Source organism: Melanostigma gelatinosum, assembly GCF_949748355.1.
Source record: "Melanostigma gelatinosum genome assembly, chromosome: 15".
Classification (NCBI taxonomy): Eukaryota; Metazoa; Chordata; class Actinopteri; order Perciformes; family Zoarcidae; genus Melanostigma; species Melanostigma gelatinosum.
Genome location: NC_136648.1, coordinates 8,659,848 through 8,731,936, shown reverse-complemented (window position 1 = coordinate 8,731,936; position 72,089 = coordinate 8,659,848). Strand labels below are relative to the sequence as shown.

Sequence of the window (72,089 nt, the reverse complement as noted above, 5' to 3'; positions counted from 1 at the left end):
GTCAAAAGGATGCCAAATGCAAAATCCGTCACCAAGGTCAAAGCTACTTCCCAGATGACAGAGGGGTCGACGGATTCATTGTCAGTGCAGAGATACAATACCACCTGTCCTTTCAATCCTGTTCTGAGCATTAGCTTTGTCTTTTCTATCCAGCGTGACCAGCTCTCTTTTCTCTTTAGCTGCACTTTCATCTGTTATTTAATGGAGGGATTTCCAACATGAAAGACGTGACCACTTCGCCTTTCATCACAATGACATCATCCCTCTGGGTACACACCTGAGAACTTGTCTCATTGAAATGGAATGCTCTACGTTAAGAAGGAATCCTATTATCACTCTTGTTTTAGATAAGAGTTTATTCAAAAGCCCTGCTTAAACCTCTGCATTAAGAGTGAATGGGAGACGAGGTTGTTTTCCTCAATGCACGCAGAGAGAATACTGTCATATGCATGGGTTGTGGCTAGACGGTAACTCAAAAGTTGTGAAACAGAAGAGACTGCTCGGGGGCTTGCCAGATTTGTTCATGCCCCAGAGTCCGGCAGTACACACTGGTCTTGTTAGCCTGTGGATAACATTCATGGCTGCCTGCAGGCTACAGTTTGGTTAATAGTTCGACAACGTTTTGAGCCTTTAGTGTTTTGCTCTCCGATTTAAATCGGTCATGATGCAACATACACAGAAGTTGAAACATTTTTTGTTGATTTTCTATAAAAACAATACACATGTAGCATCAACAAAATTCTTACAGTAAGCTCATTAGAAAGACTACTTGATTTCATAAGTTAGCAGTTTTATGGAGCCTAATGTTTTGGGAGGATAAGAAAGCAGATTGATTGTTGCTGATTGTTTGTTATACATCACCCGCCATGTCACATTCCTTGTATGTGCAACATACCTTGGCAAATAAATGGCTTTGATTCTGATTCTGATATTGCCTTACTTTCACTCAATACCTGACGTTACTGTGTTACATGTTGCTGGGTATACTGAGGCAACATAACACACTAAACTCCCAGCACTACACTACAACTCATTTTCTACAATAGTCAGTTTGTGAGTGTTCACAGCATCCTTCTCACCTTTTCTGCTGTTATCTGCTGTTCCCTCAGTATCACAGTCCCAGAGTCAAAACCAAGCAAGTCTTTCACGAGATTGTTATCCCAACTCTGCAGTACTCTTATCTAGATCCAGATAAGAGCTGTAGGGTCTGTCTATTTGTAATGGTCTCTAAGTACTTCAGGGAAAAAATACACCTCTGAGACACAAAAAAAAATGTCTACGTAATTTGTATTTATTTTGGACTATCTGTGTTTTTTAGGAAAGACAGGACAAAGGTGCTGCTGGGTGCGTCTTCTTAATGCCATTAATTACAATGCTCGGATATGCAGTAACATCAGTAGTTTATTAAAGATAACCCCTTGAACCGCTGCCCTGATTTTACAAGAAACACTCTTTTTCATTGAAGTAGAAATGTTTTGCTGCACTTGGTTCCCCAGAGACTGTAAAGACATCTTCAAAAGAACACCTGCCCTTATCGGTGTGCTTGACCTATTTCCTCAGCTTCTTTGCTCCAAACCTCCCTCTGTACAGCATGGGCTACAGAGGACAGGTAATCCCATTGACACCGGCAGAGACTGATGTCGTACACCTGTGATCTGGTTATCGTGCCCTATCTTGATCGCAGATAAAGCTGGCAGCAAAACCAGCAAGGTTTCTTGTGAGAGTTATAGGGCTGTCACACACCATTGACCGGTGTTTAGCTAAGTGAGCACCAAACTGGATGTTATTAGGTGACGGCATTGCACGGCAGAGTTGAATCATGCTGCTAATTATGGCTACAGTCATGGTATGTGTGCGTGAATGTTACGCTGTATGGGAAGCAGCAGAAACTCAAGGTAAAAGAGTGCTGTTGGCGTTTATGGAATCACTGTTCAAGAGATCAGAAGAAGATCTTGACTACATATTCTAGCAGCCCAGTACGGATCATATTCTATAAACAAGATTTCTGCACAGAACAACACACAAATCTGACTGGTGAGGGCTGGTGCATTATGAAAACAAAGTTAAGTAAAGAAAATATAAAAGTAGCCTGAGCATGGTCAATGAAGTGGAACAGCTAAACATAAACAAACTTAAATATTGATGGAGAATGCGAGTCTCCCGGGAGGAAAAGCAAAGGCGTCTGCTGGTGCCACCGCGTCTGTCTGAGCTGCAGCGAACACGGGGAGCTTCTGCACATAAAAGATGTGAAGTAGTAAATGCAGTCCCCTATCATTGCTGGGCATCTCGGAGCTTAACTCATTTTTCACTCATTTTAAAACATAATGTGCACTTTGTTTTATCACAGCCGTGCAACTCAATCCGTTCAAGAGTTGTCCACTCATTCAATTAATTGATTTTGCTGTCATCAGCCACTCTCTCCTGCGTGCTCTCTCTATCCTTGTGCAGTCTCTCTTCCTCTCCGACCTCTCTGCGGGCTCTTGATGGCAGCCGAACGGTCGTGGCGAGGCCCAGCAGGTATTTATCTCGTGCATGAAGCTAAAAATGTAGCTACTCAGGCCTCCCTAATTCATTTAGCAAAACCCAAGGAGGCTGCGCTTGTGATATGCAAAATCCATCAGCTGGCGGAAAGATTTCAGGCGGGAGCACACAGAACAAACTGCTTCCAAGAAGCTGAGTTGAGTGTGTGGAAGAGTTTAAATATACTGTCACAATGGCTGCTTCCCATTAGATCAGGCCTGATAAGTCACATATGAACGTCGATAACAAAAAAGGCAAGGGTGATGATTAGTGTCACCATCAGATCAGATCTATTTTGTTTGGCTTTGGTGGTGAATTTCACTGGTTTGGGAGCTTTTTCCGCATGATGGTTATTTTATTCTCTGCTCCAATCAAGCAGGTTGCATCGCCTGCAAAATAACCTGGGGTTGTGCAGGAGATGCTCATCTTTTTCTGCGAAGGAAACCAGGGCAACCACCTTCTGACAACTCCCTCGACTCCCGTGGCTTATAGAGTCAGACAGCGAACACATGCGTACACACAGGCACACGCCAACACATACTGTAGATGGTGGGAGAGAAGGACACATGCATAAAGATGCTGGCAGACGGACGGATAGGGAGTTAGCAAGACACAGACAAGTGTGATGTAAGTGCAATTCATAGCTCACTGTTTGTTATTACTCACACAATCCTATTGCCTCTCTGTCAATGTGACAAATCTCGGGACCATTTAAAACGATACAAATATTTTCAACCTCCTCCAAGGAAATGTTTCATACCCAACTTGATGTCATTCAATTCACAACTTCTAGCATGGTGGGTTTTATTAAAAATGGATTGAGGCTCATCTACCCAGATGTATTTGCTATGCATTAAAGAAAAAAAGTCATCTGCAGACTTTTTTTTTTTTTTTATGTATTCACAATCTCTCACCAAATTTTCTCTCGTGGCGACAGAGGTATTGAGGCCCGTCTCTGACTGATGTGCTGTGGCACGAGTTGTCTTCGGCTGAGATGCGGACTGTGGAGGGTTTTGACAGTGTTCTCTCCAAATATCCTGCTCCAAGAAGAGCTGATCAGAATAGACGCCTCTCTCAGCATTGCTAAGCGAGCTCCACATCACAGCCTGTCACCACTGTCAGAAAGTGGGGACCGCAGTTGGATGCTCACTTTGCGACATGGCGATGGACTGCAACTTATTGTTGCACTCTCAAATATGTCAGTTTTTCTTTTCATGCCTAAAGTATGGGTATGGACTTGTTATATATAAAATATTAAGTGGATGGGAATGGCCAAAAATATATAAATATATACATAAATTCTGAATTATTTGATGTCCAAGAAACTTTCAGTACAAAAGTACAAAATATGACACATAGCCTTCTATCAGAAGCAAAGTGGAACATACCTGAGTGTGTGTTGCTGTATTACGGTTTATCCAGCCAAATGTTAGTAGTTCTAGGTTTGTGAAGTGACAAGTTATGATCACTATGCCTGCAGGTGTTAAAGTATAGTTACTAAAGAATCCCCCACAGCATATAGTGCTCATAAAGTCCCTCAATGAAGTGTTTCTTCAATATAAAGTGTTCTGTCTTATGACCTCAATACATAACATACTGCATCAGATGACATTCAACATTTGCTCAATCAGTTCCTTTAAAGTATTGTTACATCCCGAACAGACATGGAATGTATTTTTCAATCTTATATCTATATATGTTTTACTCCAAAGATATCCACTGTGAAACAAAACACCAGAGGAATCAAGCCAACCCGGAAGTGCAGAAAACTGCACTTCCTCGAATGGCCACTTCAAAATAGCTTATAATGTTGATTCCAAGTAAGAAACAAATAGCTTCCAGTGTGCAAGCTCTGCTTTGAACAGACTTCATTGGAATCAAAGGACAACAAGGACCTGACAAGCTGATCAGCCTTTGTCAGGTGCAGAGAACATGTATTAAAACATGGTAAATGAAAATGCTCGTGTGTTTAACAATATTCAACCATGAGATGGATATATCAACAATAAATCATTGTACAACACACAGGTACCACCTTTATGGAGAGGTGGACTGCTGCCATTTAATTGATGATATCTTCTTGCATGCATCTTTGCATATCATCTTTGACATTTTTGTCTCGTCTTTGGTCACTTGTTAAACTAAAATCTAAAATTCACAATCTGTCCTAACAACCTTTTCGGTGGCCGTTTAAGTGCCATTTATCTAAAGACAGCCCGAAGGTAAACCACAAAGTACACGCTGCGTTCCTGCTGAGCCCTCTGGTGATAATAGCCTCCCAACTTTCAGGTGATAACAATAGATTGTGTGAATTAACAAAAGTTAAGGAAGGCAAGAAGGAGTCATTGAGGTAGTAGGACCTTGTAATAATCTCATTAAAAAGAGGGAGATGGGCACAGGGACGAGACTGTTATCCCACTCCCTTCCCTACTAAAGAGATATTTATTACTTAAGTCGTGCAGTCTTTTTCTCATCAGCACTTTGATTGGGACCCGTGTGTTTGGCTGCTGGGTAGGATGGCTGAAGAGAGCTCCCATCAACACTCACATGAAGTGAAATCTCAGACTGACGGCGCTTTCCCTGGTAACTCGGCGACACAGCTAATGGCCTTGCTCGGGGCCTGCCCGGGCATAGCTTGTCCATACAATTCTCTAAAGTTTTGCCACTTGCCAGTTCCCATCTGGAGCCACTTCATGAACTAAGATAGTGTGTACCTTTCCCACGAGGTCACAGCCTGTCTCCACATAACACTTACTCCGGCCCTTCCTTCCACCTCCCCCTTTGGTACACTCTCCTCTCGCTCCACTGAGGTGCTCTTCATTGTGACAGGCCTTACAGTGCAGTGCATTACAGTGAGTCAACTTCCTCTTTACTGCAAAGGATCTTTTGTTTTTTTCAAAGTAATCAAAGTGCTGCTGTCAGCCAATGAATACAGCCAAAGCACCACTTTATGCACGTTTTATTACAAATATGAGCAGAGCTTTATATTGTTATATTGTGTTTTTTTATTCCTGCATTTATTATTCAGATATGTTTTGCGATATGTCAAAGGCAAATTCGACAAATTATTAATTTATTCATCAAGATCCTTGTCTTTCCTCTTACTATAAAAGATTCAAATAAAGAAATTGACGACTCAAGGTACAGTTTTGCCGAATCTAAAATAAAAACCTAAATAAATAAGACATCCAAAAAGTATTTGACCATAGTTTATAGTGTACTGTCTGTAGAAATAGTTGTCCAAATAGTCAAGGGGTCTGAGTGGTCTTAACTTAATCAAAAAAAAAAAAGGTTTGGCTCATTTCATAGTAGCTTAGCGTGTGATCCACCAAAACATACCATCCATAATAAAAACAAAAAACTTTGTAAGCTGCCACAAGTCAAGTGGTGAACAGCAGGAGGCTGTCAGACAGCGCGGCTGAGGGGGTTATGGTTTCCACTCACCGAGTCAAAGTGCATATTCATTCACGCTGCTCCGCTCTGGTTCAGCGCTGAACTGTTCAACTGTGTCTCGAGGGTGACTATCAGACAGGCATAATTTCAAGGCCATGCACTGTTGCTCTCATTGCTATTCTACGCCATCTTTACCTGTTTAGCAGAGGAAAGACAGAGTGAACAGGTAAGACTGAAATAGCGTTTGATCAATTTCAACGGCGCAGACTTGTTTTATGGTTTTTTTATTGGAACCTTGAAATCATGATCTGTAATTTTTTGACTGCAAATAAATAATTCATGGCTAACGTCTTTGTCAGACCCACTCAACGACCTTTTTGGGGTCCACAGGCCTGAGCATATGCCAGGATACATTGGGCAGAACACATGGAGACACCCTGGACAGTTCATCACAGGTGCTAAAAATACACACAGGCATGCACATGTTCACACCTTCTCCACTTGACTGGACATGTATATCTTTAGAGTGTGGAGGGAAACGAGTAGCACAGTGAACACACAGAGAACACACAAAAAGACTGACGGCTACATTTTGCAATCCTGGCTCTTTGAACTTGGCTGTTGATCTGTCTATTCAACCTCTTGTCTTCACTACTCAGTGTCCTGAGAATGTGCATGTGCCCGTTTCGCCAATGTGAACGAGCTCAGCCTCAAACATATGGGAACTGGCTCCTTTGTCTTGAGCTAGAGGACTAGTGGGATGGAAGGAAAGCTGAGGGCACGTAGAGGGCTCTGCCTCGAGAATCTGCTTTCAAGTGCACAATAATCACTGACACAAACTGTAATTGTACCCCATGCTGTAATACTGACACAGATACCTATCTTAAAATGTGACACATCAAGCTACCACTTTAGAGCACTGGTTTCCAAAACCTTTAGGCCTGTGGCCCCTATATACTGTAATCGCTGAGCCTACATGTTTGTGAGCAACAATTAATTGTTACCTTGATTTTTTTAAATACATGTTCACGGCCCAACAAGGTAAAATTAACTGAACAAGCGTCAGTATTTGACGAGGTGGGTGTGAGACCAGGCTGCTCAGATCTATAGACCATAGATGAATTGTTATATAGATGTATGAGAACTGGATACTAGACAAAAGGATGATCCTCATTCATTCTAATGAAAGTTGCTTTCCCACTGCGTTCACGTTTTTTTTCTCCTCACGGTTTGCTTCTTTTTTTTTTCCGTGGCACAACATATATTATTATTTTTCCCTGGCTTTGCCTACTCGATTCATAGGTTTTTATAGATTTTCATGTTCTAAAAAATTATTGTTTTTACAGTTCAGGTTTGTGTCCTGTCAACAGTTTTCTTGCCTCTGCTCTAAAGGAATTCAACAGTATGGGCATAGGGCTTTTTGGGCTGTAGTGGATTACCTAACTCTCTTACAGTAATACATCAATGCCCAAAGTGCTGCTCGGCAGAGGGCAATAGGGCAGCAATGTTTTGCTTCAAGCACACAGCTCAATATCTGTCACTTTACAGGAAGTTTACCGGAATAATCATCACATCCCGCATTGCAGAAAGTGGTGGGCGACCCGGAAGACACCTTTGGTGTCAGTGCCCCACATCGTGAAAGCACCCGTCTTTCATGCCCACAGGTCTCTCCCCAGAGCAGAGCGTACTGTACCTGACACCAACCATCTGACATGACACCTAAGTTTTGCCTCTCTGCAAAAGGTGGTGGAAACATACAGTACATCACACAAGGTTTGACTTAGTGTGCAGCTCTGGAGGCCTCTCACACCCACAGGTCTCTTCTTGGTCCACAGGTCTCTTTCACATCAACCGCAAATGCCACCCACCAGCTATCCCAGCTGCCAAACAGTAGGTGGTGGCAAGCGAAATCGGCAGGTGTACGAAGTACAACAACACCTCAAAACACAAACCACAGTCTCACAGACGCAAAGGTCTCGTCCTGGTGCTAAGCAAGGACACAGTAAACATTACTTACAATACCTATATGCAAAATCTGTACAGTAAAACAGGCTAAGTTAACTAATGTGCACACTTTCATGCAATTATTGGCCCATACAAAGTCTTTCCAAACGAATACAAATGATAATGCAGCTTCCAAAGTAGTGCAAATTACACAGCGATCTAATGAATATATACCATGCCATAGAGAATATAAATAACTCAACACTGTTCGTTTGTTTGTTTCGTATCTTAGAAGCCGTATTAAGAAATTATAACTACTATGTGGAGCTCTGTACACAAACGAAACCATGGACCATTAATATCACCCGCAGGCAAATCCTTTGCCAGATCTGCGTCTCCTTCCTTCTGTGGAACAACACCATTTATGATGCGGCATCCAATTGCAGAAGGCAGAAGCTTGTCAGGGTTAATGAGCCATAGTGACCCCTGACCCCACAGTCGATTTGTCTGTGTCTACGTTCTGACATCAAGAATGCTGCTGCAGATCACCGCTGCGGTGACATTCTGCCAATAAACACGTTTTCTCTCACTGGTCATGCCTAAGGAAAAGTTGACTTCCCGCACACTGTCAGCAATGACTTTATTAAAGAAACAATGCTTTGGACATTTGTCAGGCATCATTTACTTTGTGTAATATGAAACTACTGGGATTATTTTTGTAAGCATATTTTCCTAAAAGTAACTGATCCATGCCCTTATTACCCATGATGAGGCTATCGAGATTCTCATCACCATGTACCACCATGTCTCCGTCATCCTTTGAGGAAAAGAGAGTTAGTGGTGGGTTGTCAGGGAGGCACTGCTGTCACTATCGTGCAGCCCACTGAGGGAGAGGCAGCCAAAATAACACTGGTGGGTCCTCCATGCCGGTGGTGAAGTCAGATCAGGCAGATCGGGTGGAGTGAAGATTCAAGATCTTTGTCCGGGTGTAAGCAAAGATATAAAGAAGCAACCCTGTCTCCTTGTACTAAAGTATTGTCCTTATAACATTGTGCTGCTTTCCCCAATCTTCACGAAGTGCTGCCATTGCTTAAGTATAAAAAAATGTAATCGTGCTATAGTCACTACAAGCAGATCTTGTAAGATCGGAAGGCCTATTTTGGCAGAAGACAAATTAATTATGTTCTCAGGGAATATTTTACTGATATGATAATTAAGATTGTTAATAGAAAACGGAATCCAGTCTGCATTACGTTTCCTTTAATTAAAACCTGTTTGGTGTTGGAAATTACGTGTGTGTAAATGTAATTTCTCGGAGACAGGGTGAGAAAAGGGGGAGTAAAAAGAACACACAACTAATTCACACAAGAATATTTTCAACCAGCTTCGCACGATGAGCAACCGGGTCCTACATGAACACACAATTCCTTTTTTCCTCTGAATTAATTTTGTTCTTATGTACCTAGACCACCGTCAATCAAATCAGATCAAACTACACCCATACAGTGGCTTCTAAATGACCATGCATCTACCACAGTGATCCACATATGCCTAACAAGCCACGCAAACATACACCCTGGATTTTCATGGGAAATGAAAAGGGTGATTCAGTCTATCCCTACCTCGTAGTACCGCTACTGCCTACCCACCAGGCTCTCTGAGATAGGGGGAATATTACATGCCCCTTCTTTATGTTCTCTGTAAATCCTGTGGGGAAATTACCCAAGCCCGGTCACCACCGTTTGTGACAGATGGAAAACCTTTCCAAAGGGATTATAATGCCCTAGACTTGCTCTCGTTTCTCATTTCTTTTAAAGCCCAGGTATCAGTTATCTGTCAGCCAAGCTCTGAATTGCCCTGAAAGAGGTGCACGTGTCTCTGCTCGCCGGAGAGCGGATGAAATTCCCCGTTATGACCTCTCTGTCTCTGCCTTTCACAGCTGTCAGCGAACACAATGACACGACGGAGACATTTGAAATACACCCTAATAGTGCCCTGTTGGGCCTTGTTACCACTATCAGCAAGGCTTTTTACTATAGTGGGCCACATTCACAACAATTGCCCCTCGAATTGGGATTAACTTTAAAGTGTTAAACATCTAGGATGATACAGTTAGATGGGAAATGGACGGACTGAACTATTACAGGGGTTGTTGCTGACATTTCTTTTATTGAGGTTTGATGTACTGATGAAAAAGGGTGGTTCTCACGTCAGTGGGTGTGAATCAAGGCTATTGTCAGCATGTCAGGGGGGTTTGTTCATTGTCCTTTATCTTAGAGCATTACCATTAAATCATGCTTAATGACATTTGATTGGGTATTATCTTATCAGAAACAAAACCCACAAAAATATGCATGATATAAAACAGAATTTGTTACCAATTCAACATCACTTCAGTATCGGACCAATATTTTTTAGCAAATGCAACTTATGAATCACTGAAACAAACACAGCACAGGGTTTAAATATTGTATTTGTCCAGATTGATACGGTATGTTAACCTGACAAACCTGATGGTTTCACACAGAACCATCTGAGAAGCCTTCATTGGACACTGTTTGGAAAAAGGGCAGGCACTTTCAAAAAAAACACCTGGCATGCGATTGGATGAACCATCTGTCAATCAAACTCTTGCCGGTCCAAGTCGGGAGAAGAGCGAAAACAAATATTCCTTCAGTGTCGTTCTTTGCTCTTCTTTCAATGAAGGAATATTCTCTGGTTCCGATATAACTGATGCTATTGCAGCATCAATGACAACCATTGTTGTTGCATCAGTTGAAGATGGACTTTCGTAAAATCTTGTGATCCTGCGCTTCTTGTGTGATCTTGTGATATCGGGAGAATCCAGCAGCTGTGCAAGGTAAACGATATGTTGACATTGACAGAAGGTAGGAACACAGTGCCTTGCTCAAGAGCTTTTCAGCAACAGACCTAAAAGTAACAACTACTTCTCTAACCTGCATGCTTCAACCATTCCCCACAATGCCACTGCCCTGTTGTTTTAATATCCATTTTTAAGTGTTTGAACTTGTCCATATAATTGTGAAAAATCCATTATTTAACTTGCTCTGACACACAAGCACGAAGAAATAGAGGATACACTTAACGACATCAACACTTACCCTTGACCCAGGAGACACAATTCACTGCCTGATGGGGAAAAAACAAAAATCTCTTAAAAGGAAGTCCACATTTTCTTTTCTTCTAAGCACTCACTTTTTGTACATGAGATTCCCACTGGTTTGCCAAACACTTATTCAAGACTACCCAAGACATTAGAAGAAATAAAGCTTGACGGAAGCTCATTTCCATATGTTGGCCCCCTCGTCCCAGCACTGGCAAGAGGGCGTACTCATTGTGTACAGCTTCGCCAGGAGTATGGATATAACTCCTCACATCTTTGACATTCATAGAAATGACCTTCACTGTTTCAGTTGCATCAAACCTCCCAGGTCAGTTATTTTCTGAGAAGTATCCACGAGGAACTGCTTAAATAACTCATTTAAAGTCATTTGAGGGAAAAGGAAATGACTGAATGCACAGAGGATCATTTAAGCCTGCTCTGTGTATGTGATACAGTAAATGCTAGTTTAAAGAGAAAACAGCACAATCAAACCATGTCCCTTCTCTCCCGAGGAGACACTAAAAGCAGCATAATTTGTCTGGCTCCAGCTGTGTACTCAACACAGACGTGAGAGTGGTGCTGATGCTCTTGTACATAAGCAAGAAAGCAAATACACACATTTCACAAAATGTCTAACTATTCCTCTAAATTTGTCAAGTTTGGTCCTTTTTTTCCCACAAGAAGTGACAAATTAAAAACCAGAGAAAAATTCCGAATTGTTTCTCAAACAGCTGTAACTCTGGGTATTGAAGTCGTGAGTATTTAAACTGATAACTCTTGCGTTCATTTGATATGGCCATCATGGGGACATTTTGTTGTACATGTTTAATTTATTTTCATCACTGTTTATATCTAGATATGACCAACATATGTGACCATGTTGCTGAATCTAATATCCTGTATTCTTTCATCTGACTGACAAACAGCATGAAGTACATTTTTACCATTTTTCCTAGGTATCTGATTAATATACACGATGATTACGATTAAGTAGAAAAGTCTGATTATCTCGCGAGTGCACATAAAGCTCTGGTTTTAAATTGACATCTAAAAATTAAGACTTTTAACTGACCAAACCTCAGATCTAGGGGGTAAAAAGAAAACAGCGGGGAGGGTAATCTTTGGAGACAGGGTTGTAATTTTGCTAAGTGAGTCATCAAAGATAGCCATTTAATTCCAGATCTGTCCCAGGCAGGAAGAGAGAGCTCTTTTGATCATGGAATGAGGCCAAAACTGGGACTCCAGAGAAATACCTAAATCCATTTTGGGGATTGAAGTCAATTGTGAGAATGAAAAGATCAACCAACTACCTATTTGTAAAATATTAAAGGTGGAGTCAACGATTCGGAAGAAAGGTTGTTATAGACACGAATGGGGCTCTTGCTGGGCCGTGGTCATGTCTCTTGGAGGAATTCTTTAGAAATTAACATTTCAGCTATCAAAATATGATTCAAAAAACAACAACCTGCCAGCGAGCTCCTTGAGAAGGGTTCATAATATCAGGGAAACTAGAGGTGTAATTTAAGTTCATTACTCATCCATAAGAATCTCTGTCCTGGTAACTACAGAGACACATTGACTGGTTCGTGTATGTGTTGGTTTTGTTGTCAACATGCTTTGTACCATTCTGTTATGCAGCTCTCTACACTCTCTCTCTCTCTCTCTTACTCTCTAAAACACAGCGATATCACAGCTTCGACGGCTGTCCTCTATTATTGAATAGAAAGAGAGAAAAATGCAGGTGGTTGCCGTTTAATATTTAAGAGCTTTCGCTGGATTCCAGCACCTGCCTCGCATGGTAAAGAAAAAATAAAGATTTCTCGGCAGAACCTGGCCTGCGGACCCTGTGGCCTATTCCCACCCGTCCACCCGCCAACACGTCTCCCAACCCATCCCTGTCTTCTCCGCAAAGCCTGTTCTGCACCCAAACACTTCGCCTTCATGCTTTATTCATTTCCCATAACATAAACACCACAAGTACTTAAGTCTGTCTGTCAGGCACCCGTCAGATTCTGAGATTAACGTTAATCCCAACAAACAAAGAGGATTCAGTGGTGGGTGATAACGAAGAAGTGCTATTGGCACTGTAACATGAATTCATTAGATCTGTCTATATCCAAGAGACGGCTGTCTATTTTGGCGAAGATGTGAGATTTTGTTTCTGCGGAAGACAATGCTTCCTCCAGATGGGGGGTGGAGATAGAGGTGTTAATCATGATTCCTACGCACTCCTTTCTTTTCTGACAAATCAGCTGCAAGACTTTTAAACCAACATTTGGGTGAGATATGCTGGCACGCTCCGGTAGGACTCCCAATTCTGAAGCCTCTCATTTTTGCCCTCTCCGAGGCACTCGGCATGGGAGGATGCAATGTTTTATGTTTAAAATGAAAAGAGGTGTCATGAGGCATCACTAAATGCACGGGGACTGTGTTTGATTGCTTCGCTCTGGTATGACGGGCTGTTCTCATGTCTGTTTGGTGCCTTTTACTTGCTGCTGGTTTGCCTCATCATAAATAATGCAGCCTCCACCCTTCCCACCCAACAAACACCCAAATGAAGACAGCCTGCATTGCAGATTCTCAGAATGTGAAAGGTTACTTCAAGGAGCAACCCGAATGAACAAAACTTCAGGAAACATTTGTTTCAGAGCATTGTTTACAAATGTGTGTATTTTTGTTTGAATGATATGTGTGTGTGTGGTGTGTGTGTGTGTGTGTGAGAGAGTTGATGTCAGGGTGCTTGTGTGTACATGTCTCAGGTTGTGTGGGGGGAATAAATAAAGGTACCATACATATTAGGGGTAGTATAGAGGGAGAACAGAGAACTCTATGGGTGGATACGCGAGGCTGTAAAGTACAGTAGCTCTATCTCCACAAATATCATGTTTTTGGAGGAGGAGATAAGATTGGCAGAAAAAATATATGATGACAGTTATCTTCCACATAAAAGTCTGCTCAAGCAATGCTCCAGAAAACTTGTGGCTGAGACATTCCAACTATCCGAAAATGTGCTTCCCCTCCACTTTTAATCACCTGAGTTTCTGATGAAATACCTTCGCTGGAGTCATGTCAATGCCTTTTAATACCGGGAGTAAAGCCAAAGCAACTGTTCTGAGTGCAACGCGACAACGAATGGCTGAATGTATAAACAGATGCAGTCATAAATGTTGGAAATCCATTCTTAAATATGCATGGGTCAAAGGTATAAATGTTAGTAAGTCCTTAATGCAATGGGTATAACTAATTAATAAACCACTGATTCAGTCGGTATAAATGTTAGTCATGAATAAAAGCTGCTTCTTTATTTCTAATAAGTCATTAGGCAGGCATCATTTATTAAAAAGTGGTATGGATAAAACACAATATGTTGTTTTATGTTGAAATATTTATAGATATCCTAAATTAGTACATTGTCTCAAAGATCAACTCAAGAAACTTTACATTACAGATACAATAAGCAGACATCTTGTTTTTGACGAATCCAGTGAATTAAATTGGCAAATTAAGATATTTCATCATATTGATGTCGATCATCATATAAAAAGCACATATTGACATAAAGGAGACGTGCTAATCAACAATGGCCTCATACAGCTACCAGATGTACACAGTATAGAAAATCCTCTTTCTGTATCATGGAATACTAAATATTGTCATGTTGCCCAAACATGCAGCAGGATGTAACGACCACTCTTAATTTTCAGCGTTTTGTCCCAGCCACAGAATAAAGATTACTTGAACACAAAAAAACAGCAGTTTATCTCGTCTTTACACCTAAGTTACAAACATTTCACCTCTACAAATATTTACATGCAATTGACATGGAAAGTCATTGAATTGAGTGGTCAGATCCTCTGTACTGATTAGCTGGAAGTTGAAGAACACAAGATCAAGCAGAAAGGTAGAGCTTTATGTAAACAATTAAATATGAATGTATGTTACCTGCCACTTAACAGAAGAGGAACAACCTTGCAAATAAAACGAAACAGTATTTTGCATCGATTTTCTGCATTATTGATAAAAGTTACGCAGGCAAAAGAAAAAAAAAAATGCAAAAAAATGCATAAAGTTCATAAACGAGTATGCATTCATAATGTATTCCCGGAAAGGATCCGATTTCAATCCGAAACTCGTAAACAAAATAAACTGGTCTGGACCAGGTTAGGTCTGCAGTTTAAGTTGTCATGGCCGATCTAGCCAGGTTAAAAGAGAGCCACTATCATGACATTGAAAACTCAACATACCTCGCTCACCCACTAATCTCACTTCGTGGTACACCCCTCTGGTCTTACCTCGAACTCAACTGGATTCGCTCTGAGAATTGACTTGACATCTAAGGTTGTCTGGCCTCTGTCCCCGAGGCTACAGCAGTCATGCTCGGGTACTTCGTGACCACTATATAACGTGCAGTGGGTGACGTTTCTTGGTTGACAAGATATTTGGAAATAATATCTTACCATGTTTAGTGGCTAAAAACAAGCTGGATAATCATCTCAGAATCAGCTAATTTCTCTACTGTTCTTGTTTCAACGTGAAATGCAGTTTAGTGGGAGCGAGAGGTTCGTTACTCGTTGAGCCGGCTGGAGTTTTGGAAGATGTGATCTCTTCCCTCCTGACACTGCAGCATCTTCAGCAGTTGAGTTCAGTTTATGAGCAGCACAAGGCCCTGTCGTTTTTAACATCCCAGCAGGTTAACCCAATGAAAAGTGGATTAGACATGGGTGAGTAAATGCTCAGTCAAACATTTACACACACACACACACACACACAAATCAAGATAGTGGACTTTATTTTACAGTGAATGCAAACGCTCTGAATCAATATTCTCTAAGTGCACCGAAACATTAGCGAGCAGTCTCCACATCCAAATGTGTAACCCTCAATCAAAAGTAGAGGTCAATGACTGTACCTTGTCGGCTGCCAATGGTCCATGTTGGAAATAATAAACCGCTCAGAACATGACAGACACAAATAGCATGATATATGAGAGTAACGCGCTCAACACAGGCTGCACAGGCTTATTCGCTAGTCAGGTGACTAATAAGGACGAACACAAGAAAACTCCGATCCATTAATAGTTTCATGTTTGTGAGACAACACACACACACACACACACACACACACACAGCACTGCTGGCAGGATAGAGAACAGCATGTAACAGCAACAAAGAATAATGAATGGCTGCTTGGAATTTTAAATGAATGACAGTGGCAACGGTTGCCTGTGCTAAACAGCGTTCACATGTGCCCAGCGTTGGTTGGTTACACTCTGTTGACCATCTGCTGAGTGCCTCTACTAGACGTATTCAGCGCTACTGCTCTCTGTAATACAATCCAATTTATAGATAATTGATTCTGGGATATATTCCATCTAAGTCTGCCTTCTGGGAAGGAAACTAGTGGTCACACAACTACTGAAAAGCTTCCAAGAAATAAATGGCGAGCCAAGTATAACTATCTTGGTCTGATTCAGTCAAATGATTTCCTTTTTCATTCCCTCTGACAAAGAGATCTGATTTAATACATTTTACAAAGTGCTCAAACAGCTGACGCCATAGTTTCCCAGTAAATGAGGCTTCAAACCACACCAAATGTCCTCCTGGTAAAGACCAAGCCACAGAGCAATTAACATGTAATGGCAGCAATTACACATTTGCAATCTGAAACATAACCCCACCGTACGGTAGCCTGCAGAGTGTTTATCAGCATGCCAATACACCAGAAATCCTGCAAAGAAATCGCAGCTCTCCTCTGCACCACACAAAAAGTCTCTAAACCTTGTCAAGACAAAGCAAAATAACCTCAGGGAACATGTGGACTTTTTGGCATGCCGTAGCTAATAAATGTCAAGAGGCTCACATTGGTTTGTAGATATGTGAATCAAAACTGTCGGAACCAACGTTTTACCGCAAAAGAAAGAAGAAGAAAAAACATACAATGCCTCCTCCAGTCTATTACCTAATGGGATGTTCTTTTTCACCTCCAAAACCAGCAATTCTTTGTTTCCTTCATTTCAAGCTTTTTTTTTTGACATCCTAAGTACTAAGTATCATTATGAATGCATTCTTTATTCAAAATCATCTTGTTGCAAACATTTGAATAAGCCTGTGCCAAGTATGACCCGTCTACAGCAGACTCTGTCGCAATTAAACGCTCAGTATCATCATGTCATTTGTCTATTGAAGTAAAAGGGCAGGACATAATCTGAATGTGTCTATTGGCCTATTGTTCTGATGGGAATGGTTCACATTTATCACCTCATTAGAGTGTGAATTTCAGCCTTTATGAAGGAGGTTCAAAATGACCAGCGGCATCCATCATGTAGTGCAATGTAGCACAGCTCCCAGAGAGGTTGGCGTGTTGCCCGCTTCTCTCAAGGTAAGAGATGCCGGGTTCCAGCTGCTAACATGCCCTGGTTTCGGTGCAGCTGAGGTGCTACCCGCATGCCTCGCTCATATCTGGCAAGGAAGTGTGCCACCCACTCAACAAGCAAAACAAGATTTGGGATTCAAGATTCCAGGAGTGCAAAGAGTACAGCCTTCTTTAGCAGTCTTGAATGTCATAGATCGCGGTAGCAGAAATACGATGATGTATACCAACAACAGAATTCATCCACATGAGTCATTTAAAATGTTTCAGGAGTGAATACTCCACTCAATATTCCATCCGACTCTGAATTTGTTTTCAAATTGGATTTGGTTCTATCAATGGTTCCGTCTTTTGGCTTCTTTGCAACAAAGCCCAGCTACGATCCGTGCGTCGTAATAGGGAGTTGATGTGTTTAGACAGGAAATGCTGTCAGTGTTTTTTGATTCAAGTATAGAATGACCCATGTGTTTCCCCCTCAGGCTCAAAGGTGCATCAAAGTACTATCGTGACATCTTTTTTTCCCCACTTTGTTTGAAACAGACTCTGCATTCTCTAAACCGTAAGTGCAATTGTCACAATTGTTTCACGGCACATCACAATTCTGTTGCATGTCTGCAAAAGGTAGTAACTCACCCAGAACATTTGATTCGCGCTTCAAAACTTAGTTATTGTGTCAGTTAATTGGCCAATGCCACCAAAGTGAAAAAATTGTTTCGTCATCGTGTGAGCTGGTCAAAATGTTTAGAGGTTTTTCCACCGTGGCAGTCAACATTGGAAATGTTACTTTTATACAATATCTGTGCCGTTCTACTTTTTCTGTTGACACCAACTGCTGACTGTAATACACAAGAATGTCATTTTTATTCAGCTGAATGCTATTGTGTATTGCACTGAGCTTTATAGATTCCGATTTCAACACTAGATGAAAACTTACTGGGAAAAGTCAGTACAGTACAATATTTGATTTATAGGTTATTTTCGTAACAGCTATGTGAGCCCCGCTTGGTAGAATTGTGTTGTGGTAACACAGCTAGCTCATCGTACTGGTAACTAATAGAGGTAAAGATACAAAGACAGAGAATTAATTGCAGTAGTTTTTATCATTTCACCATAGAAGTAAATAAGGATGTTTACAAACAAACTTCATGAATACATTTTATGCTTAGTGTCTCGAATCAGCATTACTTTCTCCAGCACACACACACGGACCCATTGCAGTGCTTGAACTAATTCCAAAGAGTGTTTTTTGACTCTCCCACCTCCTTCCTTAGCCTGATCACTTCCTCTTCTAAGCTGCACTGCAGTGGCTTTGGCATACTCTCCAGAAAAAATGTCACACATTCCTTGTACACAGAGGCTTTGTATGTGTGGTAACAACCAACTCGAATTCACAACTATGTCTCCCTTGGAGAAAAGATACACTGGCATATGCCACCACACAGTTGCTTGGCTTGTCACTTTAAAAGGAGAAGTTTCATACCAATTAGCGGTAGACTTCTGGCGACGCAATCAGCAAAGGTAAACCGTTAGAACAGCCTTCTCACCCAATTTCTACAATTCATGAGTGATGCTTGTCACCGGTATGTGCATTTTGCTTTAATTAAAGCCTGGAGCACTCTAAGATCTTTATGTGAATCACCCGTACCTGAAAATAAAAAAAAAAGAAATTTGGGGTTAACTTTCACTGGGAAGTTATCAAATATTTATACCCCCTCTAATTGCATGCCATAATTACAACCGTAGCCGTAAGAAAGGCTTTGGAATAAAAATGAATTAATTTGGCAGCCATAAGTTGTGCCTGCATGCTGATTCACTCCGCTCCACCTCTGGAGGAAAATCTGATTGAATACACTAATAATACATTTAAACCAGCTAGAAAAGCTTCATGAGAAGAAGACAAAAAGAAACCTGGAGCTGGTTGGAATGAAAATAGTGTTATTCCAACTCGTAACGCGTAGGGAAAATCTCAACCCACACACGATGACAACGGGGTTGAAAAGCAGCTGGACAGACTCATTCGTTCTCCCCATCTTATGTCTTTAAGTCTCTTTGTCCTCTCTCTATAGCTGTCTCTCCTTCTGCTTTTTCTCTTTCTCTTGACTGCTCATACACAGACTGATCCCGTCCCCCTCTGCGGTCCTCCTACACGCAGCTGGGGTCACGGATGATTAAAGCAGTGGCAGGCGGACTCCACTTTGAAACCATCAATAGACCCCCGAGAGCTGAATCAAACGGCAAACCCTCCATCTCTGTCAGCGCCAGCTCTCGGTGGCACCGAGGGAGAGGACACGCAGAGGGTGAGAGGGCAGACTCCACCTCTGTATCCTCATGGTGCACCCATGGAACAGCTATGGAGGAATTCCTGACTCTCTGATGTGATTTCAAGCAGGCTTTGTGGATTCATTCAGATGACCCTGCAGCCTTTGACCCGTGGGGGCTGCGGGGGAGTGAGGAGAACCATCTACTGCAGCATTTTTCATTCGCACAACACTGTAGTTTGCAAACCATGAAATTCAATGAACTGTGGTCTAATAGTTGTTGCTCTGCTGTTTATGGAATCAAAATAGGGAGAGCAAAGACAGAAACCCACAATAACATTGTGATTGTTTGAATTTCTCATGTGGATTGTCATCGGGGCTTTGGACATTTGTTTTTAGGCAAGCTAGCGGCAATGGCAGTCAGTCGGTCCTGTTACATTGATTGCCTGGACATTTTATCAGGCATTTAAGGTCCCCAGAGGATGATTCCCTCTGACTTTGGTGGTCCTCTGTCTTTTCCTCTGTAGCGCCAACATGAGATTTGTGCAATTTGTAGTTTTGAGTGAAATTATCAACAACTTTTGGAAGGATTACCATGAAATTTGGTATCGATGCAGTTGTAATGGCTTTAATGATCATCAGACTTTATATCTAGCGCCACCATCAGGTCAGAATTTTCATTGGTCTCATACTTTGGTTTATGATCAAATGACAGCAATACTAATGACACTCATCAGCCTCAGATGTATTGTCAGTTTAATGCTTATTAACAGATATTCGCATGCTGACACACTAAACTAAGGCTCAGCATGTTGGCATTATCACTGTAAACATGTTAGCATGTCGTCAATGTACACTTTTGGAGAATTTGGCAGATACAGATCTATCCATCCACCCATCAATCGGTCTATACTGCTTATAATCAACATGCCTCAGCACAGTCATGTCTGTGACTGTCAGGGCGGCATGGTATTTCCAGGAGGAATGATTTAATGGAAATGTCAAGAGCAGCAGTCGCTCCAAGCAAAGGCTGAACCCTCCGATTCAATGTGAGCCACTTTACCTCAGTGGGGCCGAGAGACTTGTTGTCATTCAGCTCCGGTCCCGACCGAAATCTGCTTTTATTAGAACAGAAATGGCTTTGTCACTTTTTAATGGGATTACAGCTCTTTCATTGCATATTAATTTGCCACAAATCAATACGGGCTGTGCTTCTATTTGGGGCATTTTAAACACTTAGCTGCTCAGCGTACATTCTGCAGAAAGAGGGATGAAATTAGACCTGTGTGTTCTGGTTTCTTAAACGGAGGGATGGAATGAAAGAAACAAAGGTCAAACAGACCCATTGAAACCAAGATGGTTCATTCCAATGGGTTTAGTCTTACATTATGAAATGAAATTGATGTAAAGAGGGGAGGAAGAAAGGACAGCTGAATGACGAGAAAAAAGAAAGATGGAGAGAAGGCAGGGACCCATTGGATCCCCAAATTACTTTTTACTGTAAAAAACGGAAATCATCACAAACTCCTTTACTAAACAACTGTTACAAAGTGCTCTCACGCATAATTTTAATTAATAATATATTCATTAAAAATCCATTCCAGCATGTGATGAAGTTGCCTACAGGGTACAAGAGCTGTCCAGGGTACTGAACCTGCATGCAAGTATTACAGTGAAAACAGTAAGAACTGAAAAGAACTAAAAAGCTTTCCAGAGGAGCAACTTTGCATTTATGTTGTCAGAAAACTTGAGTCTGCTCTGTCTTTAAAGGAACACAAACATTGATTTTACACACCTCTAAATATATGAATGGAGAATATAAGAGCTGTAGTCCTGATTCTACAACTCAGTAGTGTTGAGCCTTTATTGCACCGACACGGGACACGGTCCGCTCAATTACTGTGGTGACCTTCAGGTGGGCGCGGTTGTTCTTATCGTGCAATCTCCACCACAATTAAAATGCGTGTTCAGAGCGACCTGTCACCGCGGCTGTTTGCCGTGCTGCTTGGCACCCTGTAGTGGAGAGGGTGACATCTATGACTCCTCGCCAAGGGAGCCCGGTAGACGCACCGAACTGTAGTTATTCTCTCAGCTCTGCCGAATAATTACACCAACAACTCCGGACAGAGGAGGTTTTTTTTTTTACCTTTCCTTTTCCTCTTTTTGCAAACGCAGCTTCAATCCTATACATTCTTATAATGGAAGGTAAGAATCTTTTTTTTCCCCCGAAAGCATCGAGTCCTGAAGCGGTGTCGGAGGGGAATTGATACGTGTCTGTGACCTCTCCTCGGTTATTTAGACAAACAACCAAATCATTGCGCCTTTTCAGGTAGAGTTATTTCCATTCTTGCAATTTAGGCTGAATTCTCATTGTGTTGTAGCCACTTCTGCCCAGAGGACTTGCCTCTTTTAAGTTTCGGTGGACTTCTAACATGCATCGCCCGTCATGTTAGTGGCTCCTAAATTGTGATAATAAAAGTCATTACTCGTAGGTCTGATTTGCACGGCGTAAGGTATATGTGATATACCTGCTTGTTGTGTGTATTGTGTGCCGTAGTCGACAATGTTTGAACAGCAGTCCGTTCAGGCTTGCAGCTGTTTGAGTTGGACAATGCCGTAAAAAGCGATGCAGCCCGTCGTTAAGTAATAATCGGGCAACTTTATATAGAAGACTCCACTTTAGTGCCACTGCAGATGTGTCTCTATTTACAAATGGATTAGCATCGTGCATTTAAAAAAAGATTTTCTTCATAGGAACAGAAGGAAGAAAGTCAATGTTCGGGGATTTTCAAAAGCATCACAGCGAGATAAAATCACTTGCTTTGCTTATTTCTAGCAACGAGTTGCATTTGAAACACAATATCCGCCACAATGGAAATAAAGATCCAGAGGCTGAATCTCCCGTCAGAATAAATGACTCCGGGGAAGGCTGAACGTTTTGCGCTGTTGCTCATATTTAACAACCGCGTAATTGAAGTTGGTATTTCCAAACAAGTCGCTATTATCTTTAGGACCCGGCGGAGCGGTCTTATGTGTAACTGGACATAGTGGCTCCATTTGAGAAAGATTGCTTATCTCTCCCCTCCTCTCTCGTCCACAAGTCGGCTGGGCTAGGGAATCGATCCAAACAACTCAAAGAGCTGCTCTCAGACGGGATGTTTTGATGGACTTTAATGAATTTGCGACTGTGAATCCCCTCAATGGCTATTTGAAGTATTTCTCGTGCGCCATTCCGACGAATGCTGCGCCAAGAGCCGCGCTGCGTAAAGGCAAACAGACTGTGTGGATACCAGTCGATACTCTGCGGCGTTTGTGAGCGCGAAAGAAAAGGTCTAAATGTGAGCAAGTCTCTCGGACTTTATTTGGAAGGAAGGGTTACAATAGTGGGACGCAAAAGTTAAAAGAAAAGTTGAAAGAAAGAGAGAACGTTGTGCTTTCCATGTGAATGCGCGCTTTCTGCGCATACAATCTCTTTTATTGATCCATCTAGTAAAATTAGAAGGACTTAGAGAGAGAAGAAACAGTCAGAGCTGAATTAAAATCTTTCTGCAACAACCCGTGGCTGTAAATAACTTGTTGAATGAGCAGCTGGTCCCTGGAGCGCATTTAAATGTGAGTATTGGTGTGTTTTAAGCATTCAGGTTGCATACCGTTACGTGTATGATGATGACAATCGCGACTAAATGGGCAATTATAGGGTAATTACAGTGGGCTGTTTCATGGGCGGAACGTTAACCGTTATCAGGTTTGGAGTGGATTGAATGAATAAGGAATGAGCGGCTCATGACATAAAATAAACGTTCCACAGCGCTTCACCACTTTCCTCTTTATAAAAGTTTGATTGTATTGAGGTGGTTTTCTTTTTTATGATCTTATATATCAGGATTTTCATCGTATACACCTCATCTAAAGCTGTTGTTATTCTAAACGTATCCCCATTATCCTCAGGCGTTTAAGAAATTGAATAGTGTGACTTTAACCTGTTGAGCAGCAAGTCAGTAAAGTCCGATATGTTTTGCCTCGCCTCTGCGCAAAATCTGACCCAGAACATATTGAGCGCACACTCTGTTGTCTTAGTTGTGACAAATGGTTACTTCCTTTGGATTCATAATGCGTATGAGCTTGAGCGTATGAACATGTACAATGATTGGACTTTCCCCTTGGTCCCTGTCCTGTTTATGTGATTGCATGAATGCTACATGTGCTGGATTTTAAAATGTTCGCAAAGTGCAACTGCGTTTTTGCATGTTGGTGGTTCAGGAGAAGAACTTTGAATAATGCATGGCATCAGATTTCATGTAGTGGTGCAGGCAGACTGGCTCTCTGGGCTCCACACCGAGGAGACCCTCACATTGTCTCCACATCAACCGTATCTACTCATGGTGAAAGATATTTGCATGAAAGCATCCTTGTTGTAAATAAAAAGTGAGTCCAATTGCAGAGGCTAAAGGTGCAGCCCTTCTACGTTAATTGCAATGTTTTATGTTTGAACGCATCCAGTGCAGCAAGGATGCTGTTGAGAGACAAAGAAATGGAGAGGGTTTGAAGAGAGAAAGCAGGACTGAGAAACTGAATGAGAGACCCATAGAGAGAGAGAATGAAGGAGTGAAAGACAATAAGGAGACAAATACATGCCAGTACAGACATGTTTCTGCTTGCCAGTCGATCCCACTGGGACTCATATTGAAGGGTTGGTTCTTGGCGCAGAGAGCGTTGGAAGCATTAACCCGTTTATTGTTGCACTCATCAGCCAGCCACAAAGCATCAGTCTGCTCAAACTGGCTGTGGATCAGAAGTTACTGGTTGGAAGTCAGCGAAATCAATGAACACACTGAGGCGGTATTGTGTCCGTGCACATCCACAATCCTGACCAGGTGCTCGATACAGAAACAAAATAGCAATTGTTGCAGGATGAACCACAGAAGGAGCAACTGTTGAGGCTGTCAGATGTTTTTGGTTTGTTTTTCTTCTACAAATCAATATAAGTGTCATCTACAAATCACCGAGGTCAATGTTTAAGGCACTGGTCGTCCAGTGTGGAGCTTGTGAGCAGTTTTTGTGTCCTGCATTTCAGCACCACGGACAGCTCCCCTCCACTTTACCCTGTATGGGAGCCAAGAGGCGTTCAGAAAGCCACACTCAGAGAAAGAGCATAGCCACACACAGGATTACTATACAATGAATGGAATACATCCGCCATGGTTTTTAAGAGATTGGCTTGGCTGGGAATTTGTAACCAATATAAGCCATGGGGCACGGCTGCCTGCTGACTTTTAAAACACTCTGCCATGCTTGAGCTGCCCAGGGGATGGAATGCAAGCGGACACAAGGGGGTGTTTCAGAGGCTTCGAAAAACAAGTGAAGGAAAAGAGAGGGAGGGGGAGAGAGAGAGAGAGGGAGGGAGGGAGAGAGAGAGAGGGTGAGGTGGTCACTCTAAGCTCTAGGCTCTCTCTCTCTCCCTGCATACGGAGAGCTGCTCAAATATTGATGACATTTAATATAGAATCTGACTTCATATTTTTTTCTCAGTGAAATTATGACATTCCTGTGCTTCTCCTTACATTCTGAGTGCCACTCGGTATGCGGTATAGATGCTGGGGCAGGGTAAGCAAGGGTAGAAGATTCTAATGTGGCTGTATATTGCATTCATACTTTTACTGTGTCGTTTTAACAAAAGATTTGGCTTTTTTTTTTAATGTTTTGACCCCTATAGTTTCTGGTGATAAATCAGCATTCTAAATGGTTACACCTATTCTATGCAGAAATAATCTATTGTGTGCAGTACTGATTTTGTATCACAGGCTATTTTCTCTTTCCTGTCACCTTAGTAGTGCTCTGATGTTGAATGGTATCTGTCAACGGATGTTCATTGAGCATCCTGTCACCTTCCTTTCATTTCTATAGATTTCATTACTCCATATGATTAAGTCCAATATTCCGGTGGTCCGCTCCATTTTGTGTCGTTTATTAGCTGTGAATGTTCCCTATTAAATAAAAATAAGATAAGCGACCTCTACAACACGGCAGCTGGCAGCTAATTGTCTTTATAATGAAAGTCAACCTCCGTATTATGAAAGAGGGTATATCTACACTGTAAAACAAATTCTGTGTAATATACGGTAAACTACCGGCAGCTGTGGTTGCCAGAACTTCACCGTAAAAAATAAAGTGAGAATGTATAATACATCACGGTATATATTTTTGCAACGGTAAATTTCACAGTTGAGAACAGTTTTTTGTTTACGGTAAATTACGATAAAAAACAGAGATTTCATAAACCTGTTTACGGTAATATGCAATTAAACGGTAAATTACCGGCAGCTGTGGTTGCCAGAACTTCACCGTAAAAAATAAAGTGAGAACGTATAATACATCACGGTATATATTTTTTGCAACCGTAGATTTCACAGTTGAGAACTGATTTTTGTTTACGGTAAATTACTATAAAAAACAGAGATTTCATAAACCTGTTTACGGTAATTTTCTTTAGATATAACAGCCATGTTATAAATGTGCTTGCGGTAAATAACTTTATAAACAGCAACTATACTGTGAAGCTAATTACAGTTTTTCTCAGTAAAACAACACAGTACAACTGTATGATACATAACGGCATTTTATTGAAAAATGCAACTTAACGGTAAATTACCGGCAGCTGTGGTTGCGTGTGAGTGCATGTGTGTGGCCATGGGAGTTGGGAAGGGTCCATCTCATATCACATCTCTGATCTAGAACTCACATTTAAATTTATACATTTTGCCGTACATAGACACATCCCCATGAAAGAAATGGCTTATTCATCACTCAGACCGCCAGCTGTGTTATCAAATTTGTAATTGGCCTTTTCTTAGGAGTCTTTTTGATTGGCATGAGCACGTTTTAAAGTCTATAGGGGGTTTTTTGTCAACCAGTTTCTTCCTCTCAGTCCCACCTGAGGTCTGTCAAATGAAGCCTGCCCTCCATACCTCCTGACATGGCTCACTTTGAAGCGTGTGTCGAGCCTGAATGGCAGTGTAGATCACTTTTTCCGGCTCAATTGAACATCTGTCATTACAGTTGGAATGTATTCAAGCCTGTGGTCATTTTGTAAAATGGGCATTATGTTAGGAGAAGGGAAGCAGTAATTGCCTTGTCAAAATGTTCAGTCCAAGACTAGATGACCAAGTTAAAATACTGAATTCTAATACCTCCATATGCCAGCAGGGAGCACAGAAACCTGCATGGTCTCATGACACAAATGCAAAAGGAGCACTTTCCTCTGAACTAAAAAAAAATGCTTCAAACCACACATTACCTAAAACTATTTATTTCATTAGCAACCGTCGGTCACAGCTCTAGCCTGCAGGGCAGAGAGTAAAGCTGTTCGCTGGAAAGTTTCTGGCTCCACTGCATGTATCAGCTCTGACTCTGCGTTACAAATGTGATGTGACATTGCAAACCTGTAATTGGCATTTAAAGAGGATAGCTCTACATGCTCGTTGAAATTGTGCCCTCAGTGGGAAGAGGTTCAATTTAATTGTAACACGTTATACCCGAGACATGTAGATCGAGACATGTAGAATCGAGACATGTAGACTGCTGCCAGGCTCCATTACCTGATGAGTAAGGCCATCTGACTGATGGCTTGTGATAGCTCAGAGAAACGTACAATCCCTCAAATAGACCATTTCTGTCTCCCAATTTTACTTTAATATTTCCCAAATGCCTCTGAAGGCATTGGTACAACCGCAACTCCACATTCGGCTATAAAGTAGCAAGAGAATTTGGAAAAGCAATAACTTAAATGCTGTGACCTGACACATGGAAATAAGCCTTTGTATGAAAAACAAATGGAGATTAGGCTCTGCAGAACAAGCTCGATCTAGATTGTATACAGTGATTTTGGCAAGGTTATTGTTGAGGGATACATATAAACAGTGGAATGCTTTGTGTTAGTGTATACATTATGTATGTGGGTGTGAGTAGTAGTAGGTAGTGAGACACACTGCTTATCCACTTCAGTGCCTTTAAACCATGTAGAACATCTGTCAATAGTACAGTAATCATAAGTGTTTCAAATGTTTTCTGTGGTCTGTTTAATTCACCAAACTGTATTTTTCTCCTGTCTTTTAGGATGCTGCAAAAAAACCAATTGGCAGGAGATCAAGCTAAGACATCTGACAGCCACTGACTTATGAGGAGTGTCACTCCTCTCTGCACATCACATCTGACCGTTGGTTGACCCTTTCACCAACGCCCAACACTTGTGAAGAAGCTCCCTTGTCGACACACCTCCTCGGCCGGGCAGAAGTGGCAGCATTCAATTACAGAACTGAATGGTGGCTAATCGTTTGCCTGAAGCCGCTCACACATAAGTAGCAACATGCTGCCACAGTTCCCAAATGCCCTGTTGCACCTCTCAAAGTTAAATTAGAAAATTCTCAGAAGATATTGTCCTCTTTGTGACGAAGCAGCAGCTGTCAAGACAAAAATAAGAAGTTCTACAGAAACCATACACAACGAGACCAGCGATGCTTTGGCCTGTATTGTTCACTCTGCAAGCTGTGTGCACCACTGTGTCACATGCCATGCAACATTACCCGGCGGCCTGGGGACACTATGACGTGTGCAAGTCCCAGATCTATACAGAGGAGGGCCTGGCGTGGGACTACATGGCCTGTCAGCCAGAAGCGACCGACATGACAAAGTACCTGCGAGTGGCCCTCGACCCCCCAAACATCACGTGTGGAGATCCGCCTGAAACGTACTGCGCTTTGGTGAGTCGTAACCTCGCCTGTCCCGTGATGGAGACAAATGAGGCTGTAGGTAGGATCACACAGCATACTGGGTCAGGGATAGAGAGCAGTGCATACAAGGCAACAAGCTGCCACTGCAGCAGAGATTAATCTGCACACCGGGTCTTGTGCGTTAGGACACAAGTGCTAACATGCAGCGGCACAGTCGCAAGTCAACATATATGCACAAATCTTGGAGAAACATGTATCTTGTAAATTCTATGGCGTCACAGACAGGACAATTTTATAGATGGGAGATCAACCTTCTTTTGCAATCTCTTTGCGCTCCCTAGATACATTTTGTACTCTCTCGCGCAAAACACCGCGAACAATTGCAGAATTTAAGAGCTGAATTTAAGAGCTCCTGGAGTAAATGTTTACCAATTAAAACGGGCATCTTTAAAAGGAGAGTTTTTTTTTATCCTCGCAGCTCCAGATGGCATTGGGACATTTAATGCCACTGTAGGATGAAAAAGAAGCCGGCCGCCAGTCGTGTGTGACGCTCTGTGAAGCTTTATATCAAAACGAACAGTGAAATCTCTGTCAGCCCAGTAGATTAACCTAAATACGCAACATTAACATAACACAGGGAATATAAAGAGCAGAATAGAGACAGGGGGAGTCAAAGTGGTAACACTGGTACTTCATTTGACTGCATAAACTGTTGGCGGTTAAAGATGCTTTGTCCATTTTAGTTTTTTTTGTTATAATTTCATATTCAGCCTACTGCATACACATTGCCTACATTATTTTCATAATTTGTCACTTCATACTGACTATATTTCTTTGTCAGGATATGTTGTATAGTTACTGTTACACAATAAAATTATTACATTTATAGATAAAACTACTTTGAGTAAATGTGAAACTGATTACTCACCAGTATTGTCAACCTGCCATAATAAGACATAAGGGATCCTGTTCATCTCATGGATAGAATATAACATTTCTCATCCCCAAAAGTTCCAACGTGTATTTTCAAGCGTTGCCTCGACTCGACTAAAAGGTTATGGTTACGTGACTGTTCTGATGTCTCTATATCTGGATGTCAGGATGCCAGCATCACCTCTGACAGAAATTTGAGGTCATCATTGTCCAGATGATCAAATACACCGGCTCCTCCAGCACTCGCTTAAACGGTTGTTGTGCGTTTGATCTGTTTACAGTCTCGGCTGGCACAAAGGCAGACTGACACTGGTGACCTTATCCACCAGTGCTTCCTGAGAGTTTGTTGGAGATGAGAGCAGCATGCAAATGAGCTCTTTTCGTCAATCACCAAGTTGCCTGCAGTGAGTCTAATCACTTTCCCCAGGAGTTGGTTGCCCTCGTAGTGGATGGTCAAAAAATTCCGGTTGGCTCATTGCCCGTCCCTTCTCTCTGTCTTGTGCTTATGATTCCCATCTTTGTCGCTCAAGGATGTTTGTTTGGTTTTTTTGTCAAAAATAAGCTCTGCTGAATATAGTTATGACACAGTCTTTTTCTCATGAAAAGGGCATTAATCATTTAAGAGTGGATTTATACATTACGGTTTGAGGTTGTCTATTTCTTGGGTGAAATGGTAAATATACCCGTTTGGTTTTAGTTCTAATACCAGGGGCTGTTTTCTCCAAGAATGTTTAAGACAAGTGATAAAGGGAGTCCAGAATAAACAGTGTCTAGGACAGGTGTTCTGCATCAGGGAGTTAGCCCCGTTTTTATTTTTAGCTGCAGGCCTTCGGCGGTTCTTCGAAATGTGTTGGTATTAAGGCTGTTATCCTGTGGTGCACTGTGGCATTGTCACTCACGATCACTCGACAACATTTTACGGGCTTTTTCAACTAAGAGGCAGTGTGCAAGCTAAAACATTGAAATACATATGATGTCATTGAAGAGGAAGGCTGGATTAATTGCCATTCTTTTTCCAGAATTGTATAATATTTCAAAGTCATGCATTCTGTTGTAACTAATGGAGAAAAAGGTTTTTTTCATATTCAGCATTTTCATGGATTAATACAAATTATCCAATTAGAGCTATTTGAATGGTTGTAGGCGAGACCATTAACACAGTATAATACAGTATAATAGCTGTTAATGCAAAGAACGCCTGCTGAACGTCGTCTGCATCTGAAACCTCACATAATATTTTTTTTATGTGGTTAACAGACACAAGAGCATTTATAATGTCAGCATTCCTCCCTCTCTTTAATACAAATCAGGTTGGCTTTGGTGGATTTAATGGCAATTCACAAAAGTAGCAGGCCATTACATCGTCTTCTTTGAGAGAGGTTTAATTTGCATGCAATTTAGAGTCAAACCAAATCCTTTGCGGTTGCCAAGTAATGGGCACGGGCGTATTTATTCCACAAAATGTAAATAAGCGTTTGGCAGATGGCTGCCCCAACATCTTGAAATTTTCACAATCTGAATCTGCTGGGTAAATAGATTCTGTTTTGTTAAGCAGACCTCCCTGACAAGCGTTTCTAACTGAGACTGCCGTGGTGGAGTAGTGTTTGGATTAGTACCCTGCTCATGGGAGAACTTTTCTCCCAGTAGTTTGAAATGTGGCAGGGAAAATCCACATTTGAGAGCGTCTGTTCTCCAACAACATCTACGGGGATCCGGCAGTAGATCTACATGAATGAATGTGACTGTTGAGTTAGGTGTCATCGGCCCACACGCTCCACACTATCTACAGCCCTGCTGATTCATCCGCGTTACGTTGGCAATCGTATAAACATTTGTGAGACTGATCAGTAATGGTGCTTATTCCAGCAACTCTGAGTCTAAGTAAATCCTTTGAAATCCTTTGAACTTTATTCAGTTCTCTCAGAATGGATGAAAGGAGTTACGGCTGCCAGTTCACCACACAGCCCCCCTCTGAGACTTAGGAAGGAAGACGGGACGAGAGCTCCCACTAAGCTGCCCGGAGACTGCCACGTTATTGACAGTCAATGCAGCAGACTTATCTTTGCTGGCAATGATGGGTCATTGTGAACTTTTAATCTGTGTCTGACATGCCCGCAGGAATTGACGTAATAGATTTCAAATGAATTGATTATAGACAAGAGAAAGGAAAGCAACCGTTGCTTCATCCAGTGTGAGGTCATTGACAGAAATAGTGAGACTGCAGAATGGCTGGTGCCTCAACTCTATCTCATGAGAAATATGTTTATATACTACTAACTTGCTTTGCCAGTTACATTTAGGAGGAAACGTAATTGCTGCCTGGATAAAGTTCACTGGCTAGTTTCAGGAAGTATAACGGAGACAAAAGTGTGTATCCTATGTGCTACGCCAGGATTGGGCGGTTTGACAAAGATCCTCTATCACAATACAGGTCTTTCATATCGCGATAGAGACATATAACATATTGCATGTTGTCTGGTAATTCAATGGATAGTTTATATGAATTAACCACATGGTCTTGTACACCCCTGTGTAAACACTTGACAAAAGAAGAGTATTTTCCCATTTAACGAATAGATTTCTTTGACAAAATTGTGGTTATTATCAATTTAGACAACTTAATTGTGTATCATGATAGGATTCCATTGAAAAACGATAAATTATTATATTGAATTATAAATTATTATTGATGATTACCAATAAGACATGAGGTTAGGCAAAGGTTGGTGCTTAGGTGAAACACTAAAAATGTAAATGCATTCTATATTGTCCGTCTAGTCATTGATGACATTTCTTTAACATTAACCAAGACCACAATTGCTCCTTAAAGCTGCCCTAATCATCTTTATATCACCAATGGAAAAAATAACTACTGCTAATGTGAAAGTGGTATTTTCATGTCTATTCATTTAGTTTAAACCTGCCTCCAAGTGACGACTTAACGAAGTCCTTCAAGTTGCCAAGACATAACCTTAATGCATATTCATTTTTAAGTAAAACCAAAAATCTGTCCCTTCTCCATTCATTCACTGCTGCCTATATCATAGACAATATTACTCTGTAGTGAGAAGTCAGTTGAGATTTCTCATGAATTGTCATAATTTTGTGTCGTCACTGACAGGTAAAGTGAACCTACAATTCATGTTATGTCAGCAGAAAGTAGCGTCGTGTACACTACTTTTCCCATTCTGTTGAGGACTTTTTTAAAGGGCATTATAGAGCACACCCATTTCACGCAGCATTCTGAGACTCAAATGAAATGGCAGATAGTTATTCTCTATGATAGGAAGTGATTTCTGACACATCTGTGACAAACAAGTCTGAGCATCTCGAGTTGTTTAAATGGCCGAGCAGTTCAGAGGTCACAGCAGAAACTGCCTCTTTGATCCCTACACCCTTCCTTCTTTTATTTGTTTGGGGACAGGAAACAGTTGGAGCGTTTAGCTTCCTGTCAACCCTGTGCCCTTGTCTGTGTTCTGAACTGGCCCTGCCCAGCACATCATCACCGCACCACTGCGTACCAAGACACCGAGATGACATGCAACATGTCCCCTGACTCCAGGAGAGGGGGGGGTGGGGGAGTCGTCATTTATTCTTTCACTCGCCTGCCACCTCTTTTGTCTCCTGGCTTTTTAATTTCCCTGTCCCTTGTTTTCTGTCAGCTGATGATGCATAATACCCATGCCTTGTTCGAACATGTGGGGGTTGGATGCTCCATATGAGGCGAGCACCTGACAGATAAGAGATATGACGGCATTCTTCCCTGGGATCTGTGACATGTTAATTCATAGAGGGTTGTAAATACAAACACAGATGAATTATGCATGGAGATACAAAAGAAAGTGATGGGCTTTGTGGTTCGACGAGACAGAGACTTTTCTGAATAGGTTCACGATTGAAAGCATGTTTGCCGTCTTAAATGGAGCCCCAATATGCATTCATTTTTATTAAAAAAAAGTCTAAGCAGACAAAATACTTGTGAAAAGCCAGTTTGGAATATTTCTTGCAGGTGTATGAAGCAACATAATTGCTTTCTGAGCACAAATGATAAGAATAGCTGGGTTATTTTTCTTGCTCTGAACTGATCAGACTGTCTTTTACTAATAAATTGAGTCTGATATACATATACAGTACATTATCTTAACAAAATAAATTCTCGAACATCCAGAGTGAGAATATTTTTTACAAACAGTTATCATTCTGTGAAACAGATTGCACAGTTGTATATTGTATTTGCGACCTTCACTGTCGTATGATTAAACCGAGCTGTCAAACCTTTATGGACTTTGATGTTATGCTGGCACACCGTGTTTGATATGCTGCAGTAAAACTTGCAACATATGTTTCCATTGAACACAGCTGGGGCCGAAGCACATTTGGTTCAAGCGAGGCAGAGATAACCAAACACGTTTTTTTCATTATGACATGGTTAAAAACATCAATTTATTTTCCCTCGCAGTGTTTCAGAGCCGTGGCACCTCCGCTAACATCAGAAGAACATTGTTGTTTTTAAAGATTAGGTTTTTTAGATTTAAAAGGAAATGAGCAAAACAATTACATTGCATATCAAAGGCCAGATATTTATATTTACGTATGAGTGGGATTATTGTTTAAACTGTCTGGAAACAACATTGATAACAAGGTGATGAACCACATTTGTACATTCACTTTATTTCGGTTATTTAGGGCTGCATGTTTTAGTGTGTCAGAGAAAGTAAAGTCGGGAAAAGGAAAGTTTGATAATCATCTGTTGGACACATGTTTTACCAAAAGCATTGAGTTCAATGTAGCTATTGACCAGACGGACTTGTATCATCAGTGCGATCTTCCTGATACTTGCATTAGATGTGAGGCTGCAGATTTAAAAAAACACAAGGCATCTTGTGAATATTGTATATTGAATATTATAATATTGTAAAACACCGATTTTTTCTACCTGATTGAAAACCAAACATTGCATGCTGATTTCACCAAACCACACGGTCTGTGGTTGCTCACTCCACAGTAAGGTCCGACAGTATTATTTGAGAGACCAACCTTCTCTTTAGAGCACTCGCTATTTAGGAGCCAGTTGGCGTTCACTTCCTGTGTAAGAAAACAAATAATTACCTAAAATAAGGATTTCCAATTAACATAAAGATAAAATATTTCAAACCAGAAAATTGGGACACTGTTCGCATGTGATTTCGACAGTTTGTATTTGTACACACAAAGTTTGCCAAATGCAGTTTTAAGTTTACATGTGAAAATCAGCCGACTGAAAGTGAAGTGCCTGCATCCCTACTTTTCATCTCTTTTTGAATTCTAGATGAACAAACTTTACTCAAGACATGAAATCTTATTTTTTCCCTTTAGGTTTGAATTTTTAAACAGGATGACAAAGTCGAATTTCATTAGCATTTTGTCCTTGGGGACCCAAATAGCAGGAGATAAGATGGTATTTTGGAATGATTCAAAGGATATTCTCTTACTTCACGCTGTGACTCAGCTTCCTTTCATCTAGTAGTCCAACCACATTTAACTCATTTGCTGTAGACTCACACGTCGCATTTTTGCCACTTGCCTGGCAAAGGTATACTGTAATACAAGCATAAATGTTTCATTAGTCAATCAGCATGTTTCTCTGACTCAGTACACGAGGGACTATTTGTTATTTCAGCGTGTCTCGATACCAGCGAGACAGTCGTTCTTTGAGAGCTTTGGTTGAAGTGCTTTCCCAGTGATTGCGTTGATGTGGTGACCCGTGGGCCTCGGCTGGTTTCAGATGGACTCTCCAGCTCACAGAGCTTCCTGTCCCTCCTGTTTTGCCGAGTCCATCTCAGCTCTGCTACCTTTTCAGTATAGAAATAAGTGAGTAACAAGACTGTCCACACTGTCATTTTAAAAATAAAAGGGAATTCCTTCACCATTGAATTGAATCATTTGAGTCCTCCCAGCCTTCAATGCTTGTACACCCATTCAGCATCTCTTTATGCCCGACAAGCTGAATGGGATTCTTGTAAAAGATACAGTAATTTAATTACTCCAAAGCTATTTGGCAGGCTGGCTCTCTGTTGCTGCCTGTCAAATGTTTTTTTTGTTTTTTGTGCATGTGAAGGACTTCCCTTCACGCTCGACACGGTCTATAATTTTGGCCAGACTGAGAAGTGTCAAGCCATCAAGCAGTTCTCTCACGGGAGAGGAACGCTTTGAAAGCTTTTAACCTCAAAGTCTGTGTTGGTGGCAATGCAGCTGTGTTAAAACAACAGCCTTTTTTAAAAAAGGATACATTCACCTGTTCAACATGAAACACAGCAGAACCTCTTCCTGAATGTGAAACATGAGCTAGAATACTGTCGGGTAACACAAAACTGTGTCTCTTGCAGTGGCCAAGTGTTGCGTAGTGAAATCGAAAGCTCTGAAAATAGATAGAAACTCGATTTATTTTCACAGTCTATGATAAGGATGGCATGTGACTGTTGTGCAAAACATATTCCATGACACAGAGAATCACGATTTTAAACATAGTTTTCCTCTCACATTTACATGTGAAGGCAAAGTTACAACATTTTTGTGATATGCTAATTGTCTTTCTTTTCAAGAGCTGGAGCCAAGACATGAAAATTAGTTGAAGCAGTGTTGCAGATTTTAACTAATACATGAATAGAAATGCAAAATTGACAACTCGTGATTTATATTGGAATAATTGCCCTTTGCCGAGTGCTTCTGTGCAGTGTCTCCGACAGTAGAGTGCCAAAGTGAAAGCCGAAGTTGCTTGTTCCAGAAGTACAATCACCTCTTTAAAAGTCGCATTGACATTTCACTGACGCAAAAAACTAGAAAGCCGGTCGACAAAGAAATGAATTAATAACCAAAAAAATATTGTAATGAATATGAAGTGTGTGTGTGTATGTACATATGGAACTGGGTTATCACTGACCAACCCTGCCAGGAAGACACAGCCAATTACTCATTCCCCCTTTCTTGCCCCACAAAACGATCAAACTTCAGCATTTTCTCTTTTACACTGTACTTCATGCATGTGTTGCTCTGTCGTGTTAATCCTGTCATGTCACCCAGTGTACTACGCTCGGTCTTGTCTTATTGTCTCACGTCTTGTCTTGTTTCACTGAATATTGACAATTTGAAGGAAAAAAACCCGAAATCCAGTCTTGGAACATTATTTTACTCAATAGTCTGTTGTTTGGGTCACTTAATAAATATAGGATGGTAGCTTTTTAGATGTGTACGATTTATATTCAGCTCTTCGGTTTTTAAAGGCTGAAGACCATTAAACAAACCCCAGATCAAACGTCATAGCTCAACACATTTGCAGTGGGGCAGCAGCTAGTTTAGACATGTATGTATGTGTGTTAAAAATATATTTTCTTGAAATCACAAAGCTTACACTTTCAGATAGCAAGTGCTGCAGAGGCTAATTTATCTCAGAATATGGAGGGAAAACCACAGGAACATTTTTTACTCAACATACTCAACGGATAGAAGTCTTTTTAAATAGCCAAGTTATATCCTTCCCCCTGTTTCCTGTCTTTATGCTAAGCTAGGCTAAATACATCCCAGATGCAGCTCTTAACACGCAGACATGATTGATCTCATCTTAATCTTGGAAAGAAAGCAAAGAAGCATATTTCCCAAAGTGTTGAACTATGCCTTGAAGGTGTTACTGTAATATGTGCTGCACATCAAGTTTGCACTGTGTTCCCTCTAGAATTCCCCTCGGAGTCAAAACGCTGGCTGTGTTTTTATGAAAAGGTCAAGCGTGGCAGATTTCTATGTTTTTGGATTCATTTACATTTTTTTTTATTTTGAGAAATCATGAGCTGAGTCAAAGGGGCAAGAGAGAAATAATGGCGAGATTACAGGCAACTGTTGTGACCCACCTCCTCTTAGGAAAGCCAGTCATCATGTTGTCAAGCCGTATCGATCTCTGTGCTGTAGTTAGTGAGAGAGGCAGGGATGAAAGTGCAGACGGGAAGAATTCCCGTTTCCAAAAGTGACTGGTGGGATTTTATCATGCTCAGTCAAAGGGTGACATTTCAGCAATGCTTTATTCCTCACTTTGGCATTTCAAATTAATAAAAGCCTCTAATAACTATGCAGATTGAAAAGATGGTGGACGAGTTGACACACGATGAGCTAACACACCGATGAACAATGCCTCAATTTCACTCTCGCTGTCTCTTACTCTTTCTTTCGCTCTCTCAATTTCATCCCAGTTTATATTAATTTCTCTGCGATGACCCCTGAATCTCATTGTAAATGTGTGTCCTCTGATTCTCTTCTCACTGAGAGAGCACTTAGAATCCCTCAGCGGCACACACTGATGTGTTTTAAAGCTGCTTATATGAAAGTCAAAATCAATAATGCAATGATTTTGGAATAATATTCATCAGTGTTGTTGGGGAAAAAAGGCATTCTGGAACAGATGGATTACACTTTCATTCTCCGTATGGCCTAATAGGAGTGAAAAAGAGTAATTATGAAATTTGGGTTTGTGTAATTAATGCTGGGCTGCATAGTATATCGTTACACTTGATGTGATCAAGCCATTTATATCAACAACAAAAATAAGGCTTTCACATATCACATTGGCCATGATGGAAAAAAAACCACACCATGTAAAGTATTTATGTAAATATGTGATAGAAGTAAATATAATAAATAAGCTTTACATATGAACATACAAAGTGTTTTTAGGCTCGTATTGTGTCATAATTATGGCTGGTTTAGTACCCTTTGTATAAGAACATTAATCGGAACAAGTTTAGTGCTCATATTTGTTGTGCATGTGACAAACACATGCAGCTGATATAAACGAGGTGGGAATCATCTTAACTGGCCTTCTGATTCGAATGCATCTCAATGTATTGCATCCTCAGTTTTCTATGTCACTGCACATGGTCTAACACATAAAGAGCAACTACCGCCTCAGCCAAGATTGCCAATGACCACAATGAAGTAAGAAAAAGGGAAAATCACAATAAGCAAACATCACCACGGTTACGTAATACACGCTGCACAGACAAGCACATAAACCTGGTTAAGGAAAATCTATTTAACATCTTATTATCTTCCAAATAAATCAACTAATTGTTGGCTCCACCCAAAAAAAAAGAACTTTACCCTTAATACATCTTACATTATGAATCTTGTCAAATGGGTGAGGCCATCTGAATCTTCAAAAGAAAATATTTCTAGCACAGCTAAAGCCAATGAGACGCACACCTACAACCCTGGCATTGTTAGTGCCATGCCATATCTCCCCAGGATCAAAAGAGATGCTTGTACAATTCGTCCGATGTGTTTATTTAACACACATATCTGCCCGTGTTAAGTATGCTCTCTAAAGTATTTTGACAAGAGAGAGATATCATTCTCTTACCACACAAGCAGGCAGCGTTTCATCCAGAGGCTGCTTTGGAATACAGAGCGTTGCAAAGAAAGAAAGAGAGAGAGAGAGAGAGAGAGAGAGAGAGAGAGAGAGAGAGAGAGAGAGAGAGAGAGAGAGAGAGAGAGAGAGAGAGAGAGAGAGAGAGAGAGAGAGATGAAGCAAAGAGAATTAAACATCCTCTCATTATAGCAATGTTAAAGCGTTTTATTGAATCCTGACATCAGAGGGAATCTAATCCCACATGCGACCAAGCTTACATGTGCAGAGACATGCACCCACACACTAATACAGAGCAAAATCTGCAGGTATGCGCAGATGCAGATAAACACAAATACAAAGAAACAACAAATACACATGTAGACATGGCTTTGATTCACGTCACCGTATGGCTTTTCACACATGTAGACAAACGCACACGCACATGAAGGTCCACCACCCTACCCCATGATAATAAGGCGGTGTTAAATTTACCCCAGTGGGACAGATAATGAGGCCAGGTGTTAATTAATGTGGAGTGCGTTTTCCCTCGACGACCGACATCCTGTGAATCCCAATCGAGGCTGGATCGCGGCGCGGTTGATTTGCCAAGCAGCGCACTTCAAAAGCCCAGACTGGCTGTACTGCAGTCCTAAAAGGGACTGCTTTGGTGAGGGCTACGTTCCAAAAGGCGGGGGGGGGGGGGGGGGGGGACTTGGCATGTGGCAAATCAAAACACGAGCGCAGGGAGAAGTTTGTATTTATTAATTTTTGATCAGACGTCGGCGCCGATAGCAGTTACAGCTATCACATCTGAACCCTCTGATGTGCTGTTTACTCAACCACTAGCTGTATATATTTTTATTTTGTTGGCTGGCTCATACAAGACACTTTGAGGAACATACTGCTGCTGTGTCTTTGCATGTTTTACCTAAAGATCCCAAACTTAGCGTTTTGCTAAGCGGTATGGTGATACAGCATCACGCTCAAAGTTTGACCCTTCCTAGAGAGTAAAAGTCAGGATATACTGACTTCTTTAGCTCCAACATGTCTGTGAACCAATTGTACGGCCATTCATCAAATATCTAACAAGATCGGAAACAGAATTCTGTGTTTAATTCTCTTATTTCTTATTCATGCTTGCCACAATTCAAAACTACCCAAGACCCCCAGGTGGGCATTCACTGGATTCAACGTATCCACAACCGACGGTTCATATGATACCTTACGAAAGGTGATTGTGTTATTTTCCGTGCGCTTTCCTGTCAATGTCCAGCAACACGAGCGATCAGTGTTCCTGTGCAAGCCCATGGAAGTTGCGTTACTTAAGTACAGAAGTTAGGTGACAAATAAGTAAACGTTGACTTCTGGTTTCACACGGGACACGAACAGAGGCCTCTTGGGTAAAAGTCCTGTGATTTGTTTCGCTCTTTATACCACATAACCTGTCCTGGCTCATGATTACATACAAATGTATTGTAGGTTATATATAAATTATCGGGCTTTTCTTTTCTTTGCTATTAATAGTGTATGAGAAGCAAGTTTGGGATGGTATGGAATGGTAGAAAACTGCACAATAATGCTTTTAGCCGGTACATGCATGATATTGATTTGCCACAATCTGTTGTGAGGTCTCAGACATTGATAACCCTTGAACCTGAGCTGTGATATGATGGCGCACTCACAGGTCAGATGAGCAATCCTCCTGCCCCTCATTCCTCTGAAGGTCAGAAGAATAAAAAGCCCGGCTCTGTTGTGAGCCACTGCTGGCCCTGACTGCAGGTCATTAAAGCTCTATTGAGTTTCTGCCAAAGCTCTGACTCTCCCAATATCTCACCATGGCTCATCTCAGCTGTCTCTTCCGTCAGGGCTTATACCAAGCCCTGAAAGGATCAACACCCAGTCCCTGTGTTTGCTGTACACTTGAGCATTCTCTCTCCTAAAAAGCCGAACGAGATCTACCTTGATATCATCCTTTTTGGCCTGGCTTCTGTCCATCACCACATCCTCAGTTACATGTGAGTGAAGGGCATAAAGAGCATGCTTTTTTAGCACTGTTCAAAGGTTGAGCTTTTGTTGTGGTCTTAAAATGGGCTTGGGGTGCTTCAGTTCAAATAAACGTCATTTTTGTTGTCCTGGAACAACTCCCAGAACACTGAATCACGGACGAGTGATATCACCAAGCTGTCATTTGTCAAATTCTCCTCTAGTGCACCCCATAAATGAGGATGAGCATCCGGAGGTGTGAGAGACAGGGTTTGGGCCAGCGACAGTTCTGCAGGTGTCATGCGGCAGGTTAGGAGGTGTAAGGCCGAGCAGGATGATGGGCTGATTAATCCAGCAACACCTCGGGTCCAGTGGGAATGACTTCTCTCGCAGCCACAGAGGCTCTGTAGCCAGGAAGTCACTCGGCACATACGAGTAAAGTACAAGCAGGTCACTCATCAATGTTATATTGCTGCATGTCAAGTGAATTTTAAGCAAACTTTTGAAACGTCGCAAAAAAAGAAATGCAAATTAGGTGCGTTTCCATCAACTGGTTTGGTGCCGTTACATCCCGGCTCATTGGCTGTAACATTAAAGGAAGACCAGACGAGTGAAAAGTAATAAATAACCACATTTATTTAAAGAATAACATTAATCTCAAACAAACACCTCATCCTTCTACAAAGTATCTATTGCATGTGTGTATGCATGCACAGTATCAATGAGTATTAATGCAGGAGTGCAGTTATGCAGCATGTAGGCGACAAGGTTGGTGGAAACTCTGGCGAATAAAGAACTAATCCAAATTGAATGAGTCATTATCTGATTGACCCACAGTTATGATTGCTGACAAACTGCGCTGTATAATTGTGATCATTATACCCTTCCAGTGTTGTGGCTTCTGCCTGAACTGCTCATCAATTTATGTACTGAATGAACTCTTTATATGCTGCGAGTCTCCTTTTGGTGACAGAATAGCACAATATTTCTTCTTCTTTTTCCTGAAAAGCGGTGCATCAGTCAAATAAAGTTAAGCTAAATTCATTTTTAAAAGCATTCAAGGAGCAGAAATGTGAGTCTCAAAGTAATTTACAGAGAAACAAAGCAGCGAGCGCATATTCAACTTTAAAATGTCACAATGGTGAAATAACAAGCGTGCCCTAAAAAGAGATGGCTTCAGTGGAAAACTGTGGCGAGTTCAATCTGTGATCTGAGCTTCAAGTCCAGAAATCTGTCAACTGAACTGATTGGTTGGATTGTCTGCACACATCCTTCAACTGGAGCGGGTCGTCGGCCAGATCATTTATCTGCCGAGCCACATCTTGTGTCAAAAGGCACATCAACGAGAGGTTGAGCTTCGTCAATCTCACAGGCCATATGTCGCTCATTTAAACATCTGCTTCACACCACCTCACCGTCTGCGTGTGTGTGTGTGTTTAGCGTCTGCATGGGGTTTTTGTATGACGTGTATATACGCACAAACTTGGAGGTTGTCTGTGCCGTGGGTGCAGCCCATTTAGGAGAGAAAACATCAATTGCTGTACTTTCAGGACATTTTTGTGTCAATATCTCAATCACATAACCGTGTAATTATATCTAAACATCCACCGAGCCTTTGTGACAACCTGAAGACCGGAATGTCCTGCATGCTTTATATTCCGGTGAATGACATTTGGATGCGCGTTCCCAGCTCAAGTCTCCGTCTCGCCCTCTCTCTTGTTCCTTGTTCTTGTGTGACACCCTGATATTGGATTGACCTTATAGGCTGCAGAGATCAGGACATCATTAGATGTGACCAGCCACAGACTTGCTGCTCAGTGCGTCCTGCACTAAGCCTCTGCCCCCGGAACAGATAATGTAGCACAGATAGAAACCAGCTGGGCTACGTTACGCAGCAGCCACGGTGGCAATAGAGATGACAGCAATACCAAGAAGAGACAGGCCATTAGAAGCCCGTGCAGCACTGTATGTAATGGCAATAGGTGTAGACTAAGGAGACTATTTGACTGATATGACCTAATCTTAAAAACCAAGATCAGAATAAAAATGATTATCGGTGGAATATGTGGCGTAAAAACACCTTGTGTGGTGTTGAATCAAAAATATTGACGAGGTGACACATGTTATACGGTGAAAGATCATATGATTCCAGTTTGTAACATGGACTTTGTTATAAATGTGTAGCTCACGACATCAGCATGACATCAGGGTTATTTTCTTAGACTTTAGAAAGCCCCCCCCCTGTGTGGGACTTCTCATAACAACATCACGGTTCTGTATTCATGTGCATTGGAGATGAGCCCATTTAACACGCAACATATGTCATATGATATATATGAGATAAAATAATAACTAAATACAGTAGCACGGCATAAGAATCATATGCCATACGTATATTATCATACAGTTAGATAAGTTTAGCTATTCTGTGATATGGTACTAGCATGAGTAATTATAATAAAATGTATGAGTCTATGCACATCAGCAAGCTGCTTTCATAAAAACACAGATTTACAATATTTCAAACATTAAATAAATCTTAAAATCAACTAAATATTCAAATTACATAATCAACATATTCAATTAAAATTCCAATATAACCTTTAACTTCAAATATAATCCATGCTAAATGATACTTTCATGGTAGCAAATCTTTTGTAAGGGCTGGTCAACGTTTTCAATGGGTCGATATCTCATTTTGGTACAAAACTGTAGTTTCTAATTCTCTGCAGACTATTTGCCTCTTCTGCAGCCATGATCACAGGTAAAGGATCAAGCTGAGAGTTTTTAAATAGCTGCCCCGCGGGAGAATACTGAAGCCCTGGGTCTTAAATGACCACAGAAGGTATTGATCTTCATAAGGAACTGTTTTTGTTGTTAAATAACCACCGCAAGAAATCCAATGAGAGGTCCTAACCTTTGCTCGGTCGCCATCATTCCACCTTCACTGGGCTGTTTGAAGGCATTCCAGTACGGTGGTCTTCTTTGGGGGGAAGTAAATACTGTACATGTCACTTAAAGTTAGATCATTATTGAGCTTTTTAATGGTAGAAGGAGCTTTTATGAAAGGTTTGTCCCCAGCCAGCTCCCATATGTCAGAATGATCACTTTGCATGAAGGCCTGAAGGCGAGGCAGGCAATGAAAGAATGATTAGGGATTGAATTTATGACTTGATTGAAACTGGTCTCTGAACACTTCTTCAGCTGGCGTGATGAAGCAAATTTGTCTCTTTTTAAAAACTTCTATTTACTGTGCTTCTCGCCATTTAGACAGGAAATTGTTTTTTCGGACGCTTCGGTCTGGGTTCTTTATATCGTCTGTAAATAAGGCTCCTATTTCGAAAGATGCGAGACAGCCCCCCCGCTGCAGCCTCAAACCTCACCGGGACAACAAATGAAACAAAAATAAGTGAAATTCATGCTCTTGAATGACAACAGCGAATTCGCGATCTCTTACACGGTCTGTGTCTCTATCCCGCACTCGCTCACCGTGTACTGTCAAGGTCTGGGCTCTGAGCAGACCTCCAGGCTGTCCAAGCACAAGTGGGGACTATAAAAAAAAGCCTCATCACACATCATTGGCAAACAGCCGACACTGGTACACTCTACTGTGATTATTAACCATAGGGCCGCGGCCCATCATTGGGCCGCGAGCGCCACCTAGAGGGCCGCGAAAAACTTTCAGTTTTGCACCTGTGGGCCGCGAGGGCCGCGGGACCACATAGGTTATCAATTGAATACACCAGAGATATCGCTGTTATCCATCAGACGCTCAGTTACAATATAGCTTCCCACCACCTGGTGGCGGTAATGCGTCAGTCAGTTGTTTAACAAGCTGCAATAAGCAGAAGAAGACACTCAGCTAGCCGCTAGCCTGTAGCGAAAGTTATGGATAAGTTATTAAAAAGAAAAAATGAAGACGACAGTGGTGCCATACCCCCCAAAAGTCTAAATGTGTGCGCAAGTACAACCCTGACTTTCTTAAGTACGGCTTTGTGAACGGAGGCAACGAGGCAGAGCCGAGGGCTCAGTGTGTGGAATGTGGGCTAATGCTATCAAACGAAGCACTGAAGCCTTCGAAAATAAAGCGACACGTAGCGATGAAACATCCGACGCTCGTGGGAAAGCCTGTTGGGCTTCTTGTTGTGTATGCAGGTTTACATACACATGATAATAAATGTCTTTGTGATCATCACATTCTATCATCTCATTTATTTAACAAGGGTTTTGCCTGTTCAACACCGGCATCCTCGATCCCCTCCCCTTCCGTTCCTACGGCTTGTTTGCGCAAATACGTCACAAAACATGTCCGTGTTTGGTATCCCAGCATGCCCAAAATCCTCATCTTTGCAAAGAAATCATCGATTTTCTTTCATTTCTTATGGTTTCTCCACAAAAGGAGCCCACACACACACTGTCCAAAGTCGCCATAACCGCTGCAAGTCGTATCTTGCAGCATTTCGACGGAAAAAGACACATTACAGACCCGACAACGTGCTAGCGGATGTTACCATGGAGCTACTGCCTTCAGAAAACGCTAGTACTTATAGTACAAACCTTATCCTCCTCTTCCATAAGCCGTCAACCAACGTTTGCGTAACTGAGCTATTCTCATTCTCGTTCGTGCGCTCGGTCACAGCCATTAAGCACAGCAAGTCCGCGACTCACACACCATGTCTTCGACCATATATACATCGTTTTTGCAATTTGCAAAGGCTAAAAATAAAAGGAAAATAATATAAAATCAAAATATAAAGGGAGAAACACCTTTAGTGTGTCAGAATATCATTTGGTTACCATGTGTCCATTTGGGTCTCCAAATGTCCTTTTAGAGCTCCGCCTGGATCTCTTCATGGAAGAAACTCTGTAGAATGGTCATACTTTGTCCAATCTTCTTCAAATTTGAGGCAGTTGTTCACTGATAGTGTAGTTACAGCCCTATACTGTCCTTTACCTGTACAGATACAGCCACCGGCAGTTATTTATACTGAAAGATACTTTTTTATTTTATGCGGACAAAAATCTTAACTTTTTACTGACTCCAAAGGCCCACTGCTCTGTTTCTGTATGACCGACAGGTTGTCTGACACTTTTGATGCATATAGTCAGAGTGGGCCCCGGGACACTTTGTACTTGAAAAGTTGGGCCCCGAGGTCAAAAAGGTTAAGAACCCCTGCTCTAAGAAATACATTTGCACACAAGAACCATATCGGTGTTTTTTTGGCATGTTCTCATAGTGGTTTTGCTTTTATAATGGTATCATCATTCTAGACCCCCCCCCCCTTTTTTTTTTGGTTCTGCTGATTACCCTTTTATATTCCAAGGGTGATATGGTGCAGTGCAACCCACAACAACAATCATGGTTTACAATCACAGTTTTTTGGGGGGGGGGGGGGGCTCTTTGGAACCCTTATTTCTTAGAGTGATAGACTTCATGCAATTTATCGTCCCTGTGGTCAAACTCAGGCAGCCAGCGTTCTTTCTATAACCCCTTAACGCTCTCTTTCACATCTTTCTGACTTTCAAGCTTCATGTTGGCTTTGCTCGTGTATGGGTGTGCATGGGCGTGAGAGAAGAATACTGTTAGAGCCTGAGATCTTCCTTCAAAGAACCACAAACGGTGGACTTGTTTTATATTCTCTCTACCTCTATATCCTCCCACTCTCTCTCATGCTCTCACTCCGTCTCAGCCGCATCACACTTATTACCCTCCGAATTGGATCATGCAACGCTCCTTTAAGTCCTCTGAGCAGGTCTAGTGACCCACAATCCCTCAGTCTTGTTCTACTTCAACCCGTAGCTATCGCTTCTACTGTAGCTGCGGAGCCGATAGCATATCACAGGCCCGCAGGAAATATAATGGGCCGAGAAGATCTGGATCTAAAAACAGGGAAGTCGTACAAACATCTAACTGTGAAGAAGATAAAATATCGTTTTTTTGCTGGGTGACAAAAAAGCAGCCATTGGTCTTTTCAAATAAAATATAATGGCATCTGCTTATCAGTATTCCTGCCAGTGATCTTCACCCGACAAAAGTGGCAGTCTCCGTTGAATGCACTGTAATACCAGAGAGATAAGCGAGTAATGTTGCAGATAGCGCTCTTCTCACCTTTAGATAATTCTGCGTGTAGAGTGTCGGATGATTGCTGATTATCGAACCGCTTTACAGTTGATCTGAATCTCATCTGCACTTAACCTCATTGTTCCTGGAGCAGAGGTGAGAGGAATGTCAATTGGAGTGTGTCTTGTGCTCCCTGGCTCCATTTCAGCTCTCTCTCTCTCTCTCTCTCTCTCTCTCCATTCACTCACTTACTCACACAGGGATATATACAGCATGTGCACACACACGCAAACACATTCAGAGCTCTGTAACCCTCTAACAAACAAACACAAACGCATCAAGAGCTCCTCTTTCTCCCCACTAACACTCACAAAAACATCCAGACTCAGTGGATGTCTGTAGAGCAGACACAGGCCTATGAAAAATGCATGTCCTTTTTGCGTGTTTCATAAGAAGCACTCATCGGGATTCCATTCCCATCTCAGCTGAAACACCACACTGGAATATCAATTACACTGGCAATTTGGGTAGCAGTGCAGGCTGGAATGGCGCTGAACGAGAACATGGGATCCACAGTGTCATCGTAACAAGAGGGTCACAGTCTCCTGCAGCTCTAGGGCAAACATTGCTTGCGCAGATTATAAAATGATAGAATTGCTATTGAGTACAGTGGTGGAACCATGATAGGATGATGAGCCAAAGAGGCACTGGAAAAGCAAATAATCTCTCGAGGCAAAGTGTACAGCTGACCTGGGAGATGCTTTAGGGCTTGTAATCTTTAGGGCGGGAATATTACAGCAAGCAGCTTCATAACTAACAAGTGTTCTAGGATTCCACTTTTCCTGTGAATATTTTATGCAAAACTAAATGTTTAACCTTTTTCAACTTTTCAGTTGCTTAAGTTCCCTTCCTCTACTACAGAGTGCAGTTTGTACCTTTTTTTTCGTCATTTTTACTGGACAAAACTGTTCCTGCACAACAATAAAACGGTTATTAGTTTAGATATTGTCAGTGTGGGCTTTGATTTCTAATCTTTTTTTCACCACCATTAATGAGACTTTCAGTAGATAGTTTGCAGTAGATTTACCGGTACCTCAGCTAGCAGGAGGAGCTGCTCTCTGATACAAACAAAAGGAGTCAACAGGATAACAGCACTGAATCACCGCCAGAGTTCAACAAGTAATGCATTTCAATATTATGAAGACATATGTTTTGAATAATAATTCAAAATGAGGCACCCAGAGAACTTTAAAATAAATTCACCGGGTGCACATCTCTCTTCATAAATGGGCTCGTGTCACTGAATTCAACCCCAAATGTCAAGTGCTTACTCTTTAATCTTGGCCATTGCACTTTGAAAATACTGTATTTTGTAAAAACTCACTCAAGTTATTTAAAAATTGTAACAATATCATATTTAAGAATTGCACCACATTACATAGATATTTGTATACCCTGACTGCAATGTTCACTTACATGTGTGCATCTGTTTTCTTTAAAGGAGAATCCTTATATGTGCAACAATGAATGTGACGCCGCCACTGAGGAGCTGGCTCATCCTCCAGAGTTGATGTTTGACTTTGAGGGCCGCAACCCCACAACGTTTTGGCAGTCCAGCTCATGGAAGAAATACCCAAAGCCCCTCCAGGTTAACATCACGCTGTCGTGGAACAAAACCATCGAGCTGACTGATGACATCGTACTGACCTTTGAGTCAGGCCGACCGGAGCAGATGGTCCTGGAAAAGTCACTCGACTACGGCAGGACCTGGACCCCGTACCAGTTCTATGCCACCGACTGCCTGGACGCATTCACCATGGAGCCCAAGACAGCCAACGACCTCACCCAGCGCACCCTGCTGGATATCATCTGCACTGAGGACTACTCCCGAGGCTACGTGTGGAAGAACGACAAGACGGTACGTTTTGAGATAAAGGACCGCTTTGCCCTGTTTGCCGGGCCTCGGCTACACAACATGGCTTCGCTGTACGGCCAGCTGGATACCACCAAGAACCTGAGGGACTTCTTCACCATCACTGATCTGAGGATTAAGCTGCTGAAGCCAGCCACTGGAGCCACCATGGTGGATGAGAACAACCTCTCCAGATACTTCTACGCCATATCTGACATCAAAGTGCAGGGCAGGTAAGAGCCCACTTATATTTCTTACTAATTTCCCTTCGAAATGAATCAAGTCTGATTGTACTATCATGTAGTTTGGGTGCCTTAGTCTTTAAAAGCAGCTTCAGTTTGTAGATTGTCCCTTGTTATACATTTGTAATCCATTTAAATGCCTGTAGTCCTCAGCATTGGATAGAGCCAGATCAATATTGACGGATGTTATGGATGGATTGATAGAATTCACAGCATTGATCACAGATCACCAGTATTAACTGTGGGTGGTAAACCATGTGCTGTTGAGTGCCAACAGTTTGTAGGTTTTCATTCCCTACAAAGACACCACACACACTGATTAGCACTACTTCAAGTAGAGGGGAAGAGCTCATCAGTGAAAGCCCCTGCTGAGGTGATCAGCTGGGATGAAAGCCTTCAGAATGTGGCTTCTCCGTGGTACATGGCACCACCCCTGGTGTAGACAAACCTACGTTTTCTGTCTTTTGTGTAAAAGTTGTCCCTTCTTTGAGTTGTTCTGATGGGCCCATTTCCACAAAGGATCATCACAAATGCTGCTTATTATGATTTTAGAAGGCACCACCAGCTGAATGGAAAAGTTAACGGCCGCAGTCTAAACACGAATGGAAGTCAATGGCCAGATCCCAATGTCCCCCCCAAAGGCCTTAAGCACTGAACCTTCAGGGGCTTAACAGATGCTACTTGGTAATTGCCTTAAGTGTGAGAGGCAGCAAGGGCTCAAAGTTATTTATTAATGCGAGTGGGAGGGCACTTTACGAGGCCAAACCATGTACATTTTAATCCTTAATGTTAAGGTGGTGTTTCTGTGTAATTTAAAATGCTGAACATCAATGCGCAGTCATCTTTATGCTATTTTCTTTTAAAAATCTCCGGGTTTCCCCTGGTAACAATGTGTTTAACGTCACAAAGCTATGACTTGATGGTAATTCTCTCATGTGAAGTCTTAAAAAATGGGGACGAAAGTGTGCATAAAGGGCTCAAAATGTCTGTGACAGTTGACAGCGGGACAGCCCTTAAACCCTCACGGACTTTGCAGAAACATACTTCCAAGTCTGTGAGTCTGTGAGTGTCAACATTGGTATTGGGCCTATGAATGCATTTTGATAAGGAGGAGTCTTAATCAAGTGAATTGACATATTATATTACTGATTAAAACTGTGAAATGCAAAGAAAAGAAGCTGCATACCTCCTTTTCTTTCGCCTACGTCTTTTCACTTTTAGGCACAGAGCAGCCAAAGTGTGTAGGTGGCCCAGACAGAGTAAGTTCAACCCAGCCCAAGATTCTGTTTCTAAAATAAGTCTGAATCAGGAAAAAGAGGAGTAGCCTGAGCAGATGCTGAACTCTACTCTCCTAAATTACTTATTATAACCCTGACTTGACGAGGACAGATTGCTGAGATTTCCTCCTGTGAGCCGAGGTGAAGAGAAGAGTTTTAATGCATGTCTCTCTGCATTTTTTATTACATATTGGACAGAGGCCATAAGACAGAGAAAAGTAGAAAAGGAGTGCCCACCAACCCACAAACTGTGACATAAGATATCCCAGTCAGTGTTTTGTGGGCTGCCTAAATCAGAAAACATGTCCTTCAACGAGCCTTTTAGAGTTGGCTCCCCTTTCTATGCCACATGCACGCTCATTAGAATATTCCTCAACCCCATATGAGCATCTCCGTCCACGGCTTGAGAACTTCCTTTTGCAGAGGTGCACCCTATTTTTAAGCATTTCAGACAGGCATATTCAGCTAGACAGTTTGATAACGTACGTATTTTTGAACATTAAAGCATTTAAACATGTTTGAGTAAAAAAAACAAAATACAAGAATGAACCCGAATATGAGAATGATGTCTCCTTTATGTCAAAAACTCAAATCCATTATGTTCAGGTACTTTACCATTAGCTATAGAAACAGACAGCTCTACTGGTCTCCCTGAAGAGAAAAGACTTTATGTGATTTACGTGTGACTGGAGGCGAAGTCAATTTCAAGTTGTATTGCTCATTATGATGATTTAAGGGCTCTTTAAGTGAAATCGCCGTAATTTCAGAGTTCTTCTGGATGAATGGTCATATGAAAACGTGAGCTGTATTTTAGGAAAGGAGCCTTTTGTGTGGCTAATTTGAACTCTATAGCCCTTTGCTTCACAAAGATAGTCGCTAACTTTGTCTGTCTGCCATTTGGGGCTGAGCAGCTAGTGTACAGTGCTTTTATCAGATTCTATTGCCGGGAACAAGGGTGATTGTAGATCTGAGGACTGTTGGGTCGGGTGATTTGTGTGGGTTTGTTACTACAAGCATTCCCCTTCACGCCACAAATACTAGTTTGGTCCATTGTTCATCAAATATAAAAATATGACTTATTGATACTTTAGAGAGACTATTTAAATTTACCTTGCTCCTTCCTCTCCACTTATTTTTTTTTTTTTAATTTTTACAATTTTAAAACCTTAATTTTTTGTCAAATTAAGCAGACCTCCTCTGGAAGGTATAATATACTCATCAGTGAGTCGGCAGAATTTTCCGGGAATGGAAACATTGTCGTTTCATGATGCATGAAAATGGCCCACACAATGGTCGTAAAGGCTCTACAGCTGCTCTGCAAATGGGACCTGTGTTGCTGGCTGCAGTTGGTTTATATGAGGATAACTAGGCTGGTAATGACCCATCAGATGGGCCCTCGGTATATTGAAACAGTTAGTCCCTAATTAGAATTCAGTTGACTTCAATGGCAGATTAGAACCATTAGCACGTTGGCTAATTGGTAGGAGACTAAGCTTATAATTAAGAGCATTTGCAGCTGATTAAATGGTAATCATCAGAGACACATCAGTGAAACGTGGAGACTTTCAGAATTGCCAGGCTGTGGTTCCAAATTTAGCCTTGCCCCATTTAATAATGAGGGGCTTTGTGGTTGTATCTATGAGGTTTCCTTTTTTAGCAAGCTACAGTTTATGCTTTAAAAATAACACAGACTTTCAGACATCTCTTGTATGTTTTAATGATCTTTGAATGCTGGTTCGAACAAATCAGTCACTGAACATGAGACGTCATAAAATCTGAAAACACTTCATGATGTTTGATTTCTTTGATGACATGCCACAGGTTTTACATGATGGTGAAGAGTGATACTCGCAATTCCACCCAGAGATATATAGGTACGTGTTCTGCAGTCAGACACACTATTCAATATTCAAACTCACACTGTAAACATGAATTGATACGTTCTGCATTGCAAGGCTCGCTTTCAAGCACAGAATAGCACCTCCCACAGATATCTTATTTTGCCATTCATTAGAAAGAGTAAAAGGTTGGATGGAAGGAAAATAAGCTATTTTGCCCAATTTTCCATCCTGCCCCTGGGCATCAAATTCAATTTTCCACAAAAAGTTTGCAGTGAGAAAGAAAAGAAAAGAAACATACGATTTCTGTCCAGAGGTGGATCAGTAACTCACTTGAAAGAGGGCGATAGAGACGGGTGGAGAGAGAGTTATTATAGTTCCCACCAGACTCGGTATCCTCCTGGCTACAACCAAATGTGAAAGCCTTATCACAGAATGGCCATCCTGTCCGAGAATTCCCAGAATACTCTACAAACACTGATTAAATTACACTCATACACTGCTGAATGTGTGCAGAGTCAGGTAACCGGTGGATATGCTCATGAATGTCACAGCTCTGAATAAGTAGATACCGCCATGCTTTGGAACGCCATGTCAAATTATATTTCCACAATGATTTGTGAATTGGTTTCATCATTTCACACTTATATACAGAAATAAAAAAATGTAAAAGATAATGTAAAAATTTGTCACAAGTCATTTAGTTTGGGGAAATTATAAAAGAAAAACGAGTGCCTTAAAATCTAGCTATTAGAAACAACTAATGTTTGCGGATCAATTTGTCACTTACTTTAAGGTTTTCAATTTTTTGTCCCCTTTAAATACAATAGAGTTGCATGATGAGTCATCACGTATGTCATATCCGCCTAGTGTTCTGATAGTGCTATCAGTAAGGAGAAAGCCCACCCTGAACTATATAAACTCCAATTAAACCCTTCAATTAACAATATATCCAGCTTCAGCTTAATCTCAATCTTTGCCTACCTTAACCATACTGTAGATAACCAGCTCAGATACTACAGGAACAATCGACTATGGTGGTAACGCAATGTATCCACCTTAAATGTGTGGAAGTAAATAAAAAGGCATCATCAACATGGTTCATGTGTGCGCACAAATCTTTAATAAAAAGAGGCTTGTTACCTGTAGGCTCTCGAAAGCCATTGCAAGAAACATAATGAAATCCCAAACTTCAGTGCCAGAGCAAGTTAAAGCGAAGCAGGCATGTCAATAAAAGGAAACAACATTTCATTCCGAAATAAATCCCGCGAAGCTTGAGATGCCACACATTACAACATGAAAGAACCAGAGTAGGTTTCTTTTTTAATAATCTAGGAATTGTAACAGAGCACAAGTTTGTAAAGCTGTCTTTACGAGGCTCAGTATCACATTGCACCAAAAATACTGTGAGAACTCTTATAGTTATGGGTAAAAGAAGACATGAAGAAAAGGCAGAAGGGGGATTCATTTTTTTTTACCTCTCCTGAGTAGAAGGTAGTGTGTGGCGGGGCTAGCCGTGCTATTGATTTCTAAAGTCATTCCACATCAACGGAAAACAAAAACCTTGAACCGTGCAGGCTGTTCCACCTTTCACGTCTCCCCCTCCATCGTTCCTCACTTATTGATCAGATGTCTACTCGTTAATTAAGACGTGACCGCTACTGGCTGGCTGCGCGGTCAGAGCTGCACATCTGCAGGGCTGCAGCGGGGCCTGGGAATGAGAGGCAGCTAATCCATAAGTGCTAATGTGATATTTCTCTCATCCCTCTTTGTCATTCTCTATTTTATCCAAACCGTTTCTCTCGATTTTCTTTCTCAGCGCACTTTTCAAGAGGGCCACAAGTCACTACACTATCTATGTATGTGTGTGTATGTATATATAAATTGTGAAATATAAAAAAAGAGATGATTTATTCCCTTCGAACTTTCTATGCTGACAAATATTAACAAAAGCTAATTTCAAAGACAAAACATACATCTTGAATCATATCCCTCTGAGGTATACATGAGTTATTCAAAGGCAATTCAAATACAAAAGAGTAGTAGTTTTAGATGAGATATGAAACATTTTACTCATATTAGATGCTTCCCAATGTTCCCCTCGAGCTACAGACAAACTCTGTATCCCGCTCTTCCCGGTGGGAATCCTGAGCTCATGAAAGTAGTGAATCTCACATTTCAACTGTATCGCGCACTTTAAAAAAAAGAGCTAAATGTAGCTCCTCCACAGAGCATTCAGAGGACGGGCTTCAAACCCCACATAGAAGATCCAAACCAGGAAGATATCTACAATATGCCTTCTAGCGGTCCCATACTGTATGGAAATTCAAGAAAAAGTGTCATGATATTACACCATATCGACTACTCTAATGTGCCAAGACATTCCCCTCCCTCATTAATCTTCTAACCTGAAGATGGAGCCTTCCTTCCTAAGGTCTCTCTCCCTCTTTCTCTCCATAGCTTCTAAATGCATAAGGTCGGACAGGATGCAGCTGGCGGAAAGAAATCGATATTCCTCTGGAGTGTTTGCGTAAAGGATGATGTTGAGCAGTTGGATGAGTCTTTGATTTTTCGCTCAGTGGGGTTAAACAATTGATTTCATAATTCTTTACTGACTGTTGCAAACCACACTGATGCAAAGACAGCAGAGCATCCGCAGTTGCACAGTGTGGTTATTTTTAATACTTTTTTTCTCCTTTAGTACTTTCACAGTGAAAAGGATGTTGAACCCAAATCCACCCTCATCGTTGAGTAATGTCTGTTTCAATAGTTAGTACACCTTTGCTTTGTACCGTTACATTATTTATTGTTGATTAACTTATCACTGTTTTTCATAATACATTAGTATTATGGATCACGTTAGTTGGTGAAGTAATTTGATAAGCTAGCCAACTAACAAATCATATTTTTCTAGCGCCCTGTCAGTCCTGCCAATAAGAGCAGAGATCCAAAAGAATTAACAACTGAAGAGGACATCTTAAATTGTCCCATCATTTAGCAGTTGAAATTAAAAAGACTAGTTGGGAACAGATACACTTATATGGCTGACCGCCAAATGTCAACATCAAGTCAAGCCTATCAAACACAGGACACTCTTTTTGCTATTTTTGTCTTTCTTTAAATGACTACATTGCAGTCTTGCCCTTCACAGAACCCCACCAGCCAACGCAAACTGCACAAACACCTACATGCACACACAAACTCACTGACTCGTATCAAGCCTGTCACAGCCAGTAAACACACACACACACACGCCATCGATCCTCCACGCCCGTGCCCTGTGAACCATGACAGCTGTATTCAGCTTGATTGGCAGAGTTTGAGAGTCAGGTTCAAATGCAGGTTCACACGACCCCCAGCATTACTCCACTACCACCGTGAGGCTCTACCCCGGCTCTGCCAGCGCCTGCTCACTTATCTTCCACCAGATGTCTGTCACATGCTGCCATGTTTTCTGCCAGTCATCTCCCCGTCTCCAGCGTTTAATTAGTGCTCATTAAGGCCCAGGCTTTCTTTGTAAATAATATATGGAGAGAAAGTGCATCAACATAAGCCGTCTCTGGTGGGCCAGCAGCCATGAATAGTAAAATCATCAACATGTATGATCAAGCTTGACTAGTAGTGGAACAGACAAGGTTGTTGTGGCTTCATATGTTCAAACTGTGTATGTTTACATGTTTATCATGTTTATAGGTGTGTGTGCCCTGACTTGAATAATTGAAGGCCAAAGCATGTTTTTTTTTTTCTCGTTACATTCAAGTATCAAAAATACTTTTCTTAGAGCAGATTTTTTTCAATTTGTACTTTCAACCTTCACACTATAGTAGGCGAATGCATGCAGCTTACACCCCTTGCATGCTTCTATGCTCTCTCTCACACACACACACACACACACACACACACACACACACACACACACACACACACACACACACACACACACACACACACACACACACACACACACACACACACACACACACACACACACACACACAAAGAACACAGAGCATGCAGACAGCCTCTGATTTCCATATTAATATGTCTTTCCATTGCTGATTTCTTCATGGCTTCCTCCTTGTCTCAGTGGCTTACATCACATGAATAAGACGGCCCTCCTGGGGCTGAGGTGGGTAGACATTACCATACTGTATGTCTACATCAATGCACAACCTCAATAATAGCCCCTGTCATTGAAACAAATCACAGGCTTTCAGTGGCAGTAGCCCAAGCCACGTCAATTTCGAATTTCATTTCGCCTCGGCAGAAAATTGAAGCAGGGGGAATTAACTTGTGATAAATTCCTAATATTTCTCCAACAATTTGGAGGGCCCTGGCATGGCTACTTTACATTTCGACAGGGGACGCAAACAATTTGCTTGAGATGTATTACATTACACCCCGAAGAATGAGGAAATTGGCCACAGCGCAGAGCGACGAAAACAAGCCCAATCGGACTCTTCAATTTCACGGTGACACAGCCTGGTGTAATGAGGTGACGCTGTGAATCCCATCGTCTCCTTGTGGAAGAGTTCAATGCCATCCGGAATTTAAAAGGAGTTAATGTAAAGTAACAATGTCAAACTCATTGTGTTAGCTGGATTCCCCTTGTTCTTGCTCAAATTATTGTTTTATTATTGTTTTCCCCGTCCCTGCAACTGTACAGTATGCTATGGAGTTTTCTAAAGGCAGTCTGGATGTAAACACTTCAGCTTCGGCCTTACGCTGGTTAATTAAACAGGATAATGCATTTAAGTCACCATAATCAACCAAAAAAATTTAATCAAGTTCGGTTTCACACTACAGCAAAAATCCCTTTTTACCTTTAGGGCCATTTAGAAACATTTAACTGTGTTCACTCCATATTTATTTTTAGATCACATTATGCAAGCTTTATTATTCATTTAAATACACATGAATGATTTTATTTTTACAAAAGAGTAAACACAGGTGAGCAAACAAGATACCATTCAACAGGTGTTCCCATATGAAAGTATCCAGTGTATTTGTATACTTCCGCACCTTTCAACGGGAAGATTTAAGAAATACTGAGGTCATGAGTTCAAGTCCCTCCAACATTCATATTCCATTCAGTCAGATAACTGTTATATTGTGTTCTCGGTAAATGTCGTTCACCAACATTAAGGTCTAAATGCTCTTTCAAAACCCTTAAGCCTTAACCACACAATTAAAATGTTGTGTAAAAATACTGAATATCTTGATTTGTTTGCCTACAGGTATATATTGAGACAAAAAAAACACTGGCAACAGCCTTTAAATGAACAAAATGTGTTCTTTTTTTGTAAGTTGTGCACTCGCAAAGCAAATCAAAGGGCTTCACATGAGACGTAAGCAATGCATTAAGACAAGATGTAAAAAGAGCAAATCAAATAGAGGATATAAATAAGCAAAAATTTAATAAACGTATTAAAAAGAAAGAAAAATGATAGTGCAGTGTGAGTGCATCAGTGAATAAAGCTAAATGCAATTCAATAACAGGCAGTGGCAAACAAAGGATTTAAGCATCCCTTCCCAGATCGTCTGAGAGGTCTGGATGTTCATTATAAAGCAGCTAATCACTGACAATCCTTCTACTTTTGCTCCAAAAACAATTATTCCGGTTTTTATCTTTGTTTAGCTTGACCTAAAGAGACAGGTTGACATGTTGACAACAGGCTCAACTTTCAGATTTTTAAATGAAAGTCTCCCATTTTGGTCCCTGTATATAGCTGGCATGTCTCACAGCATTCCTTCTGCTCATGTAAAAGACATCAAACTCTCTTTCCCAGTAAGGTGCTGGCAGGTTATTCTGCTTTGTCCAGGTAACACATTGACATTCATCTAAAACTTTCAGCAAGGGCAAAGTTTCCCCTTAATAGCCTCGATCTTTCCATATCTGTCAGAGATATCACCGGGCAGGATATGCGAGGGTCTCAAAGTGTCTTGTCAAGGAAAGTTTCAGCAAACCTCAGTATGCATTTATACAGCATGGAGGCACATTAAAGTCTCTGACCATGGGCAACTTGTGAGAGGGAACAGGTGAGGTATAGCGCTGAGGGAGACTGGTTTGCTCAGTCAGTCTTAACAGTCAGAGTGGCAGTCATGGGTTAAAGGAAAAAAAGACAGAAAAGGGACGTTCCAGTCTAGATATACAAAAAAAGCTATTTTGTAAAATGATCAATAAGTAATGTCTGCATTTGGAAAAGTTCTTTTTTTTACCCACAAAACTTTTTGCAGGAGCTGCTACCACTATTTGTTTTAGAGGTACGGTAGATAATATGAAATTCTTAAGGCTTTATCATGTCCGAGTTTACAATTAACACCTGAAGCTCTTCCTACTGTGACGTGTCAAAATGTTCTTAAACGTGACTTTAGACGTGATCTTTAGAAGGTCATGACAACACATCATAATTCGATGAAGGCCCAAATCAATCCCGATTAACGTAAGCGCTTTGTTCCATTCAAACTGCAAAAAAAGATGCACCCAGAATATAATGTAACCCTGCAGATAGTTCTGATTCTATTTGTCCAGGTTTCTTTCCCTTATACTTCTTCCTCCACACCAGTTCAAAGAGAGTAATTTAAATTGTGGTGTTCACAACAATGATTCATTTCATTTATAAAATTCAAGAGCAATAAACTACTTCTTTCCAGAGGCAATGACCTGGTTACTCTGGACATTTGACAGTGACTGTGAACAGTTGACAACATAATTGGTTGTTTTTTTCTGGACAAAATTATCAGTGAACAAATAAAATCTAAACTATTTTCATCGTTAGATAGTTGACGTAGTGTCTTGCTATTAATCCAACTACACCTTTCCTGCACACACATACGCCTGAACAATAACAGACATCCATAACCGTGTTAATTTCACCCTTTCTGCAAGCGTTTCAACACCCAGCTAGGAACTGCAACTGATGAGGAAGGGACAAAGACGCTTGATGATCTCCAGTGTCTCCTAAGGAGGTCACTTGACTTGATAATGGATAACACCGATTGTTATTGTGCTGTAAAATTAATTAAAGGTTATTAAAACGTAAGGAAATGTGTCTTCCTAATGATCCCTGTTGAAAATCTGGACATATAGGGGGTCTCTCTCGTGGCCCAAACTGGTGAAAGAAAAACTCTGATTTCAATATGACAATGCCAGCGGCAAAAGCATCGCATCCCAGAGCTCCCCCGAGTGAACTACGTGCATCGGTTGGGCTCGATGATCCAGATTTAGCTGGTTTTTAATTAAGTGGAAGGTCAAATCTCATCGCTCTTGACTTGAGGGAGCTGCTGCTGTCTGCATGGCAGAAGTGCGACACCCAGTCGTTAATTTTATGAAGCAGGATCTTTAATTGATTAAAAAATTAAGGACTATGGGGAATGCGGGGTAAGAGGAAGTAGCATTTAGTTGCTGTGAATGTGAGATGGTATTCAGTAGCATCCATTATGGCTGCTGATGTTGTGAGACGGCACTTAACCCGAGGAAAGATAATGACTTTATCTTACAGATAGATTTTGTGTGAATTCCTGCATGATCAAGTAAGTTGTGTATTTTGAGTACTTTAAGCGATTGAAAACATTCAAAATAATTTTGTAAAATTGCTGTGAGGTTTTTATACATTGATGGTGGTGTTAGTAATGAGTGTGCTCTTTTGGGAACTTTTGTTGATGAATGAATATATATATTTACTAACCACTTTTACTTTACATATCCATAAATAATGTATAAACAGTTAATGAATAATAGTAGGTTTAAATATTGTAGTTTTAAAGTTTTAAAAGCACACAGTGAAAGTGTTTTAAGGTGATACAGTATGAATATCTTATTGCTACTCTGTTTAAAACACTAATGTTAACATTCAAAGGATTTGTTCATGCATGTTTGCATCTGTGCATGCATTTTTACTATACACCTTAAAATTGGAGTAAGCTGTTAAAAAGGATATCTTCCATTCAAATACATTTTAATATTCATATGTGTGAACAATTCAAACCTCAATAAAGCACCTTTCAATAAGACATTTTAACAACCCAATAGTGTATTATTGTGTCATACATATTTAGTATGTGTGTATGATATTAATAAATGCTAAATAGAGGGGTTAAATAATACCAATTAGTGGATGTTACCAGACATCCGTATTTAGACCTTATTTACCGGCATTTCACTGCTTATCAGCTATACAGAACAGGCTACAATTTCCTTCGTTTCCCGCAGTTATCTATCGTTATTGTGAGAAGTCAAAGTAAAGCCAGGAAGTCAATTAGAATGGGTGTCTTTCTGACTGCTGCCCTCATTTCTCTGTCTCATGTTCACCGGTGAATGAATGCAACAGATACCCGGCTGCTCAGTCTCAAATGGGAGAAATCTTTCCTCGGAAACGCTTCGTAAAAACAAACATCGGCGTGATGTGAAACCATGAGGCGCACAAACCCCTAGAGACGGGTAGTGTGTCAGATCCCAATCTCTCCTGAGGTCACTAGCTGTAACCTTTTACCCTCTTAGGAATAAAATCAAATCGGAGAGATTTAGTTTATTCATATAAACGTGGAATATGAAACTGTTATATCTCGTGTGACAACAAACACGCCCTGTTCTGCCTCAGAGACAGACTAAACAACTCACTACATTTATTAAAAAAGGGCTACGTTCTGAGAACACATCATTTACTCCCTGCTCATTCAGGTTGTTAAAATCACACAAGTGAGACTGAAACAAACTTGTTTTGTTTATTTTAGCTTGTTCCATGCGGTCAGAAGAGGGGGTGGATTTGGTTGAGTGTTGAAAGTCGTCATGCTTTCTCTCCTCTCCAGCCTGCAGCATCTGTCAGCTCTGCCACAGAGCTCTGTGGACCGGTCGGGTTTCCTGCCTGAAGGCTCCCTTGCCAAATAACAGAGTCACTTTGAAGAAAAAGAAGAAAAAGAGAATTCTCAGGCTACACGGCTTCTCTTTGTGCCATCATCTCTCTATCAGATACCCGTTTTGTGCTCAATTAGCGAATCTTCCAGAGTGCCTTTTATTGAGCTCTCAGAGAGACAAAAGTGACTTATTCGCATCGCTGTTCTCTCCACAGAGGCAACGAAAAAGGAGAAAATAATTAAGCTTTGTAGAGGCAAGAACCAAGTCGGATAACCCAGCAAGATTTAAATCTAAATTTGAAAAGTACAAATACAGACCTGCAGCAAGGGCAGACTTTGTGTATTCTGTCCAGAGGGTATCGATTCAATGGCAGCATAATGATGCTTATTCACGTCGTCTGTCTTTTGTTATCTTTTTTTGTCTCAGGTGCAAGTGTAACCTGCATGCCAACAGCTGTGTGTTTGACAAGGGGAAGCTGGGCTGTGAGTGTGAACACAACACTACAGGGCCAGACTGCAGCCGCTGTAAGAGGCACTACCACGGAAGAGCCTGGAGTGTGGGCTCCTACCTCCCTATACCCAAAGGAACGGCAAATATATGTAAGTATTTCAGTATTTCTTATGTTTTGGAGGATAAAGAGTGGCCATACAGACTGTTGGTGCTGGTAGTAACATACCATTTTCAATCTGGCTACAGCAGACACTGGTATCCGATGCAATAATGAAACATCGTACCTTTTACTCTTTGCTCCTGAGAGATTGTTGCACCTCTTTATCATAATACCTCTTTGCTTCTGATATGAATGTCTTTTTAGTTGTTCTCATCAAGTACTCCCAAATATGTTTTCTTTTGGGTGGTGGACTTAAGGAAGTGCAATTTTTATTGGAAAGTATATCAGAAAGTAAAACTCGAATAACTGCCTCGCGGTTGTATGCCTCCTCCAACCATCATTTTATCCAATTAAACATTTGTGTATTGTTGAATTATGTCCAAAAATGTGTTTTGTGAGGTCAAGGTGAACTTTGACCAGCACATTTTAAATCAGTTCATGAGGAGGTTTGTGCCAAATTTGAAGAAACCCCTCAAGGCATTTCTGAAATGTTGCGCTCACGAAAATGGGATGGACATGAGGTCAATCTTAACCTTGACCTGAAACCCTAACAAATCTAATCAGTTCATCCTTGAGTCCAAGTGGATGTTTGTGCTGAATTCTCGTTCACGAGAATGGAACAGACGGACAACCTAAAAATATAACTCCTCCGGCCACAGCTGTCGTTGGCGCGGAGGCATGAAAACAACTTTGGCCATTTGTTTAAACTCTTGACGTCAAACTCCCTCTCTTCTTATGTGTTTCTTATGTGTTTTATGTCTCTGCTAACTCAGAAGCAAAGATGGAACTAACGGGACATCATTCTACTCTCAAAATGTCTTTCAGTCTGTTAAGACATATAGTGAAATGAATATTTGCCTCGCATCATTTGTATGGATTTGACCACTGGACCAACTATACAGACTTAGCTGTAAGCTAGCTAGCAACAAACGCACAGCTTGTGACTGTTGGAGGGTGTCCGTGTTCAGCTCAACCGTCTGGCCATCCACTGACTCCTCGATCATTTTTGACCCCTTTCATCTCACATTCAAAGTCCATCCTTGAGCAGGCACAGGGTTTTCAGTAAGACGGTAAGATACAGTTGAAAGCTCCTCAAAAGGCTTGTAAGCGAACCTTTAGCTCACATAATTTCGTCGAACAGGTAGTTTTAGTTGTCTAAATGTAACCTATGCTTGAACCATAGGTGGCCGATCAAACAACGCTGTTGAGAGCCATTTTCAGAACATTCTTATGGGTAATTTTGGAAGGCAGTGATGACCAATAATCTACATTGTTATTTAGATATGAGCACTTGTTGAGTATGTTAGGTTTGTTTTATTGAAAAGTCATGGTGCGTTTTATTCATTCAGTAATTGAGCATAACGTCCTTCCAATACATTAGCATTGAATTTACTTTGTGTGACCGAATGCTTGATATTTTTCTGCCTGTTAACTTGGTAGTTGTGTGGCAGAAGGTACTCGTTTGCATTATCCCCATTATAATCTTGGACGGGAGTTGAGTCGCATTTATCAAATCCCAGGCCTGAGGCAGGGGGCTCATTGCCTCAATAAATCTAAAACAGCCACTCAGGGATGTGGTGGTGGACGGCCAGGCGAGGCCAGATGGAGGAAGATCTAGCCCTCTGGTCCTCGGTTCACACTCATTCAGTCTTCAGTCAGAAACTCTCATGGCAGCAGTCTGCTGGGATTTAACGCAGTTCTTTTTTTTTCAATCAGTTTGATTGTCTGACTTGAATTCTCAGACATGGTGCTCTGATTAGATTTGTACAGAGATGTGATATTGATCCACTTATTTGTTGATGATGAATTAGAGCGTCACACCGTCATTTGTATGAGTCTTATGTATGTTATGAGTCTGTGTATGCAATGCATGTGCACAAAACTGTGTGGGTGTGAAGCACATTTGATTGTGATTGGGAGTTTGCTTTTGGGAACGTCTGTGAACTCTAAGGAGATATTGCTGGATTTACCCCTGCACCTCTCCTGTGTTATGAGTCTCCCTGCAATCTGGTGCCCACTGTGAGATTGACAGGCCGTTATTAAAATATCCAACACTTGGCCGCATCTGCGCTGAGCTGATGAAACCAAGGTCTGGCCATATCAAAAGCAATATCAGCACTTGTTTGGCAGTGGCATAAAATGCAATAATGTCACACGTGGAAGTGACGTAACAATATTGGTCCCCCAGGTGTTGAATGAACAAATGTGTGTCTTGAATTATTCTTATTCCTCTCATAAATAAAGCCCAGGCCCCCGTAACATGCCTCTATCCATTATGTGAAGCTCATATTTCCTATGAGGATATTAAACATACAGGCCTCGTATCAAGACAAATATGCTGAACATGCAAAATGTAATTATGGTCTAATAGCTTTCATCTGTCATCAAGTCTTCCTTTTTAATAATGGAAGTAATTTATCTCACAGGTAGGAACAGGGCGAGGTCTATTACATATTCAAATCCCTGCACATGCAGATATATGGACATACATGACCCTTCATCTGATAAATTAAGAGCCCAAAATAGAGCCCTGCATTGCTATGGGCCACAGCTGTCAGCAGCAGAGTGACTGAGAGTGATTCAAATCCAAGGCTTCCCTAAAAGGAGGAGAAAACTCTGTAAATAGCCTGGAGAGCAGAAGAGGAATCACTTTGAGAATTATGTTGACAGTCCACTTTGCAGAAAGCGTCAACTCATCTTGTGTTCAAAAGCAGGTTTGCAGGTTAAGAGGGGTTGGAGCTGAGAGTTTGATCAGACTGTAGAATGTGGTTTGGCTTCAAAGGGGCAATGTTGCTTGCCCTCCATTTCTCACGCAGAACAACTATTGGTTAGGAATTGCCATTTGCTTGCTTTCTTGCAAATGGCAGCATACGATCTGTACTTTTCCTGCTGCAGCAGTGTTGTGACAGCCCAGAAACTGGTAACGAAGTGATGAATAGGGTACAACTGATATGAAAACCCACCGAAACATAATCACAGAAGGACAAAGTGATAGAGCATGAGAAAATGATCTGAATTTGCGCTAATTGTGGGGTAGGATGTCCCTGCTGATTACATTAACGCAACACAAAGATGGTGAATCCACAGCCAGATACCGATAACACAAAGGCTTTCAGACAAAGCCTGCTACAGGGTTGCCAACATCAGCTCTGGCTCACAGACAGAACCCATTTCAATGCTTGGAAATGTAATTCATTTTTTCAACATATTGTCTTTGATTTACAATCAATCATTGGCAAATATTTTAAAGCATTTTTGTTATTCTTCCATTTCTTTGATTGGCTTTATCTCAGTTTTCTATTAACTGCTAATAACACTAACCTGAGAGTCGGAGCAGATTACAACAAAATGTATTAATTATTTGCAGATGCTGTATGACTGGTTTGGTTCAAAGATGCGTTGATTCAAAGATGATTAAAGGTGACAGCAGATAAAGAGGGCAAACTGTCGAATATAAGTTTATTTTAAACAACGCTGATGAAAAGACTTTCTGCATCTAGACTTATGATTCTGTTGACATTTTGTCATTGGCAGACCTGTTATTTTCATCAGAAGTAGGCGGGGGTTCTCTGCAGAGCCATGGGCTGCTGTTAATCAGTGGACACAGTGGAGATCAATTTGATAAGTGTTGGTGCATGGGCTTTGAATTATTCAAGGGAAGAAATTATGTTTTCTCTTGCAGTAAAAGTTTGAAGAGTTACATTACATGAGTCCATGCTTTCATAAAACACTGTTTCTGTGCTCTTTACGCAGGTATCCCCAGCAATCATGGACCAGTGCGTAAGTTGATCAAGCTTTTTAAAATTGGCATGCTGACTAATGTCTTCCTCCCCCAGTGATGACTAACTCTTGTTTGACTGATGATGTTGGTGTGAGGAATTGTTCTGTACATTACCATTATCATTCATCAGTATGTTTTCCAAGGCATTTACTTAGAATTACATCTTAATATCCTACTTTTATGAATGAAAGTAAACCTGTGCATGGTGTGAGAAAACCCAACTTTCTCCAATGCAGTTTTGATCGTGAAAATCATTGCTGGAAGACTTTAAATCCAAAGGAAACTAATAAAATGTTCTTATCCTATTGACACATTTTCTATTTATTTTTAGAAAAAAACAAAAACGTTTATATATTGTATTACAAATTATTTATACTTATACTCATACATACATTCCTGCTAATAGTTTTGCAAACCATGCTATAACGTTTGATATTTTGGATATATATCCATTGTTTTAAGGCAGGAAATACCAAAAAAAACTCACCCGCATGCTTTGCAAAATAGTCAGCAGTAATATAACGTGTACAATTAGTAGTTAAGTAAAAACTTAAAACACTAGTATGATTTAAGATTAAATTACTTGCTAGTTTATAAAATACTGTCGGAGTCCTGCATGTTTGGGCATGTTTGGGCTCCCTTCCACCCTAGAATATTTGCTCTAAGCTGGTTTTAACAGATTGATATTTGCCCAAAGCCAGAGAAAAGAAAAACATTTATCATGAAGACATGGCTCCCACCATGCATCCTTAAGCATGTTGATGCCTGAAGGCGAATCCTCATACTGGATAACAAAAGCAGCTACCATATGTACATGTCTCTGCCTTTGTCTTGTGGAAGATTCACTCATTTAAACTGCATGCACACAATTTTACATCAGTCCATTTACTAATCCAAAACACATGGCAGAAACTCTCCAATGAATCTGAGGCAAACAAGCCCAGATAACTCACAGATTATTGTAAAAAAAAAAAGACAAAAACAAGAATCTCTGCATGCTGTCCCTGTGCTTTAACTACATAACAGCATGAAAAATATGACAACTCAGTGTAATATATAACCTTTCCCATCTTTACGCAGATCGAGCAAATGCTTCATCTCTTGGTGTTGCAAATCGTAACCAAGGTAGGCTTATAGGCTTTGTAACTTCAGCATGACATGAATAATACATAGAGACAACTGACTGCTTATTGATTGGCAATTTACACAAAATAAAAAAGTGTAATGTAGAATTTGCAATTAGGTTGTTTCCCCAAAGCCGAGATGCTTTCATCCTGCATGCACACAAACACACACGCTGGTCCTTACAAGGTAGACTTTTTGTTGTGAGAACTCTATAGGGAATGGACCACATGCATCATGATCACCAAGTCCACAGCCTCCTAACCCCCTTTGATCATGTCCTCTTTTTAATTACCAAGAATGCTCTCTGGGGGTGCAGCCTCTATGCCATGTTCACAAGGGAAAAAAAGGATAGAGGAGAAGGAGAGGGAAGGAGAGAAGAGGCTTCAGGGGGGTTTATGTAGATTGATCTCAAGCTATCTCCGGCTAATCCTCAAACCCAGATATCCTGTGTAGTTAAGTTGCATCTGCACCACTGCTCTCACAGCCAGGAGAGAGAAACAAATTGAAAGAGGACTTTCAGGATTTCCATGATTGAGACAGGGTGTTTCCTGCTCCTCTCTGGACTCACAAAGCTGGGAACGAGGTGCACCTGTGAAAATAATCCAGTCTTTGCTGCAGTCAGAGGTGAAAGGAAGCCGGTTACTGCACTGGATTACAAGAAACTCTGCTTTCCTGTGTAATGTGCATAATTTCCATATAAAGAGCCACAACGCAGAATCAATCTGACCGATAACAATCTCAATGAAAAGCTTTCATTTGGTCCATTCTGCACTTACCTTATTAATTCTAAATGCCCCATGACAGTATGTGTTTTCATAGGAAAAGTCCTCTGGTGCAAAGAGGTGAGACGTTTTATACTGCAACAGTCTCTGAAATAAACACAAGGAAGTTATTTAGCATTTGCCATAGGTACCAAATGGGCTGCAACCGATGATTGTTTTTGTTGTTAATAAATCGACAAAAATGATATTGATGAATAACGGCTATAAAAGATCATTAACAATTGGTAAACAAACTTCAAATTTCCCACAGCCAATGGTGACTTATTGTTTTTGTCTGACCAACAGTCTACAATGAGATTAAACTTCTCATTTACACATTTCCGTTTGTGTACAGATCAAACAAACAAAATTCAACATGTAAATGTGTGAGCTATATTTGTGCTAGTTGTCAACAAAGTCAAACTAGCCCGCTTTCCACTCTGTGCTACGCTTAGCTAACAGGCTGCTGCTGGTGGCTTAACATTGTTGCATGAGCGTGATACCAATCTTCTCTAACTCTCAGCAAGAAAAAGAATATTTCCCCCCTTTTTTAACTATTCCTCCAATGGTACTTTCGTATCTTCCAATTCTGACTTGACAAGCATTTACCAACACAGGACTTGAGTGAAAAGAAAATCAGACACTTTCTATATTCAGATGCAGTTTTGTATCATTGCCACTGTCGAGTGCTGCTATGCAACTGACACCTTTTATTGAACTTCAGAGCCTCGAGCCATGACTGATGACGAAGCCTTCATGTTAATATGATAACAGGAGGCACGGTTGAACGCTGGGTTTCAGCTTTCCCTGACACCATGGCAAAAAGACATTGATCCAATGTAATAGAAGCGATACAATTCTTTCTCAGAGTATGTAATTAGCAGATCCTGTATCTGAAAACTGTCTCCAGTTGTAGTTAATTGCACTGGTGAATTTTTAATCACTATGAACAACTACAGTATAAATAACTACCAAATGTTTTCCCTGTATGTAATTAAATGGAGATGCTTTTTTGGTCAATTTATCCTATTAGACATTGGTGTGGAATTGTCATAATTAGCATATGAAATTCTAATTATGGCCTAAAACATGTTTTGTGAGGTCACAGTGACCTTTGACCACCAAAGTCTAATCAGTTCATCCTTAAGTCCTTGCAGCAGACGTTTTTGTCAAATCTGAAGAAATTCCCTCGAAGTGTTGCTGAGATATGACGCTCAAAAAAATAAATATTTTTAAAAAAAAGCGGGGGGGGATCTTTAATACCATAACTCAGTGTCTGGCTTCACATGACAGCAACCAAACTCAGTGATTCATGTAATATTACATTTGTTGACAAGAATTTACTCATAAAAGACTGGCTATTTGGAACTTCAGATCAGAATCATAATCAGAAACAGTTTATTGTTATCGCATACAAAATGAATCTTCCACAAATCATTGGTATCTCATAAACTTCGTCTCAGAGTACTGAGGATGTTAAGAGTGCACGTAAAAGAGAGGATTAGAGAACTGCCCGATTATGTTTATGATAAGGATACTCAATTTAAGGCTGCATGCCAAATAGGATACTGGGTGGCGCGATGACCATTTCCTAGTTCACAATCAAAATTAATTGATTTACAATGTGATCTTTAAAAAAAAAAATGTTTTACTCTCAAATAAGGTGCCAGAGGGCAAAAAAACAACAACATCAAAATAGACTAATAGAGCTTGTTTATCAATAAAAAGTCAAGGGGAGGTTCCCCCGGACCCCCCGACAGAGGTTAAACCCCCAATGTTTGAGCGGTTTATGAACTGGCCCATGGCCTCCTGTCATTTAACAAAAGTGTTCCTCGGGCAAAGCACGTTGAGAATTCCTGCTTTTCGACAAAACTAGACTACCGGTACTCAAAAAAGCCAATACGTCCTTTCAATGTCATTATGTTTCCAGTCACACAAGCAGCAATATGACTAATAAGAATAATTATGTCAGCTCTTGGTCCATCCGGTCTATCACTGTTGGTGTTGTTGCTGTGGTGAATTTTCTCCATGTTGCTTCGTGCAACACCGAGGCCCAAGGATAGATCTGTCATAACGGTTGTACTGCTAAAATGTCACACATCTGACGGAGGTGCGAGGTGCCAATATGTCCCAGAGAGAGTCCGCTGGTGCTTAGCCAGGACTCAAATTGCTGCTTTCTCACTTGCTGCCAGCATAAGTCTAAGACTGTGTGTCACGCTGGGCAAGTTTGTCGACACCCCTATATAAAGATAGTTATATGTTAAAAAAAAAAAAAAACCTTCAAAGAGCATGATGTCGTATTTCATAATCGATTATTAAAGGGGCACTCTAATTCTGATGATTGTTTTTTAATCTTTCTCTTCCACAATGTTATGGAAATGCAATACTAAATTGACTAAATGTCCTTTTAAACATTATTTCTTATTCCTTATACACATTTGGCTTTTTAATATGAGCTAGTTTTTACATTTCAGACACTAATTTGTCTCACTGTTGAGTTAAAAGTTTCCCCAGACATGCTCATCTTATCTATAATAGATAGGAACCAAAGACACCAACTTACAAACTTTATTAATTCACATATACCCTGTCACTATGGGAGTTGTTTTTCTGAACGACACAGAATAATTGACTTATTTTTCTTTGTATTTTGTCATGACAGCAGGGCCCCGTAGCGCCATAAAAACACTGCAGGCTTAAGCCTCGGCCTCTGCACACTAATTTGGCTACAAATGCTTTTAGAAAGACAATGGTCCTGAGGGTCTGCTGGAGGACACAGAGATTATCCTTTGGCAACAGGAAACAAAGTTAATGTGTAGAGTAGACGATGGAGACGCTGCTGATCCCATGGTAATTTTGACCAAAACACACAGAGCAGGTGTTTTCAATTAGCTGTAAAAATAGAAAGCTGCTTTGAAAATACTGATTGGTATACTGACTGTGTGAAGGGGATGGGATCTTATTACATTAAATGCAATACCAATGCCTTTTTAATCAGTTTTGGCAGGAGCAATGATGAGGCTATTTGTTGCGTTTATTCTGATGCATGAGCCACATTACAGAAAACCAAAAATGTGATTCGTATTTATGCACGTATAGATATCCAATTACACTGAAATCTCTTGGCAAATATTCCCTCTTCCAGGATTTCACCTCTGCCAGCAGAGAGGCTTTCTGGACTAATTGAGTCGCGAGTTGTTGTCTGTAAATGTGAATTTTGGCTGATGTCGAATCAATCTACAGGAAAACAAATAACTGTTTGGTGGCCACTAGAACAATGCAGTCCTGGATTTTACATAATTATTTCCTTCAACAGGGAATTGTACCGTTTGTTGCAACAATTGGTGATTTACAAAAAAAAATGCTTATTTCCATATCAAAGGCAGTGGTGGTGCAGGTGGAGCCAGGAAATCAATCCCATGTTTTCTCCTCTTTCTGTTCTTTGAGTGTCATTGGGCCAGAGGGAACACACATTGTATTCTCCTGTCCTGCACAAGGGGGCTGTTTCACCATACTCCAGCATCCTTTGATTCACTAATCATTAATTTCACATCATCACTGCCATGGTTTGTTTGGATTATTTGCTCTGAAGTCCCTTTGGTGCTCCTAAAATAACCACAAATCCATAAAACGTCTGTCTCTGTTCTTTTGTCATAAACAATCATTCATGGACAGGGTTGTCACAGGCTGTGGGCTGCATTAAAGTATTCATACAGTATGTGCCCTGGTTATCTGTGTCCTCGTCCTCTGCCCACTCCTCCACTGAAGTCCTTGGCTTCACCCTCCCTAATGTGTCAGCTGTGCTCTAAGGACACCGAGCGATGCAGACAGGACAAGCAGAGGCAGCTTGTGCCCTGTGAACTTGCCTGTTTATGTTCCCTGCCACCTTATCACTGAGTGATCTATTAATCACCCCTTCCTTGTCTCCTCTGCCCTTTTTGCTTTTGTCTCCGTAGCTCGGGTGTGTGACAACGCGATGCTGCGCTGTCAGAACGGTGGCTCTTGCCACCACCATCAGCGTTGCCACTGTTCCCCCGGCTTCACGGGCGTCCTGTGCGAGAGAGCTCGCTGCCAGGGCCCCGGGGAGTGCGACGACCAATTGTCTGGACGGGCCTCCCTCCATCATCCCCCCATCCGCCGCCGGCTCGCTCTCACCCTAGTTGTTCTCCCGCTATTGATTGTTTCCCTTTGCTGAGAGACCCGAATGGCCTCCAATCCTCAACCAAAACCCTTAGACCACATATGTTGAGACTGAACTCTCAACCTTAAGGACATGAAGGACAAACGGTGTGTGGACAATATGCTCAGCATACAATATAAGTAACTCTTTTCTATATCCAAGGCCACAGTGGTGGAAGACTTACTAGTGCAACAGATTACGCACTGATCGGTTATGCTGAATGTTGAATGGATTTTTGAGAGGCTTGGTGAACTCACTGCTGTCTTATAGTGTCACAAAGGAAGCGGTTGGAGCCCTCCCTTTGTGATTATGTCATTGGCTGATACTTCATTAACGGCAGACTGGAGACTCGGATAGAGCGAGCAACACTCTGAGAGCAAACTGTACAAAGCTAGACACATGATTTCTAAGTATCATCTGAACTTATTAAAAAATAATAATCTAAACGGGGGACATCTTAAAACATCTTGCCTCACTGCCTCCTTTCCTTACTTGTCACCTTCTCCTCTCCTTTCCGCACTCTTCCCTCTGTCCTTCTCCTCCCTGTGCTTTGGTGACTCTGGTGATTTTACTTTGCTGAAAGGATGTCTGTTGCTTTGCCAAATGCTGCACATGTATTATTATCAAGCCCCTTGACAAGAACCAATCTAATCCTTTTTCTTTTTCAAAGGCTTTGTAGTCACGCTTGCGCTCACAAGTTGTAACATACTGTAACTGTATTTAATTTTTGTATAAAACAGATATTTTCATGACTAAGCAAAACGAAAAGATGTATTACTTGTTTTCTATTGCTGCCGACCTGTCCTAGATGTGGACTATGAGTGCACA

The 72,089-nt window shown here is 41.1% G+C and overlaps 1 protein-coding gene across 1 annotated transcript; it reads left to right on the top strand.

Moving 5' to 3' along the window:
* Window positions 1-28,118: 28,118 nt before the first annotated feature.
* LOC306788955 (netrin-G1-like) lies at window positions 28,119-71,276 on the top strand (the record flags this gene model as incomplete). The annotated part of the gene is made up of 6 exons (XM_079284693.1): window positions 28,119-28,364; window positions 48,183-48,826; window positions 61,231-61,403; window positions 65,168-65,194; window positions 66,276-66,320; window positions 71,038-71,276. The coding sequence occupies 6 exons, from the start codon at window positions 28,119-28,121 to the stop codon at window positions 71,274-71,276; spliced, it is 1,374 nt and encodes a 457-aa protein (XP_079140819.1).
* Between the last annotated feature and the right edge of the window lie 813 nt (window positions 71,277-72,089).